Source organism: Salmo salar, chromosome ssa16, assembly GCF_905237065.1.
Source record: "Salmo salar chromosome ssa16, Ssal_v3.1, whole genome shotgun sequence".
Classification (NCBI taxonomy): domain Eukaryota; kingdom Metazoa; phylum Chordata; class Actinopteri; order Salmoniformes; family Salmonidae; genus Salmo; species Salmo salar.
The window spans coordinates 9,987,980-10,060,068 of record NC_059457.1 but is presented as its reverse complement, the minus strand read 5'-3'; the positions used below and the strand labels follow the sequence as shown (position 1 = coordinate 10,060,068).

Here is a 72,089-nt window from a genome sequence, read left to right as displayed (position 1 = left end):
CTGACATGACATGCAGCGTTTACCGTGAATGCAGTCTCCATGAATGTGGGAACATAGCCTTAAATTTCAATTGAGATATAATTGCTCTGTTATACTACACAAGCAGCATTCGCCTAGCCACGCTAGCTTCGCCCTCATGTGGGTGCTAAAAAGCTAGCAAGCAAGCTAGGTAGTGCTATGTATCAACAGCCATTGTCAGACAATCTAGTAGGGCTGGATGCTATGGTGAGCATCGATTGGACACTCCCGTTGCGATAGGATGTGCATACAGTTCAGCATTTCCCAACTTTAGTCCTTCCCTCTTCAGATTCCTCGCACATGCTCACTTCCATGCTCACTTCGCTCAACGGTTCCCAGCCTACTCTGCTTATCTTTGATTTCCTTCCAATGAATTTGAATTGCTTCCGATGTTTCACTGCGCAAGTATTTGAATACGAACCGTAATGCCCAATTCCCACATAACAAGATCATTCCGATAGCCACAGTAGCCTCGCCCTCATGTGGGTGCTAGCAAGCAGGCTAGGTAATGCTCGTTATCAACAGCCAATCCAGTAGGGTCTGGAAGCTACAGTGAGCTTCGATTGGTCAGTAGCACCGCAATGTCACAGAGTGTTTGCAGGAAGTTCCGCTTTCCCCAACGTTGGTCCCGCCATGTTCACGATCCCTCACCCATGCTTGCATCAGCCAACGGTCCCTGCCCACTTCACTTCCCTCCTTTGAAAATGAATGGGGCTCCGTTGTTTCATCACCCCCAACGTGTTCTGTGGAAATGCCCTGTAACGCAGATCTTCTGCGCTACTTCATTGATACGGATTGAATCCAGCCCTAAGATGGCAGCAAAAAGTATCAAAAAGGTATTAAAGTCTGGAAAAAAGGGAGAATTCTTTAGAAAAAAATATTATCACATTATCTCTCTTGTCCAAAATATGTCCACGGGAGCTGTCTATTTCCATAGCGATGAAGCCATTTGACAGTTGGAGACTGATGTTGACGACACCCTAACCGTGGTCAAGTTGTAGCTCCTCTTGGCAAAACGCTCATCAAATTTACAGTTTGTCATTTTTAAAAGGTAGTCATGGAGTTTGTGACAGTAAATCATGTCATTAAAATAAAGGAAGGAAGACAAACAGGACTAAATGCTTCCTTTGAATGACCGGTGGAGGTTGTACAATCCTGTCCATTTCTGACATTCAATTCTTAAAACCCACCATGTAGTAAATTGTCACCCTCCCAGGGAAAAGTATATCTACAATTTATGAATGACACGTCATTCACATGGCCATGCAGAGATAGATCCAGATCAATCCATACACTCTTTAAGACACATGACAATCTAACCTATTCCCTATGATTTAAAAAAGGGTCTTTATACATTGATAAATTACTGAACCAGTTGTGCTGCTACTAGTCAGAAGTTGCACTAGCCAAGAAGCCCTAAATTCACTCAGTTTGCCCCCATATAACTCATCATATTCCACATGCCTAAGAGTCAAGATGGCTTCCCATTGACTCCACTAATTACTTTGACCTTGCCATTTCTCTTAACAGTTGACCATTCCTTTTTTTCATACAGCCCACACTGGCAATTGATGACAGATTTTTCTCTTGGATTAACACACAAGACTCCCATGAACACAAATGGCAGCGAACATGTTTATTCTGGTGAACAACGCCTTATAAATTAGCAATAGGCCTATTGCCTTCATAAACCTGGAATTGATTTAATTTAACACCAATCAATTTCAAAATGGGTCTGACATTTCAACATGTACTTTGAGTTATAAGTGATTGTCATCTCATCACTTCGGAGATCCGATTTGATTGACTAGAGAGGTTTAACTCAATCAGTTGGCAGTAGCTGATAACTGTCATGTAAAATAATCCCACTCTGACATAACAAATAGTTTATTACCATTTATTAGAATCTCTCAACAGACAGGCAGCTAAACATGAAGTTAAGGCTTTCAAGAACGTTATCATCTATGTCATATCTGACATTTTCTTGACAGGTTAAGTGGGACAAATAGAGCTATAAAAGCCGTTATTGATTGCAACCGTTTACATTAGAGTATTGCTCACTGCTCACCACTTATGTGTAACAATGGACCATTCCTTATAGCAGATTTCAAATGGCAGCTTGCATTAGTAGCTCAGCTAGCAGGCTAACAATCACAATGAGACAGACTCATCTCTCGCAGCTGTTGCTCTAGCACACTGTACACACAGGCCTCAGAACAAACACGGAATTATGCTCAGTCACTGGTACAAACAGAGAGAAATGTATCACCAAATCTAAGAAATAAATGCATAGCGTCCCAGCTCGGTGGTTAAAACAATGGGCTCTGATGAAATGCCATTGTTTTCCCTCACAAGCGTTCATTTATGTGCTTATGGCTGTACTAGATAGACAGACACTGGACTGTTTCATAAAGGGATGCTGGTTGGTGTTTAAAGGATAAAGCTCTCATCTGCATCAGTCTCACAGTTATAAACTAGCGGGAACTGTGGCTCATGTCTGAGCGTGAGATAGATCCAATGTTACAACTTGCTGCTCAGTACACACAAAAACTTGTGTAATGTATAGTACCAGTAAAACGTTTGGACACACCTACTCATTCCAGAGTTTTTCTTTATTCTTACTATTTTCTACATTGTAGAATAACTATGAAATAACACATATGGAATCATGTAGTAAGACAAAAAGGGTTAAAGAAATCAAAATATATTTTATATTTGAGATTCTTCAAAGAAGCCACCCTTTGCCTTGATGACAGCTTTGCACACTCTTGGCATTCTCTCAACCGGTTTCATGAGGTAGTCACCTGGAATGCATTTCAATTAACAGGTGTGCCTTGTTGAAAGTACATTTGTGGAATTTCTTTCCTTCTTAATGTGTTTGAGCCAATCAGTTGTATTGTGACAAGGTATACAGAAGATAGCCCTATTTGGTATAGGACCAATTCCATATTATGGCAAGAAAAGCTCAAATTAGCAAAGCAAAACGACAGTCCATCATTACTTTAAGACATGAAGGTCAGTCAATCCGGAACATTTCAAGAACTTTGAAAGTTTCTTCAAGTGCATTCGCAAAAACCATTAAGCGCTATGATGAAACTGGCTCTCATGAGGACCGCCACATGAAAGGAAGACCCAGAGTTACCTTTGCTGCAGAGGATAAGTTCATTAGAGTTACAAGCCTCAGAAATTGCAGCCCAAGCAGAGCCGGTTATTCTGTTTTCATGTTATCCAGAGCGTTGGTGTTGTTGCAGTGACGCTCTATTGAAATGGATACTTGCATACTGGAGTCTTTTGTTAAGTTTTAATACGTGATATGTTTTTAAAAAAAGCTGCGTTAGACAGGTTTACCCTACACATACTGACCAGCTCAAATAGACAGAAGCGGGCTATGTGGCAGACCAATCCAAACTCTTCTCTCAGCATGTCCAGCCTTCTCATTATCTCAGCCAATCATGGCTAGCAGGAAGGTTGCTCTCCTTTTCTGTGGCTTAACCAACTAGGCTCATAATTTAACAATTGTATTCGTATTTACAGATGGCTTACAAGTTTGTTATTAAGGACATGAACGTTCACATGTTCGAGAAGGCATTTCTGCCCTGCAAAAAAAACATTTTGATTAAAATAAAATAAAATTACGTTCAAACGGCTCTCCATATGCCTAGTTTCCTGAAACGGGTCACATATGCTTCACAGAGTTCAAGTGACAGACACATCTCAACATCAACTGTTCAGAGGAGACTGTGTGAATCAGGCCTTCATAGTCAAATTTCTGCAAAGAAACCAATACCAAAGGACACCAATAATAAGAAGAGACTTGCTCTTCCAAGAAACACGAGCAATGGACATTAGACCGGTGGAAATCAGTCCTTTGGTCTGATGAGTCCAAATTTGACATTTTTGGTTCCAACCGCTGTGTCTTTGTGAGACGCAGAGTAAGTAAACGGATGATCTCTGCATGTGTGGTTCACACCGTGAAGCGAGGAGGTGTGATGGTGGCTTGTCTTCCTTGTGGCTCAGTTGGTAGAGCATGGTGTTTGCAATGCCAGCATGGTGTGTGCAACGCCAGGGTTGTGGGTTCGAGTCCCACGGGGGGCCAGTACAAAACAAAAAAATGCATGAAATGAAATGTATGCATTCACTACTGTAAGTCGCTTTGGATAAGAGCGTCTGCTAAATGACTAAAATGTAATGGTGTGGGGGTGCTTTGCTGGTGACACTGTCAGTGAGTTATTTAGAACTCAAGGCACACTTAACCAGCATGGCTACCACAGCATTCAGCAGCGATACGCCAACCCATCTGGTTTGTGCTTAGTGGGACTATCCTCTGTTTTTCAACAGGACAATGACCCAACAGACCTCCAGGCTGTGTAAGGGCTATTTGACCAAGAAGGAGAGTGATGGAGTGCTACATCAGATGATCTGGCCTCTACAGTTACCCAACCTCCACCCAATTGAGATGGTTTGGGATGAGTTGGACCGCAAAGTGAAGGAAAAGCAGTCAACAAGTTCTCAGCATATGTGGGAATGCCTTCAAGACTGCTGGAAAAGCATTACAGGTGAAGGTGGTTGAGAGAATGCCAAAAGTGTCCAAAGCTGTCATCAAAGCAAAGGGTGACATGATTCCATGTAATGTTATTTCATAGTTTTGATGTCTTCACTATTATTCTACAATGTAGAAAATAGTCAAAATAAAGAAAAACCCTTGAATGAGTAGGTGTTCTAAAACTTTTGACTGGTACTGTATATATGGCGTTCTCATACCTGTCTTTGTAGTCTATAAAATAGAGTGGATATGCACTTTTCTTTGAATGATTTCATAAAAAAATATATACACTATACAAGTGAGGGGTAGTCATGATGGCATTGTCACCAAAACAATTTAACTGTCTAGACATCCATGTGCATTAATTCTCATTTGCAAAATAAAAAAATTCCCAGCCATGTATAATGCATTGTCTTAATTATTATTATTTTATTTTTTTGCGTATTAAGATCCCAAAACAAACCTGAAGAAAACACTTTGAACCAAATGATACTGATTGACTGCTGCCAACAATGTCACTAGACAGCCAAGCAAACATTGATACAGCCATCCTTTGAACAAGTCGCCATCCAGAGGACATAGCTGGTACTACAACATGAACAGATAAAACATCCAGATTTCCTTACCTGGTCAGGCCTCATGCAATTTGTGTCTATTTCACAATAACCTGTGTTGAGCATACCTCATACAGGCTGAGGGAAGACATGAGCTACATCTAAATAAGTGATTTTCCTCCTAATCACCTTTCCTTTATCTGGATCAAGATGAGAAGACATGACAGCTGAAAGCCAGGGACTTTCTTTCTTCCGTCAGGTGTTTTTTTTGTTGATCAGCGCATATGAAGGAGTTCCCATAAACAGACAGTTGAACTCTAATCATGGATCCACATAGGCTACACAGGGATGGTGATTAAAGCAGCAATATGTAACTTTTTGGGCGACCCGACCAAATTCGCATGAAAATGTGTTATTTTTCTGTCATTCTCATTGAAAGCAAGTTTAATAAGCGTTATATCTGTTCTATGTGTGCTACTTCTATGCTTCCCGATAGAGGTCTGCGCGGGATTGATTTCTTCATCCCATGCAACTTTTCAAACCGCGCCCCGCCCGCACCCACTGGCTTTCAGTCGGACTCCCACTCACTACCCGCAAGAATTGATCCCAAACCCAACCCACAGCCCCAAAATGTTATTTTAGGCATGTGTGACACAGCTCATTTGCCAGCCATGGTCCCAGCAATTTTGCGCCCTATAGGCAATATCAAATCAGCAAAAATAACTTAACAAATAGGTTAAATTACCCAGTGGTGGAAAAAGCACCCCATTGTCATACTGAGTAAAAGCAAAATACTCCTTGAGTAAAAGTCTAAAAGTATTTGGTTTTAAATACTTAAGTATCAAAAGTAAATTTAATTGCTAAAATATACTTAAGTATCAAAAGTAAAAGTAAAAGTATGAATCATTTCAAATTTCTTATATTAAGCAAACGAGATCACACAATGTATTTTTTATTTACTCCTGCTAAGCATTCAAAATGCAACGAGTGCTTTTAGGTGTCAGGGAAAATGGATGGAGTAAAAAGTACATACTTTTCTTTAGGTATGTAGTGGGGTAAAGTAGAACTTTAAAGTATTTTTACTTAAGCATTTTACACCACTGAAATTACCAGAGATTCTCACTTGTCCCATTATATTAGGTTTATATTACTGGGCTATATCAGCCAATATGCTAGATGTAGTTTGACGTGCTAATATGCTAGATGTAGATGTAGTTTCAATAGAGCAGGGTTGGAGAGACTTGCCCTTTTCTCTTGAGCTGTTTCTATTTCCTACCTTATAGGAGTGGGAAGATTTTCAGACAGAGAAATATGGGTGATCAATATTTATTTATAGGCAATGTAGTAAACAACATAGCCTAATCATATTTAGGAAGTACATTTCCTTGAATCTTGCAGGTATGGCTACTGAACTTGAAGCAGCAAGAATGATGACAGCAACACTTGCTGCGTTTTTCTTATAGGATATAGACTACATTTAAGGAGGAAGGTTTACAGGTAGAGACAAATAAATGGGTAATCAATACTTAATGAAAAAGAAAATGTGCAACGCTCGCTCACCATATTAGCCTAACCTATGCGCGTGATGTGCCTTTTCCTTTTCAATGATGATAAGAAAATGGATTGCACCTCAACTCACGAGTGCCCACCACTTCTTTCCGTTAACAATATTTATTTACAGACACTGTTGTAGACTACAGTCTAATCATATTTAAAGTGGCAATATATAACTTTTTGGGGACTTACCAAATTCACATAGAAGTGTGAGTTATAGCTATGTCATTCTCATTGAAAGCAAGTCTAAGAAGCGGTAGATCTGTTCTATGTGCCCTATTTCTATGCTTCCTGTTCTTAAGTTTCCTTTTTTCATTTGACAATATTTTTGGTTATGGAGAATATATTTCAGAGCACTTGAGATGGTGCAATGATTCTCTACACTATACTAGCTTATTTTGTCACATAAACTGAAATTAGGCAAACTATTAGAATTTTAGCAACCAGGAAATGGAAGAGCGATTTCTGCATAGTGCATCTTTAAGTTAACTGCCATGTGAAGCTCTCCCCATGTAGTCAGCCTACTCTATTTCAATGAGACCACACATACAGTTGAAGTCAGAAGTTTACATACACTTAGGTTGGTGTCATTCAAACTCGTTTTTCAACCACTCCACACATTTCTTGTTAACAAACTATAGTTCACTCGGCTACACAGCTGATGCCTGCTGGACTGTTCATTAACATGGTTATTCATTTTGTTTAGCTGTTGGCCCCAGCCTCGAACGCAGGCCCTGTGTGTAGCTAACTGACCCTCTCTGCCCATTCATCGCCAATTACCCATTGTTGTTGTCCTAGCTGTTTGCCCGTTGTTGTCTCACCCATTGTTGTCTTTGCGCTTCCAATCAACACCCGTGATTGCTTTATGTTTTTCTCTAATGTCAATATGCCTTGTATACTGTTGTTTAGGACAGCTCTCATTGTTTTATTTTAGTGTGGAGCCCCTAGTCCTGCTCAACATGCCTCAGATAGCCCCCTTGTCCCACCACCCACACATACAGAGACCGCACCTAGCTTAACTGGCGCCTCCAGAGATGCAATCTCTCTCATCATCACACGATGCCTAGGTTTACCCCCACTGTACTCGCACCCTACCATACCCTTGTCTGTACACTATGCACTGAATCTATCCTACCACGCCCAGAAATCTGCTCATTTTATTCTCTGTTCCCAAAGCACTAGACAACCAGTTCTTATAGCCTTTAGCCGTACCCTCATCCTACTCTGTTCCTCTGGTGATGTAGAGGTGAACCCAGGCCCTGTGTGTCCCCAGGTGCTCTCATTTGTTGACTTCTGCAACCGTGAAAGCCTTCGGTTCATGCATGTTAATATCAGAAGCCTCCTCCCTAAGATTGCTTTATTCACTGCTTTAGCACACTCCGCCAACCCTGATGTCCTAGCCGTGTCTGAATCCTGGCTTAGGAAGGCCACCAAAAATTCTGAAACTTCCATCCCCAATTACAACATTTTCCGTCAAGACAGAATTGCTAAGGGGGCGGAATTGAAATCTACTGTAGAGATAGCCTGCAGAGATCTGTCACACTATCCAGGTCTATGCCCAAACAGTTCGAGCTTCTACTTTTAAAGATCCATCTCTCCGGAAATAAGTCCCTCACTGATGCCGCTTGTTATCGACCCCCCTCAGCTCCCAGCTGGGGACACCATATGTGAACGGATTTCCCCCCATCTATCGTCAGAGCTCGTACTGCTAGGTGGCCTAAATTGGGATATGCTTAACACCCCAGCTGTCCTACAATCTAACCTAGATGCCCTCAATCTCACACAAATTATCAAGGAACCTACCAGGTAAAACCCCAAATCCGTTAACATGGGCACCCTCATAGATATCATCCTGACCAACTTGCCCTCTAAATACACCTCTGCTGTTTTCATCCAGGATCTCAGTGATCACTGCATCATTATGGGTCTGTGGTCAAACGACCAGCCCTCATCACTGTCAAACACTCCCTAAAAAACGTCTGCGAGCAGGCCGTTCAAATCGACAGTATTGGAAGGATATTGACCTCATCCCATCAGTAGAGGATGCCTGGTTGTTCTTTACAAGTGCTTTCCTCACCATCTTAAATAAGCATGGCCCATTCAAAAAATGTAGAACTAAGAACAGATATAGCCCTTGGTTCACTCCAGACTTGACTGCCCCTGACCTGCACAAAAACGCCCTGTGGCATACTGTACTAGCTTCGAATAGTCCCCTCGATATGCAACTTTCCAGGGAATACACACAGTCAGTTAGGCAAGCAAAGGCTAGCTTTTTCAAACAGAAATTTGCATCCTGCAGCACTAATTCCAAACATTTTAGGACACCGTGCAGTCCATGGAGAATAAGAGTACCTCCTCCCAGCTGCCCACTGCACTGAGACTAGGAAACACTGTCACCACTGATGAATCCACGATAATTGAGATTTCAATAAGCATTTCTCTACGGCTGGCCATGCTTTCCACCTGGCTACCCCAACCCCGGCCAACAGCTCTGCACCCCCCACAGCAACTGGCCCAAGCCCCCCCCCAGCTTCTCCTTCACCCAAATCCAGATAGCTGATGTCCTGAAAGAGCTGCAAAATCTGGATCCCTACAAATCAGCTGGGCTAGACAATCTGGACCCTCTCTTCCTAAAATTATCCGCCGCCATTGTTGCAACCCCTAATGCTAGTCTGTTCAACCTCTCTTTCGTATCGTCTGAGATTTCTAAAGATTTGAAAGCGGCCGCGGTCATCACCCTCTTCAAAAGGGGAGACACTCTAGACCCAAACTGTTAAAGACCTATATCCATCCTACCCTGCCTTTCTAAAGTCTTCGAAAGCCAAATTAACAAACAGATCACTGACCATTTTGAATCCCACCGTATCTTCTCCGCTATGCAATCTGGTTTCCGAGCTGGTCACGGGTGAACCTCTGCCACGCTCAAGGTCGTAAATGATATCATAACCGCCATCGATAAAAGACAGTACTGTGCAGCCGTCTTCATCGACCTGGCCAAGGCCAATCATCGTATTCTTATCGGCAGACTCAACAGCCTTGGTTTCTCTAATGACTGCCTCACCTGATTAACTAACTACTTCTCAGATAGAGTTCAGTGTGTCAAATCGGAGGGCCTGTTGTCCGGACCCATGGCTGTCTCTACGGGGGTGCCACAGGGTTAAATTCTCAGGCCGACTCTTTTCTCTGTATATATCAATGATGTCGCTCTTGCTGCGGGTGATTCTTTGATCCACCTCTACGCAGACGACACCATTCTGTATACATCTGGCCCTTCTTTGGACACTGTGTTAACAAACCTCCAAACAAGCTTCAACGCCAAACAACACTACTTCCGTGGCCTCCAGCTGCTCTTAACTGCTAGTAAATCGAAATGCATGCTCTTCAACCGATCGCTGCCCGCACCTGCCCGCCCGACTAGCATCACTACTCTGGACGGTTCTGACTTAGAGTATGTGGACAACTATAAATACCTAGGTGTCTGGCTAGACTGTAAACTCTCCTTCCAGACTCACATTAAGCATCTCCAATCCAAAGATACATCTAGAATCGGCTTCCTTTTTCAGAACAAAGCCTCTTTCACTCATGCTGCCAAACATACCCTCGTAAAACTGACTATCTTACCGATCCTTGACTTCGGCGATGTCATTTACAAAATAGCCTCCAACACTCTACTCAGGAAATTGGATGCAGTCTATCACAGTGCCATCCGTTTTGTCACCAAAGCCCCATATACTACCCACCACTGTAACCTGCATGCTCTCGTTGGCTGGTCCTTGCTACATATTCGTCACCAAACCCACTGGCTCCAGGTCATCTACAAGTCTTTGCTAGGTAAAGCTCCACATTATCTCAACTCACGGGTCACCATAGCAACACCCACCCGTAGCACACACTCCAGTAGGTACAGTTGAAGTCGGAAGTTTACATACACTTAGGTTGGAGTCATTAAAACTCGTTTTTCAACCACTCCACAAATTTCTTGTTAACAAACTATAGTTTTGGCAAGTCGGTTAGGACATCTACTTCATGCATGACACAAGTCATTTTTCCAACAACTGTTTACAGACAAATTATTTCACTTATAATTCACTGTATCACAATTCCAGTGGGTCAGAAGTTTACATACACTAAGTTGACTTGGCTTTAGAAGCTTTAGAAGTTTCTGATAGGCTAATTTACATAATTTGAGTCAATTGGAGGTGTACCTGTGGATTTATTTCAAGGCCTACCTACAAATTGTAGCCCTCCACAAGTCTGGTTCATCCTTGGGAGCAATTTCCAAACGCCTGAAGGTACCACGTTCATCTGTACAAACAATAGTACGCAAGTATAAACACCATGGGACCATGCAGCCGTCATACTGCTCAGGAAGGAGATGCATTCTGTCTCCTAGAGATTAATGTACTTTGGTGCAAAAAGTGCAAATCAATCCCAGAACAGTAAAGGACCTTGCGAAATGCTGGAGGAAACAGGTACAAAAGCATCTATATACACAGTAAAACGAGTCCAATATCGACATAACCTGAAAGGCCGCTCAGCAAGGAAGAAGGCACTGCTCCAAAACCGCCATAAAAAAAGCCAGACTACAGTTTACAACTGCACTTGGGGACAAAGATCGTACTTTTTGGAGAAATGTCCTCTGGTCTGATGAAACAAAAATATAACTGTTGTTTGGCCATAATGACCATCGTTATGTTTGGAGGAAAAAGGGGGAGGCTTGCAAGCCGAAGAACACCATCCCAACCGTGAAGCACGGGGGTGGCAGTATCATGTTGTGGGGGTGCTTTGCTGCAGGAGGGACTGGTGCTCTTTACAAAATAGAAGGCATCATGAGGTAGGAAAATTATGTGGATATATTTAAGAAACATCTCAAGGAATCAGTCAGGAAGTTAACACTTGGTCACAAAATTCACCAAACCTATTGTGGGAAGCTTGTGGAAGGTGACCCGAAAAGATTGACCCAAGTTAAACAATTTAAAGGCAATGCTACCAAATACTAATTGAGTGTATGTGAACCTCTGACGCACTGGGAATGTGATGAAAGAAATACAAGCTGAAAGAAATAATTCTCTACTATTATTCGGACATTTCACATTCTTAAAATAAAGTGGTGATCCTAACTGACCTAAGACATGGAATTTTTACTAGGATTAAATGTCAGGAATTGTGAAAAACTGAGTTTAAATGTATTTGGCTAAGGTGTATGTAAACGTCCGACTTCAACTCTATATTTCACTGGTCAAACCTCAAAACCAACACCTCCTTTGGCCGCCTTCCAGTTCTTTACTGCCAATTACTGGAACGAATTGCAAAAATCATTGAAGTTGGAGATTTATATCTCCCTCTAACTGTATGCGTTAGCTGTCAGAGCAGCTTACCGATCGCACTTGTTCTCAATTGGCCTACCTGGTTAAATAAAGGTGAAATTAAAAAAATTAAAAATATAAATGATATCCACCATTGTTTATTCCATTTTTAATAGAAATCAGACTTTGCTTTAGATTTTTTATTCAACATTATATTGTAAATAATAAAACAAATGAAGATGGCATGGAGAAAAATGATGGGACCCTTAACCTAATATTTTGTTGCACAACCTTTAGAGGCAATCAAACGTTTTCTGTAGCTCTCAATGAGACTTCTGCACCCGCTAACAGGTAGTTTGGCCCACTCTTCCTGAGCAAACTGCTCCAGCTGTCTCAGGTTTGATGGGTGCCTTCGCCAGACTGTAAGTTTCATCTCTTTCCATAGATGTTGATAGGATTCAGATCAGGACTCATAGAAGGTCACTTCAGAATAGTCCAATGTTTTGTTCTTATCCATTCTTGGGTGCTTTTAGCTGTGTGTTTTGGGTCATTATACTGTTGGAGGACCCATGACCTGCGACTGAGACAGAGCTTTCTGACACTGGGCAGTATGTTTTGCTCCAGAATGCCTTGATAGTCTTGAGATTTCATTGTGCCCTGCACAGATTCAAGGCACCCTGTGCCAGGAGCAGCAAAGCAGCCCCAAAACATAACCAAGCCTCCTCCATGTTTCACTGTAGGTATGGTGTTCTTTTCTTTGAAAGCTTCATTTTTTCATCTGTGAACATAGAGCTGATGTGACTTGCCAAAAAGCTCCAGTTTTGACTCATCTGTCCAAAGAACATTCTCCCAGAAGGATTGTGGCTTGTCAATATGCATTTTAGCAAATTCCAGTCTGGCTTTTTTATGTTTTTCTTTCAAAAGTAGAGTCTTCCTGGGTCTTTTTCCACGGAGCCCACTTTCGCTCAAAAAGCGACAGATGGTGCAATCAGAAACTGACGTACCTTCACCTTGGAGTTCAGCTTGTATCCCTTTGGCAGTTATCCTTGGTTATTTTTCTACCATTTGCACTATCCTTCTGTCCAATCTAAGGTTGATTTTCCTCTTGTGGCCACACCCAGGGAGGTTGGCTACAGTTCCATGAACCTTAAACTTCTTAATAATATTTACAACTGTTGTCACAGGAACATCAAGCTGCTTGGAGATGGTATTGTAGCCTTTCCCTTTACCATGCTTGTCTATTATTTTCTTTCTGATCTCCTCAGGCAAATCTCTCCTTTGCTTTCTCTGGTCTATGTTCAGTGTGGTGCACACAATGACACCAAACAGCACAGTGACTACTTTTCTCCATTTAAATAGGCTGAATGACTGATTACAAGATTGGAGACGTGTGATACTAATTAAAGAAACAAATTACTTTGAAATATCACTATAATCCAATTATTTATTATATTTTCTAAGGGGTACCAACAAATGTGTCCAGGCCATTCTAGAATATCTTTGTAGAATAAGCAATAATTCATCTCTTTTCTCAGCTTCTTTGCTTTATTCTATGACATACCAACGGCATGCAAGTATACATGATAAAATAGCTTTTCATTTCATCACTTTTCAGGAAGAATGAAGCATTATTTCAATGAACTGTAAGGGTACAAACAAATTTGAGCATGTCTGTATGTATACAGTAGCTAAGGAAATAATACTAAGTGTATGTTGTGTAGTAAGCTGTTAGTAGCCCATGTGCCTCACCCTAGTAATTTGGTCTATTTAACCCTCTTAATTCCACCTACTGTTCTGTGTTGGTGGTGCACATGTAGCCTATAACCTGTTTTAGAGAAACGTAATCATCGAATATTGCAAGAGCATTCATTGTCTGCTTATATGCCCCCTTTATTTATCCTACGGTTCTGACTTGGTGTACAGGGAGAACACTGTAAGAACGGCCCATGTTCTGAATTCTGTTGCTGTACATTTCAAAAGTGCTAAACAAATAGTTATACTGACTATGTCCGTCCTAGCTCGCTCTTTAATGGCTTAATCGAAATTACGGATTGCCTCTTATCAGCTTGTCGTCCCCTTATGCCATAGTTTCTACATCTCAATTGTCATTAGAAACCATATTTGTTTAAGCAAGTCAGCCATATCAGCTATGTTTTGCTAAAAGGCAGTAAAAGAGGCTGAATGAACTGTTTTGCTGCCAGACAAGGCTCCGCCGATAACCAGGTGTATCAATGGTAAGATGTTGGGACTGCTGTAGGGACAACTTTATGTAGGCCCTAACAGTTTGTGGGCACCGTTTGTCACTGTTATAGTGCACTTAATGTATTGTTTAGTGTTAGGGCTTTGCTGGCATGCATCCCACTTATTATTTTGTTTTGCCCCACCAAGATTTACATGCTAAAATCGCCACTGTGCCAGGTGCACAGGTTTGAGTGTGTCAAGAACTACAACGCTTTTCGACAGTTTTCCGTGTGTATCAACCATGGTCGACCACACAAAGGACATCCAGCCAACTTTACATAACTGCGGGAAGCATTGGAGTCAACATGGGCCAGCATCCATGTGGAACGCTTTCGACACCTTGTAGTCCTTTTGATGACAAAAGGGTGTGCAACTTAATATTAGGAAGATGTTGCTAATGTTTTGTACACTCAGTGTATATATAATAAAGACATTTAAACTTGTTTTCGCTAGAATGGGATTTTTCTGGAGTCCAAGTTAATTTCACATTGCTCTACAAAAGCAACAAAGGCAAAAACATCATGTTTTTGGTCTAATTGAGATTACATTTTAATAATAACTTATTCAATCGTTTTTTTTTCTCATTGAAACTGATGTCCCTCTCGCCATTCAAACTTCCTATGCCAACTCTGTACACTCTTAGTACAAAAAGGGTTCTGTGGCTTGCTTCATATAAGGAACCCCTAAAAGTGATATACTGTATAACCCTTTTATGGGGTTCTTTGATAAGAAACCGAGTTTCTTCTTCACTGAGCCAAAATGGTTCAATACATAACCATGCATGGTGCCATGCATGCCATACACGGCGGGGCGGCAGCGTAGCCTAGTGGTTAGAGCGTTGGACTAGTAACCGAAAGGTTGCAAGTTCGAATCCCTGAGCTGACAAGGTACAAATCTGTCATTCTGCCCTTGAACAAGGCAGTTAACCCACTGTTCCTAGGCTGTCACTGAAAATAAGAATTTGTTCTTAACTGACTTGCCTAGTTAAATAAAAATGAAATATGGCTACAACTATTGAATAGTCATATTTTGAGGTAAGAATATAATGGTCAAAAGAATACCAGCATAGTTTTTAGAATGTATTGTCATTATATGCAAACATTAGTTTGGATGCGCACTGGTGGTAAGGGAGGTAAGGGAGACAAACTGAAATGGTCCACCCACACAGACAGCGTGGTGAAGAAGGCGCAGCAGCGCTTCTTCAACCTCAGGAGGCTTAAGAAATTCGGCTTGTCACCAAAAACACTCACAAACTTTTGCAGATGTACAATCGAGAACATCCTGTCGGGCTGTATCACCGCCTGGTACGGCAACTGCTCCGCCCAAAACCGTAAGGCTCTCCAGAGGGTAGTGAGTTCTGCACAATGCATCACCGGGGGCAAACTACCTGCCCTTCAGGACACCTACACCACCCGATGTCACAGGAAGGCCAAAAAGATCATCAAGGACAACAACCACCCGAGCCACTTGTATCACCGCCTGGTACGGCAACTGCTCCGCCCAAAACCATAAGGCTCTCCAGAGGGTAGTGAGGTCCGCACAACGCATCACCGGGGGCAAACTACCTGCCCTCCAGGACACCTACACCACCCGATGTCACAGGAAGGTCAAAAAGATCATCAAGGACAACAACCACCCGAGCCACTGCCTGTTCACCCCGCTATCATCCAGAAGGCGAGGTCAGTACAGGTGCATCAAAGCGGGGACCGAGAAACTGGAAAAACAGCTTCTATCTCAAGGCCATCAGACTGTTAAACAGCCATCACTAACATTGAGTGGCTGCTGCCAACATACTGACTCAACTCGAGCCACTTTAATAATGGAAAAATGTATGTAATAAATGTATCACTAGCCACTTTAAACGCTGCCACTTTATATAATGTTTACATACCCTACACTACTCATCTCATATGTATATACTGTACTCTATACCATCTACTGCATCTTGCCTATGCCATTCGGCCATCACTCATTCATATATTTTTATGTACATATTCTTATTCATTCCTTTACACTTGTGTGTATAAGGTAGTTGTTGTGAAATTGTTAGGTTAGATTACTTGTTAGATATTGCTGCATGGTCGGAATTAGAAGCACAAGCATTTCGCTACACTCGCATTAACATCTGCTAACCATGTGTATGTGACAAATAAAATTTGATTTGATCTCTATGTTTGAATGATGGCCCAAGTCAACTCTGGTAGACTTCTTTACTATACAATACAATATACTTTGTCCATTACTTACAGTGAACAACAAAATATGTCTTGTTCTTCATTCTCAACCCTCCCAAACAGCAGACCTCACACATACAGTTGATATGAGCACAGGTTCAAGCTGCATGCAGCGCATGTTGAAGGGTAAGGGCCTTGCTCAAGGGCCCAACGGTAGGGGAATATTTTGAGTATGAGAACCCAGCCGTCCTCCAGTTGTCAGATCAATTCAACCCATTTTTGTCTTGCCTGGCCCGGGATTTGAACCGGCCACTATTCATCCACGTGTCCAACATCTGCCACAGGTCCAACTCCTTAGTCACTGGGCTAGCTGCTTGACTGGTTCCAGAGAAGAATAAAAAGGGAGCAAAAACAAGTTAATGTTCACAAATAAGCACGAGTTAATCTGACAAAATGAAGACAAAATGCTATGCAGACAAATACATATTATGATAAAGAACAACTTACGTTAGGTATTTGTCAGCAGCAGCCGAAAGAGATCCTCTGCCTCTGGGTTACTGTCAGACTGAGCCAAACATACAGTTGAAGTCGGAAGTTTACATACACTTAGTTTGCAGTCATTAAAACTCGTTTTTCAACCACTGCACAAATTTCTTGTTAACAGACTATAGTTTTGACAAGTCGGTTAGGACATTTGCTTCACGCATGACACAAGTAATTTTTCCAACAATTGTTTACAGACAGATTATTTCACTTATAATTCACTGTATCACAATTCCAGTGGGTCAGAAGGTTACATACACTAAGTTGACTGTGCCTTTAAAAAGCTTGCAAAATTCCAGAAAATGACATGGGGAGAGAGAGAGAGATGGAGAGAGAGAGATGGGGAGAGAGAGAGAGAGATGGGGAGAGAGAGATGGGGAGAGAGAGAGAGAGAGATGGGGAGAGAGAGATGGGGAGAGAGAGAGACGGAGAGAGAGAGAGAGACGGGGAGAGAGAGAGAGAGACGGGGAGAGAGAGAGAGACGGGGAGAGAGAGAGAGAGAGAGACGGGGAGAGAGAGAGAGAGACGGCGAGAGAGAGAGACGGGGAAAGAGAGAGAGACGGGGAGAGAGAGAGAGAGACGGGGAGAGAGAAAGAGAGAGACGGGGAGAGAGAGAGAGAGACGGGGAGAGAGAGAGAGATGGGGAGAGAGAGAGAGATGGGGAGAGAGAGAGATGGGGAGAGAGAGATGGGGAGAGAGATGGAGAGAGAGAGAGATGGGGAGAGAGAGAGATGGGGAGAGAGAGAGACGGAGAGAGAGAGAGAGACGGGGATCATCATGGCTTTAGAAGCTTCTGATAGGCTAATTGACAGAATTTGAGTCAATTGGAAGGCCACCAATTGGAAGGCCACCAGAAGCTGCTAGGTAACCTAAATTGGGATATGCTTAACACCCCGGTCGTCCTACAATCTAATCTAGATGCTCTCAATCTCACACAAATTATCAAGGAAGTTCATTTCCAACTCTGTACACTCTTAGTACAAAAATGGTTTAATGGCTTGCTTCATATAAGGAACCCTTAAAAGTGATATACTGTATAACCCTTTTAATAGTGCTAGAGTTTCTTCTTTCACTGAGCCAAAATGGTTCAATATAGAACCATGCATGGTGCCATTTATAAAATATGGCTACAACTATTAAATAGTAATATTTCAAGGCCTACCTTCAAACTCAGTGCCTCATCATGGGAAAATTAAAAGAAATCAGCCAAGACCTCAGAAAAAATCTGTACAAACAATAGTACGCAAGTATAAACACCATGGGACCACGCAGCCGTCATACCGCTCAGGAAGGAGACGCGTTCTGTCTCCTAGAGATTCATGTACTTTGGTGAGAAAAGTGCAAATCAATCCCAGATCAGCAGCAAAGGACCTTGTGAAGATGCTGGAGGAAACAGGTACAAAAGCATCTATATCCACAGTAAAACGAGTCCTATATCGACATAACCTGAAAGGCCGCTCAGCAAGGAAGAAGGCACTGCTCCAAAACCGCCATAAAAAGCCAGACTACAGTTTGCAACTGCACATGGGGACAAAGATGGTACTTTTTGGAGAAATGTCCTCTGGTCTGATGAAACAAAAATATAACTGTTGTTTGGCCATAATGACCATCGTTATGTTTGGAGGAAAAAGGGCGAGGCTTGCATGCCGAAGAACACCATCCCAACCGTGAAGCACGGGGGTGGCAGTATCATGTTGTGGGTGTGCTTTGCTGCAGGAGGGACTGGTGCACTTCACAAAATAGAAGGCATCATGAGGCAGGAAAGTGGATGTGGAAATATTGAAGCAACATCTCAAGACATCAGTCAGGAAGTTACCGCTTGGTTGCAAATGGGTCTTCCAAATGGACAATGACCCCAAGCATACTTCCAAAGTTGTGGCAAAATGGCTTAAGGACAACAAAGTCAAGGTATTGGAGTGGCCATCACAAAGCCATGACCTCAATCCTATAGAAAATTTGTGGGCAGAACTGAAAAAGCATGTGTGAGCAAGGAGGCCTACAAACCTGACTCAGTTACACCAGCTCTGTCAGGAGGAATGGGCCAAAATTCACCCAACTTATTGTGGGAAGCTTGTGGAAGGCTACCCGAAACGTTTGACCCAAGTTAAACAATTTAAAGGCAATGCTACCAAATACTAATTGAGTGTATGTAAACTTCTGACCTACTGGTTATGTGATGAAAGAAGTAAAAGCTGAAATAAATCATTCAACTAATATTCTGATATTTCACATTCTTAAAATAAAGTGGTGATCCTAACTGACCTAAGACAGGGAATTTAATAATTTATACATGCATTCGGAAGGTATTCAGACCTCTTGACTTTTTCCACATTTTGTTAAATTACAGCCTTATTCTAAAATTGATTAAATCGTTTTTTCCACCCTCATCAATCTACACATAATACCCTATAATGACAAAGCAAAAACAGTTTTTTGAAATTTTTGCTCATTTATATTTAAAAAAAAGAACTGAATTATTATATTTACATAAGTATTCAGACCCTTTACTCAGTACTTTGTTCAAACACCTTTGGCAGCGATTACAGCATCGAGTCTTCTTAGGTATGACACTACAAGCTTGACACACCTGTATTTGGGGAGTTTATCCCATTCTTCTCTGCAGATCCCTCAAGCTCTGTCAGGTTGGATAGAATGCGTTGCTGCACAGCTATTTTCAGGTCTCTCCAGAGATGTTCGATCAGGTTCAAGTCCAGGCTCTGGTTCGGCCACTCAAGGACATTCAGAGACTTGTCCCGAAGCCACTCCTGTGGTGTCTTAGCTGTGTGCTTAGGGTTGTTGTCCTGTTGGAAGGTGAACCTTTGCCCCAGTCTGAGGTCCTGAGCACTCTGGAGCAGGTTTTCATTAAGAATCTCTCTGTACTTTGCTTCATTCATCTTTGCCTCGATCCTGACTAGACTCCCAGTCCCTGCCACTGAAAAACATCCCCACAGCATGATGCTGCCACCACCATGCCACGCTGTAGGGATGGTGCCAGGTTTCCTCTAGACGTGACACTTGGCATTCAGGCCAAAGAGTTCAATCTTGGTTTGATCAGACCAGAGAATCTTGTTTCTCATGGTTTGAGAGTCTTTAGGTGCCTTTTGTCAAACTCCAAGTGAGTTGTCATGTGCCTTTTACTGGGGAGTGGCATCCGTCTGGCCACTCTACCATAAAGGCCTGATTGGTGGAGTGCTGCAGAGATGGTTGTCCTTCTGGAAGGTTCTCCCATCTCCACAGAGGAACTCTGGAGCTCTGTCAGAGTGACCATCGGGTTCTTGGTCACCTCCCTGACCAAGGCCCTTCTGGCCGTGTGGCCAGCTCTAGGAAGAGTCTTGGTGGTTCCAAACTTCTTCCATTTAAGAATGACAGAGGTCACTGTGTTCTTGGGGACCTTCAAAGCTGCAGACATTTTTTTTGTACCCTTCCCCAGATCTGTGCCTCGACACAATCCTGTCTCGGATCTCTACGGACAATTCCTTCGACCTTATGGCTTGGTTTTTCCTGTGACATGCACTGCCAACTGTGGGACCTTATATAGACAGGTGTGTGCCTTTCCAAATCATGTCCAATCAATTGAATTGACCACACGTGGACTCCAATCAAGCAGGACGCACCTGAGCTCAATTTCAAGTCTCATAGCAAAGGGTCTGAATACTTATGTAAATAAGGCATTTCTGTTTTTATTTTTAATACATTTGCAAAAATGTCTAAAAACCTGTATTTGATTTGTCATTACGGGTTTTGTGTGTAGATTGCTGAGGATATTTTATCAATTTTAGAATAAGGATGTAACTTAATAAAATGTGAAAAATGTCAAGGGGTCTGATTACTTCTGAAGGCACTATACCTCCTCTCAGTCAGCAAACGTCTTGAAAATGGCTATGAAACATAGGCTAGTCCCCTCAGTTGACACCACACTGAAGTAAAATAAACCATGGGCCCACCTTGGGCTTTAGAAGTGGCGGGGACATAACTTGGCCGGAGGGTCCTCCCATTTTTTGGGACAGCTAAAGCTAATTTCCTGCATTTCTACACAATCTAATATGACCCATGGCCCTTCTAGCCATCTCGATTTAGAACAAAAAGTAAGCAAAAAGGCCCACAGTCATCAAGCTAGGTAAGAGATCCTTATTAAATATGATTAAGTGATTGATAAGACTGAACTAAATCAATGATACAATAATCAATAGGGAAAGGAAAAGGGGGATACCTAGTCAGGTGTACAGCTGAATGCATTCAACTGAAATGTGTCTTCCATTTAACCCAACCCCTCTGAATCAGTATTGTGTTGCAACTGTTTTAATAGCTCAACAAATGAACAACTTACAGGATGTCTTAATACTTTTTTTGTACTTTATTTGTATCAAATTTCTGCCAGACTGCACAGCCAGCCTGAGCCGCCTGCACGCTCTACCCCCCACCAGCCTAGTCAATACCTAAACTCTCCCCAAAACAAATTCCTTCCCATCTTATTTTTTATATCTCAAGGGAAACACACATAAACCCACACAATAATACACAGAAACAGTAGACCCTCCATGTAATTCATATCACATGCGTAATAGTACTGTAGAGCTCTTTTTACTTGCACACAATATAGCTGGGTCACCCCGTCCTGCCCCTAGGGGTCCACGGCCCTGCAGCGCCTCAACCCAACACATCCCACTCAGCTTTAGGATCTTAGTGAAATATTCATTATTGGTTTCAGGTATGTTTGGCCAAGACCAGAGTGACAACCAACAATACGGCAGACCCCCAGGGCCAGGACTGAGCAGCCCAGCAGCTAGGGATTGCCTAAATAGGTATCTCCCCTGACGTGAGCATGTTTTAAATACAGACTCCTTTTGTTGTACATTATTCCCAATAAGGCATCCAAACCTTATGAAAGTTGCACAGTATACCCTAAATCTGGTAATAAGTCATATCTAGTGATACATAACTTGATATTTATTCCATCCATTGTGGGAGGATAACCAACCCTCCAATTAATGGCAATGCTTTTCTTAGCCGCTATAAATGCTAGGTTACACAGTTTCTGCCGAGTCTCCAGTATCTACATTTCTAAGCAAACAAAAACAGGGAGCAGGGACAATCTGTAGACATGCTGTGATAAAATAACATACTCTTTGCCAGAATTCAGCCAGCCTTCACAAAGTATTCAGACCCTTGACTCTCTCCACATTTTGTTACGTTACAGCCTTAATCTAAAATGGATGAAATATTTATTTTTTCACTTCAATCTACACACAATACCCCATAATGAAAGAGTGAAAACAGATTTTTTGAATTCTAAAAAACGGAATTACCTTATTCACATAAGTATTCAGACCCTTTGCTATGACACTCGAAAATGAGCTCAAATCCATCCTGTTTCAATTGATCATCCTTGAGATGTTTAAGTCCACCTGTGGTATATTCAATTGATTGGACATGATTTGGAAAGGCATACACCTGACTACTGTACATAAGGTCTCAAAGTTGACAGTGCATGTCTGAGCAAAAACCATGCCATGAGGTCGAAGGAATTGTCCGTAGAGCTCCGACAGAGGACTGTGTCCAGTCACAGACCTGAGGATGGGTACCAAAAAAATGTCTGCCAAACGGAGCAATCGATGGAGAAGGGCCTTGGTCAGGGAGGTGACCAAGAACCCGATGGTCACTCTGACAGAGCTCCAGAGTTCAAATCAAATCAAATTGTATTTGTCACATGCCCCCGAATACAACAGGTGTAGACCTTACAGTGAAATGCTTACTTACAAGCCCTTAACCAACAATGCAGTTAAGAAAAAAAGTGTTTAAGTATTTACTAAAATAAACTGAAGTAAAAAAATAAAATAAAAAATAACAGTAGCAAGGCTATATACAGGGGGTACCGGTACAGAGTCAATGTGCGGGGGAACAGGTTAGTCTAGGTAATTGAGATAATATGTACATGTAGGTAGAGGTAAAGTGACTATGCATGGATAATAAACAGAGAGAAGCAGTAGCTTAAAAATGGGGGTGGGGGGACGACTACAATGCAAATAATCTGGGTAGCCATTTGATTAGGTGTTCAGGAGTCTTATGGCTTGGGGGGTAGATGATGTTAAGAAGCCTTTTGGACCTAGACTTGGTGCTCCACTACCGCTTGCTGTGCGGTAGCAGAGAGAACAGTCTATGACTAGGGTGGCTGGAGTCTATGGCAATTTTTTGGGCCTTCCTCTGACACCGCCTGGTATAGAGGTCCTGGATGGCAGGAAGCTTGGCCCAAGTGATGTACTGGGCCGTACGCACTACCCTCTCTAGTGCCTTGCGGTCGGAGGCTGAGCAGTTATCATACCAGGCGGTGATGCAACCAGTCAGGATCCTCTCGATGGTGCAGCTGTAGAACTTCTTGAGGATCTTAGGACCCATGCCAAATTCGTTCAGTCTCCTGAGGGGGAATAGGCATTGTTGTGCCCTCTTCACAACTGTTTTGGTGTGTTTGGACCATGATAGTTTGTTGGTGATGTGGACACCAAGGAACTTGAAGCTCTCAACCTGCTTCACTACAGACATGTCAATGAGAATGGGGGCGTGCTCGGTCCTACTTTTCCTGTAGTCTACAATCATCTCCTTTGTCTTGATCACATTGAGGGAGAGGTTGTTATCCTGGCACCACACTGCCAGCTCTCTGACCTCCTCCCTATAGGCTTTCTCATCGTTGTCGGTGATCAGGCCTACCACTGTTGTGTAGTTGGCAAATTTAATGATGGTGTTGGAGTCATGCTTGGCCATGCAGTCGTGGGTGAACAGGGAGTTCTGGAGCGGACTGAGCATGCACCCCTGAGAGGCACCCGTGTTGAGGATCAGCGTGGCAGATGTGTCGTTACCACCTGGGGACGGCCCACCAGGAAGTCCAGGATCCAATTGCAGAGGGAGGAGTTTATTCCCAGGATCCTTAGCTTAGTGATGAGCTTTGAGGGCACTATGGTGTTGAACGTTGAGCGGTAGTTAATGAATAGCATTGTCATATAGGTGTTCCTTTTTTTCCAGGAGGGAAAGGGCAGTGCGAAGTGCAATAGAGATTGCGTCATCTGTGGATCAGTTGGGGCGGTATGAAAATTGGAGGGGGTCTAGGCTTTCTGGGATAATAGTGTTGATGTGAGCCATGACCAGCCTTTCAAAGCACTTCATGGCTACAGATGTGAGTGCTACGGGTCGGTAGTCATTTCGGCAGGTTACCTTGGTGTTCTTCAGCACAGGGACTACGGTGGTCTGCTTGAAAGATGTTGGTATTGCAGACTCGGTCAGGGACAAGTTGAAAATGTCAGCCGAGTTTATCACAGTGCAATGATAAAACTGGGGGACAAAAAGGAACGGGGGGGGGGTCATGTCCCCCTGGTCCCCAGTGAAAGTTGCGCCCTGAAATAAAGACTTAGCTAATTGCCAATGTCTGGCTGGGTCTGTAATTCTCTTTAGTGTATCCCTTAATAAAAAATGACATTTATTTGAAAGAGTTAGCTAGCTGGCCAGCTTGTAAAGTGACAAATTAAAGTAGCCTAGCTTTTTCTGTTTAGCTAGCTAAGTTAGCAGCTAGCTTACAAATGTGCTAACATTCTAATAACAATGAAACTTTATTTATCTAGTCTATAGTTTATCATATGACTTTGGCTACATATTTTTTAAATTAAATAACCAACTTTGCTTACCTTGATACTTTAAAAAAATGAAGTGCTTACTTGCAAGTTGATTCAACCACTGTCCTATTGCGTTGTCATGCCGGAATGAATTGGCAATTGGTTTTTAAATTGCAATGGCAGTTACATTTTGAATTGACCAAAAGGTTTAATATATACACTGAAAAAAATGTCAACGCAACATGCAACAATTTCATGGATTTTACTGGCCCCTGGATTTCACATGCCTGGGAATACAGATATGCATCTGTTGGTCACAGATATCTTGAAAAAAATGGGCCTCACAATGGGCCTCAGGATCTCGTCACATTATTTCTGTGCATTCAAATTGCCATGGATAAAATGCAATTGTGTTCGGTGTCCGTAGCTTATGCCTGCCCATACCATAACCCCACCGCTACCATGGGGCAGTCTTTCTACAACTTTGACATCAGCAAACCGCTCGCCCACATGTGGTCTGCTGTTCTGAGGCCAGTTGAACGTACTGCCATATTCTTTAAAACGACGTTGAAGGCAGCTTATGGTAGAGAAATTAACATTACATTTTCTGGCAACAGCTCTGGTGGACATTCATGCAGTCAGCATGCCAATTGAACGCTCCTTCAAAACTTGAGACATCTGTGGCATTGTGTTGTGACAAAACTGCACATTTTAGAGTGACCTTTAATTGTCCCCAGCACAAGGTGCAGCTGTGTAATGATCATGCTGTTTAATCAGTTTCTTGATATGCCACACCTGTCAGGTGGATGGATTATCTTGGCAAAGGAGAAATGCTAACTAACAGGGATGTAAATTTAAGGTAAATAATTTTGTGCTTATGGAACATTTCTGGGATTTTTTATATCAGGTCATGAAACATGGGACCAACACTTTACATGTTGCGGTTATATTTTTGTTCAGTATAAATACAATCTAATTGTATTAGTAGACCCTCACGCAGTTGAATTTTATGGTATTATAATAGCCTGCAGATTAACAATATAGCTCAATGCTATTTAAGATGCAGGTGTCACGCAGACGTTAGTCAGTTGTTGGTATCACGACATGTCAGTCAGACGTTCAATGGTAGGCATTTAATGGTATCTCATTCGGCTCATTATTGGCTCTTCTCCCTCACTCACTGTTCTTTGGTGCACAATTTATACTTTCTTGTAAAATATTTTATGATGTCAATGGGAGAGTTGTGGAAAACTTCAACTGGGGAGAACGTTTTCAAAAGAGTGCTAAATGGGACATGTAAATGCAGACAGACCAGCAGTTCTTTCAAAAGTTTATTTTAATAATGAGAGACTTACATTTTCCCCACTTGCCACTTTTACCCTCAGGGTCTTGACATTTATATCTATTCATCTTCCACAAAAATATAATTAGCTAAATAATATCAATAATCATATGAAAATACAACTTCAATGCAGGGATTGTACATTTGCTGTAGACAATGCTAAGAAAAAATAAGGAAATTACCATTCTACAAAACAGCTTTACTGTTCACAGCAATAAAACCTTTTTCCACTTCAAATTCAGTCATGGTTGGAGAGTGGAGAGAAATGTTGACTTTTAGGATTTTTGATGGTGGCTTGTCTGCTTGAAAAACCAATTCAGTGTTGAAATGATTGAGCAGTGAGCACATGAACAAATTTGCAGTGAAAGACAAACGGGGAAAAAAACAACACATTCCTTAGTCATGAATTTTGTTATATTCTAATCACATATAATAAAGAACAGGCAATGGGAAAATATGCATTTCTTTTACAATATATTATCACTTGTAAAACAATGAGCTATCTTGAAGGTTGGAACAAATGTCTGGACTGCACACAAAATGTTTTGTGAGGACCAATTTTGGGAACAAAAGAAAATGCTAGGACTAACAGTGGCCCAACCCTTAGTGACATTTTGGTGCTGGAATTTATTGGGATGACTCATGTACTGGAGGCCACTGCAGGCTAGTCACTAGCTGGCACAGCCACAGTCAACATCTGACTTCAACCCTAACCCCAACCACACTGCTAACCTTATCAGAAATCGCTCTGCCTCCAGGAGAGGATTCATCCCAATAAACGTCAACCTGCCATTTTGATAACGTCAAAAGTAGTGCTCTTGTTGAAACTGTATGCAACTTTAAAATGAATGCAGTGTAAGGTGTATAATGTTCTCAATTAACAGTAGCACAATTTATTTGCACTGTCAAAGTTAGGCCTATATTCTTTTGGCGGATCTCAAAGGATTAGATGGGTGAAAGCAACTTGGAAGAAGCTGCACTCACCCTCTTTAAAAGCTTAGAGGAACTATCACCATATTGTTTACATCCAGTCCAATCCTTTCATATAAAAGCCAGACAGGAAGAAGTAAGAGCTAGAGACAGAAATTGAACAAAGCCAATGACTTTCAATCAGTGGTCTGAAAGCACTGGATAAGTAAGAGCAAAGTGTTAGACACTATTTCCAAAACCTATCTGGGGTGTAAGACTTTTAGAACACAGGCGTCTGAGATATTCGGCACAAAATGTGCATCTGAACCATCTCTTACACACGCAACCATCTCTTACAGGCTATTCCTAAGCTTTCCATCCATAGGGCTTAACATTTATAGATTCATATAAATATACTAAAAAAATAAATACATAAACAAATACAAATAATTTTGTAATAGGCAAAATAGTGGAGTATTGATGTTTTCATGTACAGGAAGTTTGCAAATTGCAGATATTGTGGCATTTTGTATTCTACCAGTAGGTACATTAGACTGTAAGCTATTACGGTGATTAAACAGTATTGTGAAATAGCCATTGAACAGATCATTACAAAAATCATCCCCTTTATGCACTGAAACTGGTCCATTTGGGCTGATCCCTTGGCCTGATCCTTTCGTGATCTTGTGCTCTCATACATAGTAGTGTAGTAATCTATTTTGCTGATGGTTGGAGTTGGCACTTAGAACCTACACTTGGCCCAGTCCAGGAGAGATGGCAAATCGATATTCATTTTAATTCAGCTGGTGAAAAATATACAATCCCTATCCAATGTTTTTTTTTTTCTCCCTCCAACCTCCATTTTGCCTTTTTAAATAACATTTTGCTCTACTTTTTCAATTGCAAATGTAGATGAGTTGCTGAAATACGTACATTTTCAACAACTCATTTTCTCAGTGCAAGCATTTTGCCCAATATAGCAATAATATCCATAGTTTTATACCATACATTTTCCATTGTCATTTATGCTGTAAAGTTGAATTGCCAGTAGGTTCTAGACCCAACCAATGCACCAGGGTGTATTGCCACTGATAAAGTACAGGAACAACTGATCAGGCTCGACGACCTTCCTCCAATGGGCAGTGTGTTCATATTACAGAAAGACTATGCCCTCAAGACGAGGATAGCGTCAATCTGCCCATTCAACTAACAGAAAAAGGAGGAATCTCCTTCCAACTTGGCTTTAAAAATATCACTACCAAAAGCCCTGGTAAGAGTAACTCGATCGCCACCGTTTCGGCAGCACAGAGAGTGGAGTTGAGTTCTGTGACATGGCGCATCCTATCTACAGAGATCCTCCACTGCAGGCGCAAGTTTGCGTTGGTGCTGAGGCTGGGGTTTCCTCCTCCTGCCAGGACAGCTCCGCCTGCTGCCTTGGTGGTTCCTGCCTGACGACTGTCCTGTTTCTGTGCTTGGCTGTGTGTTGGCATGGCTGTTCTGACGAGATGTCAAACTTTCTCTGTCCACCTGTTGCCAGGAAAACACATAAGACAAGATGAACTGTATTGTCCCCTGATGGGAAATTTGTCTTGGAATAACATTTAGTGTGACATACATGGATGTGTGGTAAGTTAACACTAAAGCTTGTCTGATATAGGGTTGGTTCCACCAATTCGGTGCCTTTTGAGATGTGCAACTTGGGGGGGAAAAAAACGGGATATCACCACATTTTAACATTGTCATAAAGAGCATATGTTAAACTTCAAAAAACGGTGTATTTCCATTTGATGAGGTTAAATGTAAAAAAAAAAAAAATACTATAATAAGTGCCTATTAAATAGCAAATAAAGTAACAGGTTGACGATTTCATCTTAAATCAGCCATAAATCCACTTCTGAAAAGACGCAATTGAATGCAAGCTTAATTTTGAAATAGTTAAAACATTATAGCCTGTCTATCTATGAGTAACGGGGTTGATGCTCAGTTTTCCACCACAAAACACCAGAAAAGGGCCAAAAAGAGTAGAACCAGCTCACCTGCTTTTACACTATGATTTGACTATTAGATGTTCAATGTCTCTTTTGAAAGAAAATACCATATTAAAATGAAAGTTCAGTTCACATAACAGGGTTGACCTTAAAATGAGGGACAGATGTAAATTAATCACTAATGTCATGAAATAAATAACATTCAGAAATGACTTTGTAAAAGCAAAACTATGGCTTTGCAATGATGGTGAAAACATAATGTTATGACTATAACTACTGTTCCCTGAAGTAGGGAAATTACATACAACATACTATGGGGAGTTGCACTCTCACTACTTCTGTTGAAGTATCTACAATAACACCTGTCCAGGCCAGTGAAGTCCGCGCCTCGCTGGAAGTCCCCGCCTTCCACAGGTGATAAGCGTGAGGCTCGGTTTCATTCCTTTAATTTAATACCGCTCTTCACCGAGCCCAGGAACGGGCGGCGCGGGTCCAAACAGATGTAGCTCATTCCCTCCTTCAGGGAAAAGTAGTTAGAGTCATAACGTTACTTTACCTTTCAGTCATTCAATGTCGGTACAACATATTATGGGGAAATATAATCACGCCCCATACGGACCCCAACAGATACTAAATGAAAATGCTCCATGGCAGACCACCCAGACCTGACCCTGCCAGATGCGGAAGTCTGGGTATTGCGTTGCCTAGTGACTTTTCTCTGACCCAGCCGTAAGCATGCTGTGGGCTACACTGGGAGCAGTCACATCCCAGTGATAAAATCTGAAAGTGTGTGGTGATGCCCAACTCCCCGCATCACAAATATCTCCTATAGTCAACACTTTAAACAATGCCCAAGACGCTGACAGACCCCTGGTGGAGTGGGCGCGTACACTGCTAGGTAAGCATTGCCTCTTGCTGCTAAACTCAGCCAAAAAAGAAACATCCTCTCACTGTCAACTGCGTTTATGACTAACAGAAATTGAATAATGTGTCCCTGAACAAAGGGGGAGGGTCAAAATCAAAAGTAACAGTCGGTGTGGCCACCAGCTGCACTAAAAGAATAACTAATTGTTTATGATTAGGAAACTTGAGAACCATACAAACTTCAGCCCACAACATCCAGTGGGAGATCATGTTCTAACACTAAGGGACAGTTTAGTTGGCGTAACGAAAGACAGTCTCGAGTTCCAATTGTTTGTTTTAGTAGCGTGAATTGTTCCTGTTAACAGAAAAGCGGCATAATTGAAGAAATGAATCCAAGCCTCATGCTTATCACCTGTGGAAGGTTGGCTTCTAGCGAGGCGCAGATTTCATTGTAGATCCTTCAACCGAAGTCGCGAAAGTGCGACTCCCCATAGTATGTTGTACTGAAGTTGACTGGCAAAGGGAACTTGGAGAAATTTCGGGGTTAAGTGGGTCTTCGTAAAAGTCACGGTGTTGAATTTTGGCACTTTAGCAAGTCTGATTTATTTAATTTTCCATGTGGTCTATATTAAAAAGGGCACTTCACTGAATAAAACAGGCTTTAAAAAATGCAATATTGGTGCTGAATTAAGATATTAAAGGGACGCAAAAGGCCCTTATTTAGGGGAACGACCCTATAGTTCAGTGGTCACCAACCTTTTCTGAATCAAGATCACTTTAAGTCCAAAAGCAAGCCGAAATCTACTGCTCCGATTCTTTTTTAACATGACTTAAAAAACACAAGCCTATGCAACATTAACTTATAAAAAACTGTTCTGTAGTAATGAAGTGTGTGCAGTAGGCTATAGGCCCAATACATTATCACTGCATATTGGCTATTCTTATGTTGTTCTTCCCAGACCATTTTGAAATCATATAAAAACAATGTGAGGCAGAGCTAAGTGAGCATAATAATTCGATTTTTAAACATTTTACTGGTGTGATGGCCTGCATCTGATGGCCAGTCTGAGGGGAGGGAGAGAGGAGAACAACGGTGAGGCTGCCTCACCCGACTCACCGTACCTCCACTCTCACCGAGAAAAAGTCTTCCAGCTGATGGTGAAACTCAAGTCGCACTGCATTATTTCGGCCTCGTGCAGCAATTCAAGTTGCTACTCTTATGACCAGAGAAAGTGAAATATTCCTCAATACTAAAAAAGACAAGCCTCTGCCTCTAATAATAACAACTCAAGCTTATCGAAACACTTTGCTATACTCACTCATTGCAGCTGCAGTACTGGTTGTAGCATGAGTGAAAGTATGGAGAACACACATTTTATGGCTTATAAAAGTGTTGAACAAGGTGACGGTGCTGAATAACAACTTAAACATGAACTTACTTTAAAAAAACAACAGCTCTTTGCTGTATTCATTGAATCTCTCTAGTCAAGTTTTGAATTTGCTGTGTACTAGAGGCTTCTTTTTACAACAAATGGCTTGAGGAAACTGTGCAGACACAGAGATCTGAGCTATCGGATTGGCCACAGTGGGCCTGCAGGGTAAGCAGAGTTCTACCTTCAGACACATGAAATGATTCAAAATGGGAACACTTTGCCTTCCTGGCACTAGGGCTGCTGAATCATGTGAACCTACCGCCAACAGAGCTAAACGAAAAAAAAAAAAAATACGAATGCAAGGTTTTATCATTGCTGTTTTTTTACAGAAATGTTTGGTGATCGACTACAAATGCCTTGGAGATCGACCAGTCGATCGCGACCGACCGGTTGGTGACCAATGCTATAGTTAGTCACCTACCTTGCTCTTGTTCGAATGGCTCACGTGGCTTCCGGAAGAGGAACTTGTAGCCCTGTGATTGGTCAATCCTAGGGGGGCAGCTCTGTGTGCGGATAAGCCCCGCCTACCACGCGGCAACACAGTTTTACAGGGGCTTCCGTCCGAATCCTGGAGATTTCAGAGCATCCAATCAAACATGTGCAAAATACAGTTTAAAGACAGGTATCTCAAACTGCTAACACATGAAAGGGTAGATTGCCTAAGGGACCTTTCTGATAGACTAACTACTAGTTAGAAAAATATTTTAGAGCTATCTTTAGAGATTTTACATCATAGTTGCAAAGGAAAGGTCAGCACTGGGGCTGTAGGTATTAAGCGTCTCAGAGTATCACTTGACACATACAGCCCCTGGTCTTTAAGGTGCAAAGTGTGTGGAGAGAACATGCTCAGTTTCACAAGGCACCCACAGCATCGCTGGAGCTAGCTGATGAAGACTGCGGCGAGGGGGATGATGAAGAGGAGGATGGAGAGGAAGGAGGAGGAGAGGAGGAGCTTGGTGATTCCGCCCCTTCCTCAGAGAGATTGTTGTTGCATTCGTACGTCTGCTGAGGCTCCACCAGCAACGTGACATCATTTCCTGTGACATAGGGGAAACGGTAAGAAATGTGGGGTTAGCAAAGTTTACACTATTTTGATATAGTGCTGTACTTGGACTGGATAATTGTGAAAATCTATTAAAAAACAATTATATAAAATAAAATGGGCTCTAAAATGTCTCATCTCCTTACCGTTTAAGGTCAGGGAGTTCAGTGATAGATCAGCCCACTTCATGGTGATCCAGTCCCTGTATTCTGCCACTTCCTGAGTCACCCGGATTATTCTGCCCAGTATACTGCAGGACACACAAAAAACAATATTACCACAGGTTGGAAAAGTGGACACACGTACATGTGCAATCTTTTTCCCCACTTAATATTGTAACAAAAAATATATACAGTACCAGTCAAAAGTTTGGACACACCTATTCATTGAAGGGTTTTTCATTATTTTCTACAATGTAGAACAATAGTGAAGACATTAAAGCTATGAAATAACACATATCATGTATCATGTAGTAACCAAGAAAGTGTTAAACAAATCAAAATATATTTTGGATTCTTCAAAGTAGCCACCCTTGATGACAGCTTTGCACACTCTTGGAATTCTCTCAACCAGCTTCTCTCAACCAGCTTTTCCAACAGTCTTGAAGGAGTTCCCACATATGCTGAGCACTTAGCTGCTTTTCATTCACTCTGCAGTTCAACTCATCCCAAACCATCTCAATTGGGGTGAAGTAGGGTGATTGTGGAGGCCAGGTCATCTGATGCAGCACACCATCACTCTCCTTCTTGGTCAAATAGCCCATGCAGAGCCTGGATGTGTATTTTGGGTCATTGTCCTGTTTAAAAACAAATGATAGTCCCCACTAAGAGCAAACCAGAAGGGATGGCATATCGCTACAGAATGCTGTGGTAGCCATGCTGGTTAAGTGTGCCTTGAATTCTAAATAAATGACTGACAGTGTCACCAGCAAAGCACCTCCTCCTCCATGCTTCACGGTGGGAACCACACATGTGGAGATCATCCGCCTCACAAAGACACGACGGTTGGGACCAAAACCCTCAAATTTGGACTCATCATACCAAAGGACAGATTTCCACCGGTCTAAAGCAAGTCTCTTCTTCTTATTGGTGTCCTTTAGTAGTGGTTTCTTTGCAGAAATTTGACTATGAAGGCCTGATTCACACAGTCTCCTCTGAACAGTTGATGTTGAGATATGTCTGTTACTTGAACTCTGTGAAGCATTTATTTGGGCTGTAATTTCTGAGGCTGGTAACTCTAATGAATTTATCCTCTAGAGCAGAGGTAACTCTAGGTCTTCCTTTCCTGTGGCAATCCTCATGAGACCCAGTTTTATCATAGCGCTTGAAGGTTCTTGCGACTGCACTTTCAAAGTTCTTGAAATGTTCCGTATTGACCGACATTACCGTCTTAAAGTAATGATGGACTGTCGTTTCTCTTTGCTTATTTGAGCTGTTCTTGCCATAATATGGACTTTGTCTTTTACCTAATAGGGCCATCTTCTGTATACCCCCCTACCTTGTCACAGCATAACTGATTGGCTCAAACGCATTAACCTCTCTGGGACATGTGGGACGCTAGCGTTCCACCCGCGGTACACACTGCCAACAGCCAGTGAAATAGCAGGGCGACAAATTCAAAACAACAAAAATCTCATAATTCAAATTTCTCACACACAGGTATTATACACCATTTTAAAGATATGATTCTCATTAATCCAACCACATTGTCCGATTCAAGAAGGCTTTACGGCGAAAGCATAACATTAGATATGTTAGGACAGCGCCTAAACAAGAAAAACCACACAGCCATTTTCCAAGCAAGGAGAGGCGTCACAGAAACCAGAAATACAGCTAAAATTAATCACTAACCTTTGATGATCTTCATCAGATGACACTCCCAGGACTCAATGTTACATGTATGTTTTGTTCGATAAAGTTATGATTTATATCCACAAACCCCATTTTACATTGGCGTGCGATGTTCAGAAAATGTATTGCCTCCAAAACTGCCGGTGAATGAGCACATCAATTTACAAAAATGCTCATCATAAACGTTGATAAAATTTACAACAGTTATTGAAAGAATTATAGATACACTTCTCCTTAATGCAACCGCTGTGTCAGATTTCAAAATAGCTTTACGGCGAAGCACATTGTTCAATATTCTGAGTACAGAGCTCAGCCATCAAAGCAAGCTATACAGTTACCCGCCAAGTTCTGGAGTCAACTAAACTCAGAAATAGTATTATAAATCTTCGCTGATCTTTGTCGGAATGCACTCCCAGGACTCCCACAGGAAATGTTCGTTTTGTTCGATAAACTCCATATTTATATCCAAATACCTCCGTTTTGTTCGCGCGTTCAGATCACTAATCCAAAGGCATAATGCGTGAGCACAAAACCCGAGACAAAAAGTCAAATAGTTCCATTACCGTTTGTAGAAACATGTCAAACGATGTTTACAATCAATCCTTAAGGTATTATTAATATTCCAACCGGACAATAGCGTATTCATTACAGAGGAAAAAGAAGGAACGGCGTGCCTGCGTCACCGCGCAGTAAACAACTTGTTGGTCTCAGGCTTGAGACAGCTCTTATTCTCTTCCCAGTAACAGTAGAAGCATGAAACAAGGTTCTAAAGACTGTTGACATTTAGTGGAAGCCTTAGGAAGTGCAAAATGACCCCACAGACACTGTAGTTTGGAAAGGCAATCAGTTAAAAAACTACAAACCACTTCCTGGTTGGATTTTTTCTCAGGTTTTTGCCTGCCATATGAGTTCTGTTATACTCACAGACATCATTCATACAGTTTTAGAAACTTCAGAGTGTTTTCCATCCAAATCTACTAATAATATGCATATCCTACCTTCTGGGCCCGAGTAGCAGGCAGTTTAATTTGGGCACGTTATTCATCTGAATGTCCGAATACTGCCCCCTGTCACCAAGAAGTTTTAATTGGGGCTAGGGGGCAGTATTTTCACGGCCGGATGAAAAACGTACCCAATTTAAACAGGTTACTACTCTGGCCCAGAAAATAGAATATGCATATTATTAGTAGATTTGGATAGAAAACACTCTGAAGTTTCTAAAACTGTTTGAATGGTGTCTGTGAGTATAACAGAACTCATATGGCAGGCAAAAAAACGGAGAAAAATGTAATCAGGAAGTGGGGGAAATTAGAAATGTAGTTTTTCTTTTGAATCCCTTGAAAAACTACAGTGACATAGGATTTACGTTGCACCTCCTAACTCTTCCATTGGCTGTCAACAATCTTTAGGAACTGGTTTCATCCGTCACCTGTTACCGGGCAGAAAATTATGGCTCAGTCAATCACTGGCCAGTCTGAGGACAGGTGTCTTATGGCGCGCGTGCACATGACTTCGTTGTTTTTTATTTTTCTTCTGGGATGAATACCTATTGCCCGGTTGTAAAATTATCGCAATTTGACGTAAAAAAATACCCTAAAGGATTGATTGTAAACATCATTTGACGCGTTTCTACAAACGGTAATGGAACTTTGAACATTTCGTCTATGGATTTGCGTCCACGCCACATGGCATTGTAAAGTGTTCTGGATGGGTCAACAAAACTGAGATATTTGGACATAAATAATGCACTTTGCAGAACAAATGAAGCTTTCTTGTGGAAGTGGGTGCCCATCCGAGTGCATTCCGCCGAAGATCAGCAAAGGTAAGTAAATATTTCGAACATATTTTTTGAGATTTGTCGACGTCGTGGTTGTAGGCTAACTGTATAGCTTAGCACTGAAGGCTAAGTTCTGTACTCAGAATATTGAACAATGTGCTTTTTCCGTAAAGTTATTTTGAAATCTGACAAAGTGGTTGCATAAAGGAGTAGATTATCTCTAATTCTTTAAATAATTGTTGTACATTTTGTCAACGTTTATGAGTTCTTCTGTAAATGTATGTGCCTATTCACCGGCGGTTATGTGGAGAAAACATTTTCTGAACATCACGCGCCAATGTAAAAATTGGGTTTTTGGATATAAATATAAACTTGATCGAACATAAAATGCATGTTTTGTCTAACATGATGTCCTAGGAGTGTCATCTGATGAAGATTGTCAAAGGTTAGTGCTTCATTTTAGCTGTATATCTGGTTTTGTGACAGCTATCCGTGCTTGGAAAATGGCTTTTATTTTTTTGCTAATGTGCTATGCTATAATAATCTAATGTTTTGCTTTCACCGTAAAGCCTTTTTGAAATCCGACAATGTGATTGGATTAACGAGGGGGTTATCTTTAAAATGCCGTATAATACTTGAATTTTAATTTTGAGATTATTATTTTTTTGAATTTCGCGCCGTGCTCTCTCACTGGTTGTTGTCCAACCAATCCCGTTAACGGGATTTTATCCTCAAGAGGTTAACCTCTTACATCTAGATGTTCCGCTAGTGGAACGCCTCGCCAATATCCAATGATAGGGCGTGGCGCGAATTACAAACTCCTCAAATATCCAAAAACTTCCATTTTTCAAACATACGACTATTTTACACCATTTTAAAGACAAGACTCTCCTTTATCTAACCACATTGTCTGATTTCAAAAAGGCTTTACAACAAAAGCAAAACATTAGATTATGTCAGGAGAGTACCCAGCCAGAAATACCCCATTTTTCAAGCTAGCATATAATGTCACAAAAACCAAAACCACAGCTAAATGCAGCACTAACCTTTGATGAACTTCATCAGATGACACTCCTAGGACATTATGTTATACAATACATGCATGTTTTGTTCAATCCAGTTCATATTTATATCAAAAACCAGCTTTTTACATTAGCATGTGATGCTCAGAACTAGCATACCCACCGAAAACTTCCGGTGAATTTACTAAATTACTCACAATTAAACGTTCACAAAAAGCATAACAATTATTTTAAGAATTATAGATACAGAACTCCTTTATGCAATCGCGGTGTCCGATTTTAAAATAGCTTTTCGGTGAAAGCACATTTTGCAATATTCTGAGTAGATAGCTCGGCCACCACAGGCTAGCTATTTTGACACCCACCAAGTTTGGCACTCACCAAACTCAGATTTACTATAAGAAAAATTGGATTACCTTTGCTGTTCTTCGTCAGAATGCACTCCCAGGACTTCTACTTTACACCCAATGTTGTTTTGGTTCCAAATAATCCATAGTTATATCCAAATAGCTGCGTTTGGATAGTGTCTTGAACGCAAGAACAAAGGGTGACGCGCCGGCGCGTTTCGTGACAAAAAAAATCAAAATATTCCATTACCGTACTTCGAAGCATGTCAAACGCTATTTTCAGTCAAAAGACTGAAAATAGAAAATGGTGTCTTCACGTGCACGCGCACGCCCGTGTCATTGTTCTCAGATCGACCACTTTCTAAATGCGCTACTGTTTTTCGCCCAGGGACTGCAGAGTCATCATTCCCCGTTCTGGCGCCTTCTGAGAGCCTATGGGAGCCTTAGAAAATGTCACGTTACAGCAGAGATCCTCTATTTTCCATAAAGAGGCTATAGAAGGCCAAGAAATGGTCAGAGAGGGCACTTCCTGTATGCAATCTTCTCAGGTTTTGGCCTGCCATATGAGTTCTGTTATACTCACAGACACCATTCAAACAGTTTTAGAAACTTTAGGGTGTTTTCTATCCAAATCAAACAATTATATGCATATTCTAGTTTCTGGGCAGGAGTAATAACCAGATTAAATCGGGTATGTTTTTTATCCGGCCGTGAAAATACTGCCCCCTATCCTAAACAGGTTTTAAGAAGGAAAGAAATTCCACAAATGAACTTACGAAAGCACACCTGTTAATTAAAATGCATTCCAGGTGACTACCTCGTGAAGCTGGTTGAGAGAATGCCAAGCGTGTGCAAATCTGTCATCAAGGCAAAGGGTGGCTATTTGAAGAATCTCATATATAAAACATATTTAGATTTGTTTAACATTTTTTTAGTTACTACATGATTCCATGTGTTATTTCACAGTTTTGATGTCTTCACTATTTTCTACAATGTATAAAATAGTAAACAAAGAAAAACCCTTGAATGAGTAGGTGTCCAAACTTTTGACTGCTACTGCATATAACATTCTATTGGTTGCAAGAATTTTGTATAATAATTTAAGTTCTGAATCCGCCGTCGTTTTACATATCAGTTCATAAACCATGTGCCATGGAATGTGTCATGCCCTCAAACCAAGGCACGCTGCCTGCGTTTATTTATAGGCTGTTTCAACTTGTCAATTTCAAATGATTTTCTAACTTGTTTTATTTTCTAACAGTTTGAATTGAGGTGTGTTTTGCCTCGTCATTGATTCATATAAAAGTAGGCCATTTCACTTTTGCGGCCAATACATTTTTTTAGGCATTACTGAGCTGGACAAATGCTCGCAAGCACTTCCCCATTGTTTCCGCAGATCAAGTATGAAGACATTTTCGCATCTCCAGTCAGAACAGGACCTGCACAAACTTTTTCAAATTTTCCAGCTGGTACCCGCATTGCCTTCATTGTTGTTTTCATTACTACATGATAATAACTTTGGACATGTGCGTTTCTATCAAAATTAGTGCCTTATTATGTTATAATAGTTTCTGTATGTCGTATTATGTCGTTTCTACTGTAGCTCACTGTATGTAAGGAGCATAATGTATGTGTGTATTCCTTATAACCGCGCACGTGAGGTAACGTTACTTATTTCATAACCTTTATGGTGTTATACACAATTGTGCTTATGTAGCTAGCTACATTCTTCTATTAGCTCTGTAAAACAAATGATAATTGCGTCAGAGAAGTATTAGCTTGTGTTGTCTTTTGAAGCTACCCTGGCCTTATGACTATGGTTTGTTATCATTCGGCCTGTTTAGCATAGCTCTGTTCTGCCCTGCCCAATTGTGAAGCTCAATAGTTACTGTTTCTTACTGTTATATAACTCATATTTGGGATATTGTCAATACAATTTATAATTTTTTATAGCCATGTTACGTTACTACTTTGTAATATTGTTGTATTGCTATATCCTGATATTGTATTGTAATTACTAATAATTCCTCTTTATTCTGTACTTTCAAAAACCACACACACAAACAGTATTGAACATTATTTGCCAATATCATAAATGAAACCGGACATCTTTTGAGGTGAAGATTGAGGACAGCTTTTGTATGCTAGCGTACACGCAACAGTTTTAATGGATGAAAACAAAGCAAGAAAACACATAGGCCTATAAGTAATAGCCGTCTATTTTATTGAAGTATTGGTGGCGGTTGAACAACAACAACTTGTTTGCTAGAGAAAAAAAACTGCTCGGAAAGACTTACAACTTATGAATATGCACAAACCATATTTCATATTCATGCAGTGATTGAACAACAACTGTATTTCCACCCCCCACCTCTAAAGACATAATATCATGGCAGGTCACCAGTCAGGTCAGTCAGTCAGTAATTAATTGCTGCAGTTGTGCTCAATAGTGCTTGAGCATATGATACTACCCAAAGCATGGTTGAAACACAGTGGTGTGCCACAAGCTAAACACATGTACTTTGTCAACCACCTCTGCTTCCTTCTTCTGGTGCCAGACAGGTAGACTTTGTAGTGCCTCCGTGTGCGACTACCTTGAGTTGCAGTTTGAGGGACTTCGCAGGGAAAATGCCGTGCAGTGAGGCGTAGGGGATTGTCTGCAGCAGCACAGCCCCTAGTGGATGGGCGTCGAGGGGTGTGGTGCTCCTCCAGCAGCGCTCTCATTTGGTTCTCTCTGTACTTTTGGTAGGTAATTACTTTACCTATGGGGGAGAGGGAGTGTGGAGGATGAGGAAAGGGAGAGGATGAGGCAGTGGGTAGGTGGGTGAGATATTGTCACTATATTGACATTCTCTGCTGTACCAATTGTCCACACACTAAGTGTGTCCCTTGCCGAGATGAGGAGCCAGCATGGTCATCACCACGGACCCGGACACCCCAAGCCCCTCATAATGTTGAATGTCAGTGGTGGACCCTGTGTAGAGTATAATGTCCTGGACAAATCCTGTCTTCACCTCCCTCGACCTCCTTTCGGCAAATCTGACCATGACTCCATTTTGTTGCTCCCAGCCTATAGAGAGAAACTAAAACAGGAAAAGCCCGTGCTCAGGTCTATCCAACGCTGGTCTGACCAATCGGATTCCACGCTTCAAGATTGCTTCGATCACATGGACTGGGATATGTTCCGGGTAGCCTCAGACAACAACATTGACATATACGCTGACTCGGTGAGAGAGTTTATTAGCAAGTGCATCAGTGATGTTGAACCCACTGTGACTATTAAAACCTCCCCTAACCAGAAACCATGTATTGATGGCAGTGTTGGCGCAAAACTGAAAGCGCGAACCACCGCTTTTAACCTGATATGGAAAGGGGGCAGTATTTTCACGGCCGGATGAAAAAACGTACCCGATTTAAACTGGTTACTACTCTTGCCCAGAAATGAGAATATGCATATTATTAGTAGATTTGGATAGAAAACACTCTGAAGTTTCTAAAACTGTTTGAATGGTGTCTGTGAGTATAACAGAACTCTTATGGCATGCAAAAACCTGAGAAAAAGTCAACCAGGAAGTGTAGGATCTGAGAAATGTCGTCCTTCTTTCTAGTCCCTTTCGAAACTACAGTATCTGTGCTGTTACGTTGCACTTTCCAATGCTTCCATTGGCTGTCTAAAGCCTTCAGAAAGTGGATTGAGCCTTCTCCTGTCTCTGGGCAGAGTATAGGAGCTCAGTTACTGAGTGGTCTGCCTGAGGACAAAGAGATTGGATATGCGCGTTCCCGCGAGCACGCTGTTTTTTCTTTTCCTCCTAGAATGAATACACTATTGTCCGGTTGGAATATTAATCGCAATTATACGTTAAAAATACCATAATACCATTTATTTTAAACAGCGTTTGACATGCGTCTAAGTACGGTAATGTAACATTTTGACTTTTTGTGTCTCGAATTGCGCTCGCGCGTTACCCTTTGGATAGTGACCTGAACGCACGAACAAAATGGAGGTATTTGGACACAACTATGGATTATTTCGAACAAAAACAACATTTCTTGTGGAAGTAGCAGTCCTGGGAGTGCATTCTGACAAAGATCAGAAAAGGTAATACAATATTTGTAATACAATATTTCTAATACTAATTCTGAGTTTAGGTTGCCCCGAACTTGGCGGGTGTCGCCGTGATGGCGAGCTATGTACTCAGAATATTGAAAAATGTGCTTTCGCCGAAAAGCTATTTTAAAATCTGACACCGATTGCATAAAGGAGTTCTGTATCTATAATTCTTAAAATAATTGTTATGTATTTTGTCAACGTTTATGATGAGTATTTTTGTAAATTCACCGGAAGTTTTTGGTGGGAATACATTTTCTGAACATCATGCGCCAATGTAAAAAGCTGTTTTTGGATATAAATATGAACTTGATTGAACAAAACATACATGTATTGTATAACATAATGTCCTAGGAGTGTCATCTGATGAAGACCATCAAAGGTTAGTGCTTCATTTAGCTGTGTTTTGGGTTTTATTGACATTTAGGCTTGCTTGGAAAATGGCTGTGTGGTTATTTCGGTCTATGTACTCTCCTAACATAATCTAATGTTTTGCTTTCGCTGTAAAGCCTTTTTGAAATCGGACAACGTGTTTGGATTCAGGACAGGTTTGTCTTTCAAATGGTGTAAAATAGTCGTATGTTTGAGAAAATTGAATTGTGGTATTTTAGTTGTTTTTGTATTTCGCGCCATGCGATCAAATTGGCTGTTGGCTAGGGGTTCAGCTGGCAGAACGGGGTTCCGCTAGCGGAACGCCTAGATGTAAGAGTTAATTATGGCAAGGCGACCGGAAACATGACCGAATACGAACAATGCAGATATTCCCTCCAGTGTATTCCCTCCGCAAGGCAATCAAACAAGCAAAGAGCCAGTATAGAGACAAAGTAGAGTAGCAATTCAACGGCTCAAACACGAGACGTATGTGGCAGGGTCTACAGTCAATCACAGATTACAAAAAGAAAACCAGCCCCGTTGTGGACATCGACGTCTTGCTCCCAGACAAATTAAACAACTTCTTTGCTCGCTTTGAGGACAATACAGTGCCACTGACACGGCCCGCTACCAAAGCCTGTGGGCTCTCCTTCACCATGGCCAACGTGAGTAAAACATTTACTCACTTCCAATGAAAACAATGTGTATTCTTCACCATGTAAGGTACAATTCAACATTAGAAAACGGCCTTTTTAGTCCATTTGCTGGGATATAATGGAAAAGGGCGTATTCGTATTTATCAGGATGCCTACACCTCTGCTGTTACTACAGCAGGTGGCAGCGGAGGCCTCTCCAACCTGGTTCCTCTTTAAATATTACATTTCTCCTTTTTGAAATATAACTCTCGCAAAAAAACCATATGCTGACAATCTCTAAGTGTTCAAGTACCATATGCTTTTTTTCCCATCATGAAGCCCGTGACCTTTCCAAGTTGTAAGTTGGATTTCCTGGGTCTTTACTTGTATAGAATCAAAGTTAACCTTGTCTATTCCGCCTATCATTGACGAACCAGAAAACATTTTAGCCGACATGTCATAGGAGGGCATTCCATGGAATGGGATAGTCATAGTATGAATACATAGTTATTATATACATTACATATATAGCGTGTGAGCATGTGGGCTGAGCAGACATTTAACAGAGAACACACAAGAAACATAAAGCAAAGTACTTCTTTGTACTTTGTGGCACTATGCCTTTATAGGGCTTTCAAGCTCCAACTCCTCTCCTAATGTAAAAAAAATCCAAAAGACTGGGTTATGTCATTGTACATACATTGGAGGAACACTGACACATAAGTACTGTGGTCAGTTTGTATTACCATGTAAATTAAAAGTATAGTGGCTGGTGGGGGTCTACTTGGGGAGAGTGGGTCCACCGAGAGACTGAATGAAGTGGGATGAGTAGAGCCCCACACATACTTCAGAGAAGTGTCTGATGCCCTCCCAGTCACCCCATCCGAATACCGTGGATAGAGCCCCTCTACACTCTCACCAATAACCACCATTGAATCTTAGCTATAATGACAAACAAGGAATAATAATGACTCGACATTCTCTGCTAATTTCTCCAGAACTCATTCATTTTACAGCAGGTTTGCAAGTCACACAAATAAATACAATTACATTGTAGTATAGTTAAATCCTTCCTTCTCTCTCTCCCAAGCCAACCCTTCCCTCTCCACTTCCCTTTCCTAATTCTCCCCCCTTCACCCAAGCCAAGCTTGTCCCAACCTCTCATCCTTACACACCCTTGCCCCACCACCTCCAAACCATGCCCTCCCTTACCCGTCCAGGCAAAGTTTATCCCAACTTCCCATCTTTTCCCCATCTCCTCTTCTCAGACACATTTACACCCTTCGACTTATCCATTCTCCTTTATTCACATACAACATATACCCTATGCATCCTCTCTCCCACCCTCATACTCACCCTCCTTCACACTCCCATTCATATGCACAGACACACACACACAATCACACACATCCATAGAACAATTATTGACATACGTGCTACATTTTCTCTTTTGTATTGTCTTTTCTGTGTCCATGTAGTCCATTGGCATCGGTACTTCTATCATTACTTCCTAGAGAAGAACAGTTACTTGGGGACAGTAGAGTTTAGATTGGATTGGGGGGAAGGGGGAAAGAATATTGTCTCAACTTACGATAAGCTGCATTTAGACATCACTTGTATGTGCTTATTGCTTTTTCCCGCTTTTTCCCACCTCAGGGCAGTGGGTTCTCCTTCAACTGGATAGGTCTCTTGCAGCCGGTTTAGGGCTTCGTCGGCGCTTGTGAATTCCAGCTTTTGTGTTTCCTTCCATACCCACAGCACTGCCGGGAAGCAAAGTTGAGACTTGATTCCTTTTCCTCCAGTGACTGTCTGATGGGAATGTACTTGCTTGCGTTTTTTTCTCAGCTTAGCAGACAGGTCCTGGACGAATCGAACGGACTGGCCGTGGATTTTGATCTCCTTTCCCCCCGTCAAAATGTTGACTTTGGTCTGATAGTTCCACAGCTTGAAAATTACCATGCTGGGTATTTAGCGTTCTTCTGTTTCACACTGATCCGACGGCATCGTTCCAGATCCTCTGGTGATATATCCACGCCAAGCTCCTCTGATATCAGTTTGACCACGTAGCTGGAAAGGTCTCCTTTGTTCTCGTCTTCCGGGAAGGACAATATTCTCATGTTTCATCTCATTTTGTTTTCTTTCTGTTCCAGTTCATCTCCTAAAGTTTGCAACCTTGTTTCCAGACGGCTAATTTAATTGTCTGGCGTTTATGCGCAAGCCTTGTATGTGCATGTCTGACATGATAGACTCCACTTTCCTTTCGAACAAATCTTTTTTTAACAACAGATGGTAACAGTTTGTTTTGATGAGCATTGAGAGCATTATAGTTATGTTATCTGGATTTCCTTTAGCTGTTCATTACTCTCATTTGCGTCTCCAGATTGTTCCTTGTCTTTTCCTCTGAGGAAAGCAATGCCTTATTGGGCTCTTGTCGCTGCATCGCTTTACCAACTGATTGGTTCGCTGTTATACATAACTGACCACTCCCTCGCTCCCAGTTGCTTATGGATATATTGATCTAGCGATTTTAGACGCTTAAGTTGAACTCTTGTCTGGCTTCTACATATAACCACAGTTTTATCAGTACAAAACAGAGCTACTCACTCCCCTATCGGTACGCGAATGCGTGAATACTATCTGAAGGTACATTACATACCTATTTTTATATTTTTTACTTTCAGGCCCACATGGAAAGGGTGGTATGGGGAGAGTTTTTCTATGATCGCCGGGAGGGAGTGGTGGATCAAAGTACTTTTTGAAGATGATTGCCTGTCTGTGATTTGAAACCCTCACCAAAAAAATAAAATACACACGTTTTGATCAGTCAGCGAAATAAAAGTGCTGAAAAATGTTGGCTCACTATTTAAAAAGAATATGGAGAGCAAGCTATAGGATGGGAGTCAAATACCGATCCAATATTTTCCTAAAATAATACTGCGATATGCAACTATCGTCTATTTCTGCCATCACTACTGATTATGTGACAGTAACCTTCCCCCATGAGTCCCAGCCCTGCCCTGTACCTCTCGCTGTGGTTGTTGGGGTAGTACTTGGCGATGGGCGACACAGCGTGGCTCAGCACCATGTAGGCGTAGTCAAACACCTGCTTCACCTGCATGGCCCCGTACGAGCTACGGCCCACATCATTACCTGGGCAACACAGGGAACACAGGACAAACACCAAACGCTCACGGTCAGGTACAAACATAAACTTGGCAGCTGCTTATTGCATCTGGCCTACCATAAGAGTTCTCAAACATCTCTATAAAACAACTACATCTGTTGTCTTAGTTATGGCAGAACTCTGAAGCACAAGACACTTCATTGAATGTGTACTTTTCAGAGACATCATAGCTAGCTAGCTAGCTTGCGACCATATTTTTGACTACCGTATGCAGTAAGCCAGGGTTTCCCAAACTCGGTTCTTGGAACCCAAGGGGTGCACATTTTGGTTTTTGCCCTAGCACTACACAGCTCATTCAAATAATCAACTAATCATCAAGCTTTTATACATGTGAATCAGCTGTGTAATGTTAGGCAAAAATTAAAACGTGCATCCCTTGGGGTCCAGAGGACGAGTTTGGGAAACACTGCAGTAAGTAATCATAAACAAACTAAAGGTGTGTGAGCCGGGGCTCACCTTGCTGCAGTGGATCCTCGATGTAGAGCAGGGACGGCCTGTATCCATCCAGCATGCTCTTCTGGACCTCGTCTTTGGAGAGGTAGCAGCCCCCATCTTTGATCCGGATCCCCGTCTTCAGGTAGTTAAAATGGCGGCCGTACAGCTCAAAGAACTCAATGAGCAGGACGCCAGTGTTGGCGTTGGGACTGCAGGCGTCCTCTCTGCTATGGAGCTGAAACACACACAATACAGTCTATAACTTGTTTCTACCATAAGAACACATATTAGTAAGAACACTATGCTGCTGGTGACAAATCCAATTTCCCCTCTGGGGATCAATAAAGTTTAGTCAATAGTACAGAAGTAATTACTCCTTGCTCTCAATGGTTGAGGAAAGGCTGGGAAAATCCTTCATATAATAATTTCACTAGAATACTAGATTGGGAGTATAATAATTATGATACAGTGCAGTAGGAAAGTATTCAGAACCCTTGACTTTTCAAGAAAAAATTACGTTACAGCCTTATTCCAAATGGATTAAATAGAATAACAATGCAAAAACTGGTTGACATTTTTGCAAATGTATTAAAAATAAAAAACAGATATCACATTTACATAAGTATTCAGACCCTTTACTCAGTACTTTGTTGAAGCACCTTTGGCAGCGTCTTCTTGGGCATGATGCTACAAGCTTGGCACACCTGTATTTGGGGCGTTTCTCCCATTCTTCTCTGCAGATTCTCTCAAGCTCTGTCAGGTTGGATGGGGAGCGACGCTGCACAGCTATTTTCAGGTCTCTCCAGAGGTGTTCAATCGGCTTCAAGTCCGGGCTCTGGCTGGGCCACTGAAGGACGTTCAGAGACTTGTCCCGAATCACTCCTGCAGTGTCTTGGCTGTGTGCATAGGGTCATTGTCCTGTTGGAAGGTGAACCTTCGTATCAGTCTGAGGTCCTGAGTGCTCTGGAGCAGGTTTTCATCAAGGACCTCTGTACTTTGCTCCGTTTATCTTTCCCTTGATTCTAGCTAGCCTCCCAGTCCCTGCCGCTGAAAAACATTCCCACAGCATAATTCTGCCACCACCATGCTTCACTGTAGGGATGGTACCAGGGTTCCACCAGACGTGACGCTTGGTATTCAGGCCAAAGAGTTCAATTGTGGTTTCATCGGACCAGAGAATCTTGTTTCTCATGGTCTGAGAGTCCTTTAGGTGCCTTTTGGCAAACTCCAAGCGGGCTGTCATGTGCCTTTTACTGAGGAGTGGCAGCCGTCTGGACACTCTACAATACAGGCCTGATTGGAAAAGTAAGAGCAGAGATGACTGTCCTTCTGGAAGGTTCTCCCATCTCCACAGAGAAACTCTGGAGCTCTGTCAGAGTGACCATCGGGTTCTTGGTCAACACCCTGACCAAGGGCCTTCTCCCCTGATTGCAAAGTTTGGCCAGGCGGGCCAGCTCTAGGAAGAGTCTTGGTGGTTCCAAACTTATTCCATTTAAGAATGATGGAGGCCACTGTGTTCTTGGGGACCTTCAATGCTGCAGAAATGTTTTGGTACCCTTCCCCAGATCTGTGCCTGACACAACCCTGTCTCAGAGCTCTACGGACAATTCCTTCGACCTCATGGCTTGGCTTTTGCTCCGACATGCACTGTCAACTGTGGGACCTTATATAGACAGGTGTCTGCCTTTTCAAATCATGTCCAATCAACTTAATTTACAAACGGTGGACTCCATTCAAGTTGTATAAACATCAAGGATGATCAATGGAAACAGCTCAATTTCGAGTCTCATAGCAAACGGTCTGAATACTTATGTACAGTATAGAGAGGAAGGCCACCTACCCACCTGTAAGAAGCTGACAGCGATGAGGAAGAGGCAGTAGGAGCTGATTCCTCCTGTAAACACTTCATTCATGTCTCTTTGTAATAAGAACTGTTTCAGGACTAGCACCAGGTATGGAAGCACAGGATATTTCTGAGGAGAGAGCGAGAACTTTAGAACAGCAGTTCAAACCAGGAGAATTGTGCTTGAATGCAGATATGTACGTACACACGTATGCGCGTGCAAGCACACACACACTGGGAGCATTGTACCTTTTTATAATCTTTAATGAGGGAAGCAGCTTTGACAGCATTCTTCATGTTGAAACTGATGTCAACTTTGACCTCCGTGAGAGAGTCTGTCAGTTTGATGATTGGCACCTGAAGACAAGGAGAGTTCAGATTTGACAGGCATAGGGACAGGGAATTATTACCAAGTTCACAACACACACACACACACACACTTAACAAGCTTTCCTCCACAGACGGGACACAAAAACACACACACACACACACACACACACACACACACACACACACACACTACACCAACCGTGGCCTTGTCCAGCACTTTGACAGAATTCTCCTCCACCACTTTGTGTTTCCTCAGGGCCTCTTCTAACCTCCACAAAGGGAGGCTGTCTCCTTCCCTGAACTTCCCAAACACCACCAGGTCAATGTCACTGCAACACAAATAATCACATTATCACAAACTCATGCCAAGGTGGAATATAACGGTTATGAAAACTTTTCAAATGACTTGAAATGGAAGGACAGCTTACCTGGTAGGTAGATAGAGACCTGTGCTGAAACTCCCAAATACCTGAACCTGCAAAGCATTGTTCACAGCATTAGTAAATTAGATTGTGACATTGCATATAAAACTCCATGACAGCAACTAGGGATGTGCATCTCTCCTTACAAGCACGATTCGATATGCATCTGGATACATGGGCTCCGATACAAGAACGAGTTTGAAACAATTTAATTTGATGCCATTCGGTTCGATACGATGCACTAACAATTGCTGCATTAACAAGTTCATTTTCCATTGTAAATTTATATCTGATGGAGCTCAGCTGGATCTGTCTGAGCTGAGTGTGTGTGTGTGTGTGTGTGTGTGTGTGTGTGACAGAGAATGACGTAGTGTGTGAGCTGAGCGATAGTGGCAGATTCACATTCTGCCCTATCTGATTAGGTTGGGCAATTTGTTTTTGTCCTCAAACTTATCGGAAATCCTAATGCACCACTGATTAATTTGTCATATAGCAGATTAAAACCCTTTCCTGCCCAGCGGAATGTTCTATATTTTACTGGACCATAACCCCGGTGTGCATAGTTTAGAATAATTGTCTGGTGTCAAACATTCTATTAAAACATGTTACAAATTTTCAAAGCTGAAAAACAGTTATTTCAAATGGTATGACATACAATAGCACCACCTCAATCAAACTGTAAATCAGTCAAGAAAAAAACCTGTGAAAATGTGCATCTTATACAAAAATCGATAAAACTTGCCCAATATTGAGTCTTCCTTTTTTTGTAAGGATTGATCTGAAATAAAAATCTAAAATAAATTTTTCTGTGAATGGGTTACAGACGTTTTAGTGACCGATGGTATTTTTCTCAAATTCTATGAGATGTTCTGTGATTAGACACTTTATCTGGATAGTATATTAAACACATACAGTTGAAGTCAGAAGTTTAAATGTATTTGTCTAAGGTATATGTAAACTCAGTTTTTCTCAATTCCTGACACATAATCCTAGTAAAAATTCCCTGTTTTAGGTCAGTAAGGATCACCACTTTACTTTAAGAATGTGAAATGTCTGAATAATAGTAAAGAGAATGATTTATTTCAGCTTTTATTTCATCACATTCCCAGAAGGCCAGAAGTTTACATACACTCAATTAGTATTCGGTAGCATTGCCTTCAAATTGTTTAACTTGGGTCAAACATTTTGGGTAACCTTCCACAAGGTTCCCACAATAAGTTGGGTGAATTTTGGCCCATTCCTCCTGACAGAGCTGGTGTATTCGAGTCAGGTTTGTATGCCTCCTTGCACGCACATGCTTTTTCAGTTCTGCCCACAAATTTTCCATAGGATTAAGGTCAGGGCTTTGTGATGGCCACTCCAATACCTTGACTTTGTTGTCCTTAAGCCATTTTGCCACAACTTTGGGAGCATGCTTGGGGTCATTGTCCATTTGGAAGACATTTGCGACCAAGCTTTAACTTCCTGACTGATGTCTTGAGATGTTGCTTCAATATATCCACATCATTTTCCTTCTTCATGATGCCATCTATTTTGTGAAGTGCACCAGTCCCTCCTGCAGCAAAGCACCCCCACAACACATTGATATAGGACTCGTTTTACTGTGGATAGAGATACTTTGTACCTGTTTCTTCCAGCATCTTCACAATGTCCTTTGCTGTTGTTCTGGGATTGATTTGCACTTCTCGCACCAAAGTACGTTCATCTCTAGGAGACAGACCGCATATCCTTCCTGAGCGGTATGACGGCTGGTGGTCCCATGGTGTTTATACTTGCGTACTATTGTTTGTACAGATGAACGTGGTACCTTCAGGCGTTTGGAAATTGCTACCAAGGATGAACCAGACCTGTGGAGGTCTACAATTTTTTTTTCTGAGGTCTTGGCTGATTTCTTTTGATTTTCCCATGGTGTCAAGCAAAGAGGCACTGAGTTTGAAGGTAGGCCTTGAAATACATCCACAGGTACACCTCCAATTGACTCAAATGATGTCAATTAGCCTATCAGAAGCTTCTAAAGCCATGACATAATTTTCTGGAATTTTCCAAGCTGTTTAAAGGCACAGTCAACTTAGTGAATGTAAAACTTCTGACCCACTGGAATTGTGATACAGTGAATTATAAGTGAAATAATCTGTCTGTAAACAATTGTTGGAAAAATTACTTGTTTCATGCACAAAGTAGATGTCCTAACCGACTTGCCAAAAATATAGTTTGTTAACAAGAAATTTGTGGAGTGGTTGAAAAATGAGTTTTAATGACTCCAACCTGAGTATGTAAACTTCCGACTTCAACTGTATCTGCACCAAAAATTACAAATAGCATTTAGTCTTACATATGATAAGAAAAGACAAACAAGTGATATAATATTAATAAAACAATAACTTTATTGAAAGAATAATCTTAGCGGAATACATTGTCTCATTCAAACCTGAAAATGAAGTCATTAAATCGCTATCATAACCATAATATAATACAACATTCAGTCCAGGGCTACTTTCATCAAAATTGAACTGGAATGACAAAATATGAACAAATAAGGCATTTAACAATAATTATTAGCTTTTACAACGTCTATTTCTACATTCAACTAGGATTTCATCTATTACACAAATAGTCAGTACAGGAACAATTCCAAAAGTGCAACATTATTTTACACTCATTACAATTTACAAGTCCTTTACATCCCCAAGGCCATTAGAATCATGAATGAATGAAACAAAGGGAGGCTGGCATGCAGGATGTCTCGGAAAAGACAGGGAAAACATGTAAGGAAGAAAGGACATGCAGGAAAGGGAAACATGCAAGAGAGCTACATCTGAGTCCCTTTACTAGTGCCTATTTCTGCTATGGGTCACACTCAGATGAGTGTCACAACCTAATACAATGTCGGTCCTCCATGATGCAAAATCATATGCCCTCGCATTCAGGTGCCACACAAACAAACTGGGTCCTGATCTCTTTTATCTTTCCTGTAACACAGGAAGCACAGCCAACAATTTCTAGAGGGCGCCTGTAGACTGGGCATGTGCTGTGTGTGAAAAGATGAGTTTACAGTTTTCACAGACAAAGGTCTGTCAAAAGATACCTGTCATTAACACCAATACCTCCTAACTGATGAGAAAGCGTCTCTGAATGTAATCTGGCAGTAACCAATTTGCTCATTTTCCTTGCCAGGTGCTGCGTGATTACACTGCCATTCCTGGAACAAAAGTTAACTGTTGATAACTGCAATGTCAACATGTCAACTTATCAAACCTGCTGTGGATTACAGCAGGCTGGCGGACCACTTTCCTATACTTGAGTGGAATCATTTGCATTGGGAAAATTGGGAAGGCAAGTAACAGTACGTGTGTCTCTCTACTGTATGGCCAATACATTGGCCCCTATTCTACGCCAACACATATCCCCATATGTAAACATTTCAAATCTGAAGTGTAGCCGGTGTCAGATGAAGCAATGACCCATCATTTAAATCCCCACCTAGATGGCCACCCTTTCAAATACTGCTTGAATCCTGATCGCCCCTTTGATTTGAACATGCACTCATCTAGGTCTACACTTCGCTTTGGCTGATACAGCTTTTTACAAGTCTGTTTCAGGTGGTCCAGGAAGTACCGCAGTTTTCTAAGCCTATCTGTATTATCCTTAGTGGCAGGATCCACAACGTGTAAAGCAGCCAACAGAGCTTTGAAGCGATTACGCAACATTAAAGCTCTTGCCCAAGAGAACCCTGAAGAGACTTTGCACCCCAGTACAGATGAAGGTCTGGCAGTTCGGTAAATCCCATGTAAACGAGCAGTCCAAGAAACCGGTAGAATACTGTAGGTGTAACCTCAAGCCACGCTTTGATGGAATCACCATACGACGGGCACTCCAAAACAAGACCCCAACCTTGACTAATTTGGGAACCCACAAACCTCTACCACCAACGCCTGCATGAAAAACAACAACAAGAAGTCTATCTCCCTTAGTCTTTCCTGAGCGGTCGACCGAACTGCCTGACGTACACTGCCAAGACTTAAACCAACTGGATGTTCAGGCCTGAAAGAGATGGATTCCGGTGCCTGTGTATCAACATCATCATAGGACTGAAACATGCCATCGGGCAAGACAGAGCGTTTAGGCTAACGGGAAGTGGAGCACGAACAAAGACGAGAGAAAATAAATAAATTGTTAGTATGCTCAATAATATATGAATACATTTTTTTTTTTTTAACTGTCCTTTAGATATCTATTATCAGGCCTGATGAATCTAACAATAACACATCTATAGTTACCTTCCAGTTGAAGAGCTTGGCTGAGAGGCCTCAGCTGGTGGCTCCACTTCCTCTGGCTCCTTGATCTCATTCTCTTCATCCTCGTCTTCTCCGAGTAGCTCAGCATCATAGTGTATCTTCCTTTAAAAAGGCCATGCCTTCATTGTCGTCCTCATCCTTACAGGCCTTGCGCAGCAATGACCCGCAGTTCATTTTCCATCAGTGTCCTCCTCATAGACAGGGACTGCATTATTCGATGGTAGTGGTCCCCTCTGTCCATTTCTAAAACTCAAAGACAAACAAGGAAAATGTACATTTCAAATGTAAAAATCAGTGACAACCCCTCCGAAGAATAGCCTAAGATTGACAAAGTTATATTCAGAATACACTTCAGTAAATAAAAATGGGAATCATGAATGAAAGTGATTAGTGTATCCACAAGTTATCAATCGCAAGGACAACTGGGAACTTAAAAAGAGTCTAGAGTTCCTGAGTTGAAATTCCGAGTTGGATGATGGTTCAAAAATATTTTTCCCAGTCGGTGCTCGTTTTTTCCCAGTTATCTTTGAACGAACTGAAGTCGGAAGTCAGAGATTTCCAATTTCCCAGTTGTTTTGAATGCATCAAACGGCAATGGAAGGCAGGCTTCATCAGTACGTCACACACCACTTTGCAATAAGCAACGTTTGAAACTTGAATGTTTTAATACATGAGGCAAACGTTCAGATCTGTTGCAGACTCGTTGCTTTTTAAAGTTATTTTACTTAATGTACTGTAGCCTAGGCCTACAGGTTGTATGAATTTGGGATCTATCGTCCCACAACCGTCCCAGAGTCTGTTTGGAAAAGGCCATTTATTTCTCAACAAGCTGACCAGTAGAATAGGTAGCCTAAACTTCTCTACAATAGATTGACATAAGCTAGTGATTTTGCTATTCGTTACTTGTCTTGTTGGCTGAGGAAAAGTAAATGTGGAGTTATTCTAACATGTCCAAAATGCACATCAGAATTTGTTAAGTTATGTTAATATAAAGAATTACCATATTCGAAATGTGATTTCTGTCAGTCTGAGCACTGTGGGTGGACGCCCTAATCAGGTTACGCACCCAACATTTATGGGTCCGGTAAATTTCTCAAATGTCATCAGGGGACGACTACATGGCTATGGGGATATAACTAGCTACTCATTCCAAAATCATGAGTATTAATATGGAGTTGGTCCCCCCCTTTGCTGCGATAACAGTCTCCACTTTTCTGGAAAGGCGTTCCATTAGATTTTGGAAGATTGGAATCAAATCCCCCCAGCATTCAGCCACAAGAGCATTAGTGAGGTTGGGCACTGATGTTGGGCGATTAGGCCCCTCCTCAGTCCGTATTCCAAATGTGTTCGATGGGGTTGAGGTCAGGGCTCTGTGCAGGACAGTCAAGTTCTTCCAAACTTATCATCTCGACACACCATTTCTGTATGGACCTCGCTTTGTGCACAGTGGCATTGTCATGCTGAAACAGGAAAGGGTCTTACCCCCAAGTTGAAAGCACAGAATCGTCTAGAATGCCATTGTATGCAGTAGCATTAAGATTTCCCTTCACTGGAACTAAGGGGCCTAGCCTGAACCATGTAAAACAGCCCCAGATCATTATTCCTCCTCCAGCAAAATGTACAGTTGGCACTATGCATTAGGGTAGGTAGCCTTCTCTCGTTGGACTGCCAGATGGTGAAGCGTGATTCATCACTTCAGAAAACACGTTTCCGCTGCTCCAAAGTCCAATGATCTTAAGCTTGTGTGCGGCTGAAGCTCCCGATGAACAGTTCTTGTGCTGACGTTGCTTCCACAGGCATTTTGGAACTCGGTAGTGAGTGTTGCAACCGAGGAGACGATTTTCACACGCTACGCACTTCAAAACTCGGCGGTCCTGTTCTGTGATCTTGTGTGGCCTACCACTTCACGGCTGAGCCATTGTGGCTCCTAGACATTTCCATTTCACAACAACAGCACTTACAGTTGACTGGGGCAGCTCTAGCAGGGCAGAAATTTCATGAACTGACTTGATGGAAAGGTGGCATCCTATGACGATGCCACATTGAAAGTCACTGAGCTCTTCAGTAAGGCCATTCTACTGCCAATGTTTGTCTATGGAGCCAGCCAGCCAGCCGAAACGTATTAGGACCCTTGACTTTTTCCACATTTTGTTACGTTACAGACTCATTCTAAAATGCATTTGACTAATTTCCCAGTCCATGCTGCTGAAAAACATCCACATAGCATGATGCTGCCACCACCATGCTTCACCATAAGGATGGTGCCAGGTTTCTCCAGACTAGAGCTGTGTCGGTCACAAGATTTTGTCAGCCGGTGATTGTCAAGCAAATAACTGCCGGCCTCATGGTAACTGACAATTAACAAACACATTTAGCATCTCCTGGCTTCCACACATAACCTACAAGCCACTGATGCAAACCTTTGGAACATCAACATAAAAAAAAGAATTAAAAAAAAAAAGAATAAATCCATGTAATATAGCCTACACCTTCACAATAAATTCATTATTTTTTAGACCGGTCTAAAGAAGCATGATATGAAGAAAATGTAGTCTATTTCAGAAGGACAGAATAGCCTATTCTGAGTTGTCCTCATGTTAGGTCCTGATCTGGCTATGCCAAATGGCTGTGGGCTACTCTACTGTAGGTCATTTAGCAGACTAGATTTGCCTAGAATTCCGGGGCATTATTTTATAGTATGAAGAATACAATTGAACAAAGCTAATTAAATCTAACATTTTTCTCCAAATGAGGGTGTGCGCACATGCAGCTATTCTGTGTTGAGCGGTTAAAGAAATAGGTATTAATGTAACTGCAGTTCTATAAACGTTGGGCTACATGTTTTGATTTTTAATACAATGTAAGGCTGCATGATGCGACTAATGATTATCTGAAAAAAGTTGCTTGAAAGATCCCTAATTAATACAATCACTAGCAATTTAAAAAAATATATAATTACGCAATGTGGCTGACGCAACAGATCAGAACATTTAGCTTAAAATGTTGATAGCCTAAGAGTTTATTTCTTCACATTATAAGTGCAGCAATGCACAAATTGCAGTAGGCTATAAGCGCGAATGTTCCATTAGCAGTAAAACACCATTATCAAAAGTGAATGCAAATGCGATAAGGCACGTAATGCTTTTATAATTAAGGTGCATTTTTATGGTGACAATTATCTTCCCCAAACTTAAAACTCGCGCACTGCTTATGTATGCCAGTTAGGCTCTAAAACCTTGTAAAGCAGACTAATGTGATTAATTTTAAAAGTTATTTGTGATAAAAACCTTATCAAAACATATAGGCCTATGGGCTAGGCTACAAGAGGTGTGTGACTATGATTCTGAAATATTCGGGAAAAAAATGGGAGTTTCTTATGCTGGGCATCATTCACAAGTGAAAATATATAATTCACAAGCGATTGGCTAATATTGTCACCCATCAGGACTATTCTTGATTTAATCTTGTCTTTACATATACTACCATTATAGATGTGTGAAATGTGTTTTGATTTGGAATGGACCATTATCATTTCATGCCAGCCAGGTAGGCTATACTCCTGTTGTAAAAATAAACAACGTGCTTAATATTAGGAAAGTTGAGAATGCCAGTACATACATGCATACAGTGCCTTCGGAAAGCATTCAGACCCTTTGACTTTTTCCACTTTGTTATGTTACAGCCTTATTCTAAAATGTATTAAATAAAAATAAATCCTCATTAATCTACACATAATGACAAAGCGAACACAGGTTAAGAAAGTTTAGCAAATTGATAAAAAATAAAAGAACAGGAATACGTTACTAACATAAGTAATCAGACCCCTTGCTATAAGACTCAAAATTGAGCTTGGGTGCAACCTGTTTCCATAGTTAATTCTGGAGATATTTCTACAAATTGATTGGAGTCCACCTGTGGTAAATTCAATTGATTGAACATGATTTGGAAAGGCACACACCTGTCCATAAGGTCCCACAGTTGACAGTGCATGTCAGAGCAAAAACCAAGCCATGAGGTTGAAGGAATTGTCCGTAGAGCTCCGAGACAGGATTGTGTCGAGGCACAGATCTGAGGAAGGGCACCAAAAGATTCTGCAGCATTGAAGGTCCCCAAGAACACAGTGAACTCCATTCTTAAATGGAATAAGTTTGGAACCACCAAGACTCTTCCTAGAGCTGGCCAACCGGCCAACCTGAGCAGTCGGGGGAGAAGGGTCTTGGTCAGAGAGGTGACCAAGAACCCCATTGTCATTCTGACAGAGCTCCAGAGTTCCTCTGTGGAGATGGGAGAACCTTCCAGAAGGACAACCATCTTTGCAGCACTCCACCAATCAGGCCTTTATGGTAGAGTGGCCAGGCGGAAGCCATTCCTCAGTAAAAAGGCAAATGACAGCCTGCTTGGAGTTTGCCAAAAGGCACCTGATGAATCCAAGACGGAACTTTTTGGCCTGAATTACAAGTGTCACGTCTGGAGGAAACCTGGCACCATCTCTACGGTGAAGCATGGTAGTGGCCGCATCATGCTGTGGGGATGTGTGTCAGTGGCAGAGACTGGGAGACTAGTCAGGATCGAGGCAAAGATGAATGGAGCAAAGAACAGAGAGATCCTGGATGAAAACCTGCTCCAGAGCGCTCAGTACCTCAGACTGGGGTGAAGGTTCAATTTTCCAACAGGACAACGACCGTAAGCACACAGCCAAGGCAACGCAGGAGTGGCTTCGGGACAAGTCTCATCACGTCCTTCAGTGGCCCAGCCAGAGTCCGGACTTGAACCCAATCATAGATCTCTGGAGAGACCTGAAAATAGCTGTGCAGCAATGCTCCCCATCCAACCTGACAGAGCTTGAGAGGATCTGCAGAGAAGAATGGGATAAACTTCCCCAAATACAGGTGTGCCAAGTTTTTAGCGTCATACCCAAGAAGACTCGATGCTGAATCGCTGCCAAAGGTGCTTCAACAAAGTACTAAATAAAGGGTCAGAATACTTATGTAAATGTTTTTTCTTCTAAATTAGGCAACATTTCAAAAAACCTGTTTTTGCTTTGTCATTACGGGGTATTGTGTGTAGATTGATGAGAATTTTTTTTTATTTAATACATTTTAGAATAAGGCTGTAATCTAACAAAACGTGGAAAAAGTCAAGGGGTCCGAATACTTCCCGAAAACACAGTGCATTCCTTCTCAGCACCCCTCTCTCGTTTGGCTGGCTAGCTACGGCTAAAATATAATCACTAGCCACTTAGTTAAGCTCTAATACCTAATGAGAAATGCATTTTATTTTGTACAGTTATCAAAGAAAACATGAACATCAAGAAGGCAAGAGGAGAGATAAATCAAGTACTGTTAGGCTACCTTGCTCCATTCCATCTTGAGTGACTGACTAGACCAACACACGCTAACTAGTCATCATAGTCATAGCTAGATCGCTAGTTAGCCACCTAGTTTATCTGAGGATATGTTTTAAAAGCTTTGATTCACTTAATAAAGCTTTCATGTACTTCAAAAATATTGACATCATTGAGCAGATATTAACTTTTACCTCAGAAATAATCAACTCACTTTCAAGCTGATTTTACTTTTCAAGTCTACTTGGCTTGGTGGCTAGTTAGCTCACCAGGCGTCAAAAGCTCATTTTGCAGACGAACATCTTATCAATCGGAAAAGTACTCTAAAATGCAAATATTATCATTACCAACATAAAACAAATTATATACAGTTGCTTACCTTGATATTGTTGTCCAAATCAGAATGATGGCGCTGCCAAAGTTGGTCATAACCTATCCGATTGAGTGGGGGAGAAACGCCTCCCTGTGCCAGCAGCGTCAAATGAGCCACTTTGGTGTTGAGTTTTACCTTGAGAGAAAGCCTAATTCCCGCCCCTGAACCCCTAAACCAATCATATATCGTTGATGCAGACATTGTAACCTATCAAAAGAGGGGTTTTATGTACACCTACTCATTCCAGGGTTTTTGATTATTTTTACTATTTTATACTTTGTAGAATAATAGTGAAGACATCAAAACTACGAAATAACACATATGGAATCATGTAGTAACCAAAAAATGGTTAAACAAATAAAAATATATTTGAAATGAGATTCTTCAAAGTAGCCACCCTTTGCCTTGACAGCTTGGCACATTCTTGGCATTCTCTCAACCAGCTTCATGAGGTAGTCACATATAATGCAGTTCAATTAACAGGTGTGCCTTGTTAGAAGTTAATTCGGGGAATTTCGTAGAGGTTAATGCGTTTGAGCCATTCAGTTGTGTTGTTACAAGGTAGGAGATAGGTACAGAAGATAGCCCTATTGGGTAAAAAACTACGTCCACATTATGGCAAGAATAGCGCAAATAAGCAAAGAGAAACGACAGTCCATCATTACTTTAAGACATGAAGGTCAGTCAATGCGGAACATTTCAAGAACTTTGAAAGTTTCTTCAAGTGCAGTCGCAAAAACCATCAATCGCTATGATGAAACTGGCTCTCATGAGGACCGCCACATGAAAGGAAGACTTATTGTTACCTCTGCTGCAGAGGATAAGTTCATTAATTACTACCAGCCTCAGAAATCTGCAATTAACTGCACCTCAGATTGCAGCCCAAATAAATGTTTCAGAGTTCAAGTAACAGACACATCTCAACATCAACTGTTCAGAGGAGACTGCGTGAATCAGGCCGGCGTGAATCAGAAACCACTACTAAAGGAAACACGAGCAATGGATATTAGACCGGTGGAAATCTGTCCTTTGGTCTGATGAGTCCAAATCTGAGCTTTTTGGTTCCAACCGCCATGTCTTTGTGAGACGCAGAGTAGGCGAGCGGATGATCTCCGCATGTATGGTTCACACCTTGAAGCATGGAGCTTTGCTGGTGACACTGAGATTTATTTAGAATTCAAGGCACACTTAACCAGCGTGGCTACCACAGCATTCTGCAGCGATATGCCATCCCATCTGATTTGCGCTTAGTGGGACTATCATTTGTTTTTCAACCTGACAATGACCCAAAACACACCTCCAGGCTGTGTAAGGGCTATTTGACCAAGAAGGAGAGTGATGGAGAGCTGCATCAGATGACCTGGCCTCCACAATCATCCGACCTCTATCCAATTAAGATGGTTTGGGATGAGTTGGACCACAGAGTGAAGGAAAAGAAGCCAACAAGTGCTCAGCATATGTGGGAACTCCTTCAAGACTGTTGGAAAAGCATTCTAGTCACTACACCCCCATATGCCATGTCTAGAAATATGCAGACAGACGAATTAAAAGTAAGTTTACATTGTAATACTTCTGACAACCAACTTCCTACCTCTGCCCACAACTTCCGGACTTTATAGCACTCCCAGAAAGCATGGCCTATTGAGTCATTTTTAGTTTGATACTTAATACATGACTCTGCCGTTATGCTGTAGAATTTGTGATTTTTGTCTCTTGTATAATACATTCTATACATTAGTTTATACTGGACTAAGCATACATTTTCGTTAACTGTTATTTTGTTAGTTATGCGCCAACTTTCCCTCCATCTTGTGCCAACAGTTCTTTTTAAATGTTGGTTCCAATATTATCATTTTTTTATATTGTCATGGAAATGAATGCATTTCCTGTCACTAAGTAATGTACTACTTCTATGCCTTTAGTTTTCCATGTGGACCAATTTATTGGTGAATTCTGAAAAGCTATCCAAGGATTGTTCCATAAGGTTGTGTTTTTAGGGAGTGATATTGACAACCATCGGAAACATGGTCTAATGGACGGCCAAGGAAAGGGTTCAAATGTTTTGATCTAGTAATATGTCAATATTTATCTTTAGAAATTAGCTATGGAAACATAGGCAATTAATATAACACGGCTTTGGATATCACCAGTCTCAGAGAGAATGGTTTTGACCGTTTGGAACTTTGAGGAGGAGAGCGGCTTGCTTCTCCCGTTCCGACCAGTCCTGCTCGCAAAAATGATTGCTGTCCTTGTTATGAAATTCCACCGTTACACTGTTCATGTAAACATTACCAAATGCAATGACTCCTTAAAGCAGAACAATCCAAAATATTTTGTACAGTGAACCTGACAATCGAAAAGTCCCAATAAGCAGTTAGATTTGCAATCAGCATGACTTGAGTTGTATTCATTCCGGTAACCTACACAGCTCTGCTGGTAAAACACATTTTTCTACAGCGCATTTGGTAACAATGACCCAACAAACTACATGGGCTTGCCTCTCAATTAATAAAGCCTATTATTTAATATTACAAAAGCCATTTTACAAATATCTGAATGCTTAAGGTGCCGCGTAGATGTAGCTTACGAATATAAAACAGGGATAGGGTAGGCCTACCTCTCGTTGGTGCGAGCAGCTGCGTCTCCCGCACTGTGCGCACAGTTCTCATCTGACTTGTAGATCAATGTCATACGCTGTTAACATGCATAAAAATGTGATAGGCTGAAGGAGAGGACGCGTCAAATCAGTCACAACAGATGAGGTATTTTGTAATAAGGCAGAAAGAAAATGAGTAAAAAACATTTGCGAACTTGCGATTCCTAACGTTTTAATTGGTTTTCTTACCGATGCATGCTTCATTTGGATTGTTTTAGGCTCCCGCGAAACGATGCACTCGCATTTTAAACATTTGAACCGGGGACCAATGCGTTCTGGTGAATTGTTACATCACTAACAGCAACCATAAGCTATAACATTATCATACTGGTATCCACTGGTATACAAAAGTAATCAGAATTTCTACACCATTTCAAATCCAATAAATAACTGGACAAGGAAGTCAATGGTCAAGGGGTTTACATATTTTACTACAGTGAAGGTGATTGACTTACGTCAGCAGTGGGCCAAAGGTCCTTAATTACCCGCTCTATCCTCTCCACCACCTCCCTCCTCATCCTCTCCTCCTCCGGCCGCGGAGACATGTAGGCATAGAAATCCTGGATCTCCTCATGGAGCCTACAAAGTCAGAGACACACACCATGGTTAGAACATGTGTGAAATACCTAAATAGTAATGCACTCAGGGGTTCGCTGGCAAAGCTATGAAACTGAAAAAACACAACCAACCTACAACTTTTCACATGATTCATTCATTTAAATGTGTTTATATCAAGTCTAGAGCTTATTGAGAAACAAGTAGGCTAGACACCAATTACATTTGATATGTTTCTGTTATAGCCAACTAATCCCATTGCACTACAGTATGTAAACTAGAAGTGGCCTTCAGTCTGTCAGTGTGCTATGAAGCCTGTGATTACAGAGCAGGGAGTTACTATAAATACACTCTAGTGGACACATATGCAACTATACTAAAAGAGCAGCAGTGTGTATTCCCAGGAGGACATGTACTGTGCGCCAGCCCAGCCAGCTGCTTTTCAATATGTCATCCAGAGTAATTAAGTACTTTAGAATAACCCTCTTCTGCATGGTGTACGAGAAAAGGTTATCTGCTGCATTACGCTAGGCCATGGGTCTCCAACCTTTTCTAGCATGAGAGCTACTTTAAAAAAATTAACACATTTTTCAATTTCTTTCAAATAGGCAGATTCTTATCCTTTCCCTTGCAACTCTTCCCCAGGTCCTTTGTGTACAAGAGAAAGTAGCGCACTGTTGTTTTCGGTCAATATACCTGGTAAAATAATGATTAATAAACAACTGTAAAAACCTGAGATTTTTCCCACAAATTCTGTAATTTTCTGTTTTTCACTTTCAAAATTACAATTGTTCATAAGGAAACAATGGAATTGGAATGTTGAGTCCATGTCAATGCTTAAATCACATCAGCACACAATTTGTTTTATATCTGGAATTTCTTTTAGGGGGGATTTGGCCCTTTAATTGCATATCTAGCGAGTGAGTAATGTGTAATCTAATGTGTCAGTCTAGCGATGGTTCTGTACTGCTGCTGCTCATTTCATGACAAAGTTATCAAACAACAAATAATAATAGATTCAAATGCTACACAGTGCCTTCGGAAAGTATTCAGACCCCTTGACTTTTTCCACATTTTGTAACATTACAGCCTTATTTTAAAATGTATTAAATAGTTTCTCATCAATCTGCACAAAATACCCCGAAATGACAAAAGCAAAAGGTTGACAAATGTTTGCTAATTTACCAATTTTTTTTTAATGAAATATACATTTACATAAGTACTCAGACCCTTTACTCAGTACTTTGTTGAAGCACCTTTGGCAGCGATTACAGCATCAAGTCTTCTTAGGTATGACGCTACAAGCTTGGCACAACTGTATTTGGGGACTTTCTTCTCCGCAGATCCTCTCAAGCTCTGTCAGGTTGGATGGGGAGCATTGCTGCACAGCTATTTTCAGATCTCTTCAGAGATGTTCGATCGGGTTCAAGTCCGGACTTTGGCTGGGCCACTCAAGGACATTCAGAGACTTGTCCCGAAGCCACTCCTGCGTTGCCTTGGCTGTGTGCTTACGGTCATTGTCCTGTTCAGAAGATGAACCTTCGCCATATTCTGAGCGCTCTGGAGCAGGTTTTTTTTATCAAGGATCTCTATACTTTTGTCCATTCATCTTTCCCCCGACCCTGACTAGTCTCCCAGTCGCTGCAAAACATCCCCACAGCATGATGTTGCCACCACCATGCTTCACCGTAGGGATGGTGCCAGGTTTCCTACAGACATGACGCTTGGAATTCAGGCCAAAGAGTTCAATCTTGGTTTCATCAGACCAGAGAATCTTGTTTCTTATAGTCCGAGAGTCTTTAGGTGCTGTCATGTGCCTTTTACTGAGGAGTGGCTTCCGCCTGGCCACTCTTCCATAAAGTCCTGATTGGTCGAGTGCTGCAGAGATAGTTGTCCTTTTGGAAGGTTCTCCCATCTCCACAGAGGAATTCTGGATCCCTGTCAGAGTGACCATCGGGTTCTTGGTAACCTCCCTGACCAACACCCTTCTCCCCCGATTACTCAGTTTGGCCGGGCGGCCAGCTCTAGGAAAAGTCTTGGTGGTTCCAAACCAAACCATGAGGCCACGGAGTTCTTGAGGACATTCAATGCCGCAGATATGTTTTTGGTACCCTTCCCCAGATCTGTGCCGAGACACAATCTTGTCTCTGAGCTCTTCGGACAATTCCGTCGACCTCATGGCTTGGTTTTTGCTCTGACATGCACTGTCAACTGTGGGACCTTATATAGACAGGTGTGTGCCTTTCCAAATCATGTCCAATCAATTGAATTTACCACAGGTGGACTCCAATCAAGTTGTATCAACATCTCAAGGGTGATCAATGGAAACAGGATGCACCTGAGCTCAATTTCGAGTCTCATAGCAAAGGGTCCGAATACTTATGTAAATAAGGTATCTGTATTTGATGTTTAAGACTTTTGTAAAAATGTCTAAAAAGCTGTTTTCGCCTTGCCATTATGGGGTATTGTGTGTAGATTGCAGTACTTTTTATATCCATTTTAGAATAAGGCTGTAACGTAACAAAATGTGGAAAAAGTCAAGGGGTCTGAATACTTTCTGAAGGCATTATACTTACTCATGATATGCACTACATGACCAAAAGTATGTGGACACCTGCTCGTCAAACATCTCATTCCAAAATAATGGGCATTAATACCCAATCAACCCGGTGGGTTCGGGCCTATTTTGTTGTAGACTCGTGGGACTCTACATCGACTTGGAAAGATTCATACGGGCCGAGCTCTTCCCGAGTACGGCAGAATCATATTACTCTTGGTTCCGACTAATGGTACTCGGGTCCACATCAGCATATCTTGCACAATTAACATTTTCAATAGTAGGGCCATATGAGGTTTTTATTCGGCAGGTGATGGAAGAATAACAAAAAACGAATGAATGTAATAATCTCAGGTCGAATTTGCTAGGTTATTTGCAAGCAAATGTTCAGCCTATAGGCTATCAGATGGAGAAGGCCCCTAGAGAATCTATGATATAAATAAATTAGATTTTACTACAGATGTTTTTTGGAACCCCACTCACACTAATTCTATTAATTTCAGTCATTCAGCCAACGCTGGCTTAATATGAAATGGCATTGACCATTTTTATGCATATGCTGGAGGCCACATTAATTATAGGACGACTTGGGATACATGATAAGACAGAGATCACATCTCAGTGTCATAGGCTGTAGCCTATTTTTCTACGGTAGGCCCATCTGGAAATGCTGATACATCCTGACAAAATACACCATATGAGTGGACAAGTGTAACTTTCTGGACCTTGTAAACTGTCGAGAATAAACCCATAACTGATCCAAATGGTTGTATAAATCAGGGCTTTATTTCAGCATGAAACACAAAAGGACATTTGAGCGGTTATTCAAATTAGCCTACATCACTGCAGTTTACAGCCTAGACAATCAATTGTGTACTAACAATAATACATTCCTCATTACACTGTGTTGTTGTAGCCTAGGACGTAGAATTATTGTATTTTCTAAAAACGTAGGCCAAAATCTTCCATTTGATAATCTGTTACCTTGGCTGAAAGAGTGATGGACCCTACAACCATGCATGTTGAATTACTGTAGTCTATAGCCTATTAAAATAGCCAAATAAATAACGAACGGAAAATGAATGCATGCATACTGTCGCTTTGGATAAAAGCGTCTGCTTAATGTCACATGTATTATCTTTGCACACCTCATGTGTGAGATATCGAACAATTTCCTGCATGGATCTTTTGACAGTAGGTATGGGTTGCCTGCGCTTTCTGAGAAGACAGAAGAAAATATAACTGTGTATCTAAACAGGGTAAGTTATGAATTGTATGACCAACTGTGTAACTTTGAAAGTGTTTCTTTGTCATAACCCAAGTTTGCATGCCACATTTTTTGCTGAACCTGAACATAGACAAAGTTTAATTCAAGATTGAGACCTCACATCACCAAGTCAACAATAGGCTACTATTTCCTGTCTGTTTTACAAATCTGTGATTGTAATTTTCAACATAGCAAATAGCAGCATACATGTATCGTCAATTGCCCTCATCAATGCTTGCTGAAGTATCCTTAATAGGGAACTAGCATTACCTCTAAAGGAACCAAAAACACACGATGCAGCAGCGGTGGCCTCTGCTGCTTGAGCCGTCTGCCTTGCAGCTCAAGCCTGCCAAGCTAGCCGGAAAAGATACCAAAAAGTTCAAAATAGGTAATTGTAGCTATTGTATTTGTAGCAGTGTATTTCGTCGCTGTCGCTAATTAGTTTGTGACATTGTAGCTAGCTTAATTTCTGCACTGGTCATGGTTGTCAAAGCTTCTCCGTTAATGTCAGCTAATGTTAATGTTAGCCAGCTAGCTATCTTAGCTAACTGTTAGAGCAGAGCGAGCTAGCTAAGTCAATATGTTTAGGGTCTAGCCTATGTGATATTAGGTAGCTAATTAAGCTAGCTAGTGTTTTTATTTGTAAAACATTGGTAGTCTAGCTAAGACTAGGAAACCACATGGTTAACATAGCTAGCTAACAGTGACAGTTAGCTAGCTATCATTAGCTTGCTAGCTAGTTAGCTAACTATGTCCAGTGAGTCAAAGGACTTGCGCGACCTCAACTGGCAAAGAACGCTCCAAGATTCAATGATAATAGTTTATTTCGTTTCATGTGTACTATGACAGCTAAACGCTGAATTACAGTACCACATAAAATATACATGTATATTCATATTTTTTTTATATAATGTCCCGATGGTTCTGTGTAACATTTGCTACCTGAATTATTTGGATTTAGCTACTGTTGTTGACTAACCCCTTGCCATACAAATTTGTGCAACCGCGGCATTCAAACGAGGCTGCAATAAAAACTAATGGGACTGTAGCGACTGTGTCGGCATCAAAATTTGGGGTGTGAACTACGTTTCTATTCAAGCGTTGATTGAAATGTAATGGCCCGATAGTATTGGAGAAAAGTTGAAAAAAAAAAAAAAACACCCCTCCGACACTGTACGTTAAAATGCTGTGAAATAGTCATATGTTTGAAAAATTGAAGTTTTTGTATTTTTGAGGAATTTGTAATTCGCGCCACGCCTATCATTGGATATTGGAGCAGGTGTTCCGCTAGCGGAACATCTAGATGTAAGAGGTTTTAAGCAAACCAGACGGCACTATACGTCATTTTTTTATTTTGCGGATAGCAAGAGCACACTCCAACATTCAGACATGATTTACAAACAAATCATGTGTGTTTAACGAGTCCACCAGATCACAGGTAGTAGGGATGACCAGGGATGTTCGGTTGATAAGTGCGTGAATTGGACCCTTTTCCTGTGCTGCTAAACATTCAAAATGTAACGAGTACTTTATTGTTTGACTTGTTTGGAGAAGTTTATTGGTAACGTTTGGGATTCATTTTGTATGCATTTTGAAGGAGGGAAACCGGTGGATTATTGAATGAAGTGCGCCAGCTAAACTGAGTTTTTGGGGATATAAAAAAGGAATTTATCGAACAAAAGGACCATTTGTGATGTAGCTGGGACCTTTTGGAGTGCCAACTGAAGATCTTTAAAAGGTAAGGCATTTATTATATCACTATTTCTGACATTCGTGGCGCACCTGCCTGGTTGAAAAATGGTTCATGCTTTTGTATGCGGGGCGCTGTCCTCAGATAATTGCGTGGTGTGCTTTCGCCGTAAAGTCTTTTTTGAAATCTGACACAGCGGCTGGATTAACAAGAAGTTAAGCTTTATTTTGACGTATGACACTTGTATTTTCATGAATGTTAAATATTTCTATTTCTGTCATTTGAATTTCGCGCTCTGCAATTTCACCGGATGTTGTCGAGGTGGGTCGCTAGCAGAACGCCTGCGCCAGAAAGGTTAAGTAGTACTTCAAAGTATTTCTACTTAAGTAGTTTACACCACTGTGTTTTGGTGGCCTGTACAGGGTTATGGCAAGCACGGGTGGCTGAAATTTAAACAGTACAGCATGATGCTCAAACGACCCAAAGTCGCCAAACAAAATGGTCTTACAGCTGAGAGCATTAGTAAAAGATAGAGGCTGTCCCACCCACCCTTTTCCCCTTTTCTGGTAAAGTATGAAAAGCTGTAGTCCAGGTGGGGGGATTGGTTGGAATAACTTATTAACGTTACAACCATGTTTTCTGACAGTCTCTTATCTATCAGAATGGTAGGCGATGACAGTTTGTATAAACTCACTAGAAGGCAAAGTTAAAGGAACATAAAATTAGGTTACTCACAATAACCATAGTGCCATTTCTACAGGAGTTGATATGCTTTCCAAGTTCTCTGTTGCTTATTCTGACAGGGCGAACTGCAGCACTAATAGACTCTGTCCGTCAGTCTCAAAACAGTTTGCGATGTTGCTGGAAATAATCATGGAACCGCTGCGGTTAGGGTGAATCTTGTCTCTTTAAAAAAAATGCTTGTTTCTCCCAAAGCAAATCAAAGTTCCTGTCATTACAAAGTTTCTTCATGTACTCGTTCAGGGCAAAGAGTCGGCTGAAAAGTTACGAACCCCTTCGGCAAAACACAGGAGGGGGCCATAGAGAATTATTATCTTCCCTGTGCTAGCGAAGGTGTTTCGAAAATGTTTCTCAGATCGCCTAAAAAAATTTAAAAAAAGTTGTTAAAACCTGTGTGAGTGACGATGGTGTCAATATTGGAGTAGTTGACCAGAACCGTGGGCAGGAGGGAGTTGATGTCATGGACACAGGCTCCTGGGTGACAGTGGACCTTGGTCAGTCCACAGATCGTAAGCAGGCCAAAATCTCTCACCGTCAAGCTGCCCACAATAATGGTGGTGATGGAATCTGATGGGGAAGCGATCTGCGGAACTGTGGTGGCCGTTAGGGAGGGTGCCACCGGGCAGCCGCCGGCTGTTAGTATACACCCAGGATCCGTGCAGACTCCTGGAGCTGGTAGGTCCGTCTCAAGAGGGGCAAAGCTGTTAGATAGATGGATCGGATCTTATCGGATAGATGAAAGTGTGGCCAGACTGCCTCCCTAATCCTTGCGAGTGTCCAGTCTCCTGTGGGCCGCGGTGTTGAGCTTTACATCTGTCCGTTGGATTGGGACAGATCAACGCCGCCCGACTCAGCAACAGCTTTGCTATAGGAGGCATTTAAAACTGAGATTCGATTTGCCTGGGTTACAGAAAGGTAGGTGTACTTAGAAAGCAGGTTATCCTTTTTCGCAGCTGAGCTAACAAACAGAGGATCTCTTCCCTAAGCTGCTTGATGGTGGTGCATTTAGGGCAAGCACTCAAAATTGGCTAGGATTCTCCTCTATTCAATACTGGCCATGTAATTCTGACAAAGTAAAAATATATATATTAGAATAGCCTAACTGACCAACTCAGTGGCCTTGTGGTTAGAGTGTCTGCCCTGAGATTGGAAGGTCGTGAGTCAGACTGTAAAAATGGGACATGATGCATCTCAGTTTAGCTCTCAGCATTAAGGAGAACGATTGGAGGGTAACAACACATTGTAAAAAAATTAAAATAATCTGGCAATCAACTGGACCTTGATAAGCTGACTGGTGTGTTTGAGCAGGGTTGGATAGTAGCTCTCCAAATGGAGGGTTGACAGACCACATGGTTTTGAATCAGTTGCCCATCAGTGTAGTATTTTAATTTGTGGGGGGTTAAGTGCCTTGCTCAAGGCCACAACAGCAGGAGATATGATACATGGGATAAGAGACCAGCAGCCTCCCATTGTCAATACCAGTGATAATAACTAAGGTTATTTTGTACAGTGGTCCCTTGCATCATACAATAAAAAAGTGTCACCTTTTCTGGGGGGGGGGGGGGGGGGACAAGTGACTTGAGCTTTCAAACAAGTAAAGAATCAGTCCTACATGCCCAAAGGCTAAAAAAAGTGAATGTCAAGCCCTGGATAATATCAGTGTGGCATTGATTAGTTAGTAGCTGGGACCTTATGACAGTTTGCAGTGGAACAGAATTGTTTGGTAAGCTACTCATAGTTGTGCTGCGAGCTACTGGTACTGTTGGAGACCCCTGTGCTAGGCTATTAATACAGCAGAGGAGATTAAAATGAAAAGGTTGGTTTCATTTCTACATGTACAGGTCTCAGATCAGTGGTGGGGTTAACTGAAAGGCTCAGAGAATGGGCCCTTAGCCATTTGAATAGTTTTGGGTGTAGGACCTATTTCTGATTCAAACTATACAGGATAGCTATGAAATATCCATAATTCAAGGAGCCCATACTATTCTAAAATCATAAATGGAAAATTGAGGAACGCACGCTTCTCACTGAAAAACACATGCACCATGAACTTCTCAGTATGTCAAGTAGGAAGGAGTTTGTAGAGTCTGAACCAGATGAGTCATTGGAATGTAGCAGAGCTGAGCTAGCCTTGTGTGGTGCCAGTTCAGACCTACCTGGTCATGTTCTGAGGAAGGAAACAAGACTGAGGATAATAATAGTGGTCTACTCCAATGTGGACCCCAACTCTTTCAACTCACATGATGCCAAATGTGTGCTTGCATGAGTCTTATGATAAGACTTCACATATTCTACAACGGCTGCTGAATAGTACATATGATGTTCAGCGAAAGTCATCTTTATCAGTGATGAGCTAGAAAAGACAGGCAATGTGTGATCATTCTGTGTGAGAAATCTCATGTAGGTCGACTTATCAGGTGGCTATGACTTATTGGCAACACACACCAATGTCCCTCCCTGTGTTCTGTAATACATTGACATCCTGCCAGTTCAAACATGACACGTGTGTGTGTGTGTGTGGAGGAGTTCTGCTGCCCCCAGGCATCCTTCCTTACCCCAAAATCCCTGCAGAGTAGTTCCTGGTTTTCCAAGGCGTGCCTGTGTAACCAACTCCACGGCACCCAGCGTCGTCCACTGCAGAGTTACTTCCAATACTCAATAAACTGCGGTTAAATCCGAATGTGCTCGCTCGGTTGTCTCTTCTCCGTCTGTTCCCAAGTCCACATTCTCGCTCTCGTTCTCTCCAGCTACCGAATGCAGTTCCGCCCACAACCCAAGGTCCACTACTACCCCTCCCCGCAGGATGCTGGTTGATATTTGTTTCCAATAAGTCGAATTTATGTTCTATTTCATTATCGCCTTTCGGATTGATAGTCCCTTGCATCCTCGTCTCACTGCTGCTCGTGACAGCGTCGGGGACTCCGTTCTGAATCACGTTTCCCGTGCCCCAGTTCACGGATCCCGTTGTACTAGGGCTCGTCTTGGTGGTGGGCGTGTTCCACACAGCAGAGCAGTGGTTGTTATGATTACTCAAACTGCCCAGACCTTGTGTCGTTTCCCAAATATTCATCCACGCACTATTGGCAGGGCCGAGCTGTTCTGGCTGGAACCAGGCGATTCTTGGATCCATGGAGTGGAGCACACGGGCAACGCAGCCGTGCACTTCGACACGCTAGGTGTGCGTAAGCTAGCTAACGATGCAGGAGGGTTGACAACTTCTGCGTACAGTTTAATGCAATTCCAATAATGTAGATGTAAACAACCGTATGTGTTAACGACACTAAATTCCGCTGTGAAAATACATGATCTAAACGTCGAATACTTGCTAAGAACAAAACGTGACAGGCTATGTGCAAATTTTCTCCAGCGACTCCGTCAATGGCGGAGCTGATAACATTGCGCAAACTCCACTCTCGGGACAGTAGACTGGAGGTGGGCGGAGAGGGGTGTTTCGGATGACACCGAGCTTGACAAATTACTTCACTCTGGCTGCTGGGAAACAATACATCTGCTTAAAATATGAACGAACGAGACATACATTTATGATTTATCTTATATTCCACGTTATTGAATATTTCCACAGCTATTTATTGCTATCTGTTTTGGCTGTGCCAATAATGGTCATACCCACTTCATTTCTCCACTACTTGGGGTAGTTGCCAAGCTTTTAAAGCCATATTCGGACGGGATTCGTTTTACTGGGGTAACGTAATTATGTGCACAAGCACAAAACAGCACATCTGTCATTTTAGTGCCGTTCGAATCTGCCATGTCAGTCATTTTTACATGGCAGGAGAGTAACAATTCCAGCCAGAATAACCTACTGTTTTTGGGGGGGGCAAACTCCAAAGTCCTCTGATAATACTAGTCCCATGCGAATCGACATCCCTGAGAAATGTCTGAGTTTGACAGGTGTTGCTCGCGGTTTGAGCAAGAAAACAGTAACTGATTCGATAAATAAACGAAGTGCTGCATATAGTCTATATATGAAGGGCCTATAGTACGTGTATCGACTTTCACAGTGAATGCTTTTGTAAATACGTTTTGTGCGAATGAATTGAGCATAGTCAAATGCATCATAAACAAATATTGCGTCTATTTAATGCAACCATTGCTGTTAATAGATCGCAAAGCAGCATACAACTGAGCTAAACGTTTGGAAAGGACAAGTTCGCTT

General features: G+C 41.7%; 1 protein-coding gene across 1 annotated transcript; it reads right to left on the bottom strand.

The window, feature by feature from the left end:
* Positions 1-25,849: 25,849 nt before the first annotated feature.
* On the bottom strand, positions 25,850-71,327 carry LOC106573258 (terminal nucleotidyltransferase 4B). The gene is made up of 12 exons (XM_014148166.2): positions 70,468-71,327; positions 61,558-61,681; positions 48,441-48,487; positions 48,212-48,341; positions 47,932-48,039; positions 47,684-47,812; positions 45,861-46,074; positions 45,244-45,370; positions 32,256-32,359; positions 31,935-32,104; positions 31,489-31,635; positions 25,850-28,309 (listed from the first exon to the last, which is right to left on the bottom strand). Exons 1-12 carry the CDS (start codon positions 71,040-71,042, stop codon positions 28,124-28,126), a joined length of 2,061 nt encoding a protein of 686 aa, XP_014003641.1. The 5' UTR covers positions 71,043-71,327; the 3' UTR covers positions 25,850-28,123.
* Positions 71,328-72,089: the final 762 nt, after the last annotated feature.

Bases quoted from the DNA above. Each gene is read 5' to 3' on its own strand.
- LOC106573258 (XM_014148166.2), bottom strand. From the start codon at position 71,042: ATGGATCCAAGAATCGCCTGGTTCCAGCCAGAACAGCTCGGCCCTGCC. The intron at 47,813-47,931 runs GTACAATGCTCC...CTCTCTCCTCAG, and splicing joins TCATTAAAGATTATAAAAAG to AAATATCCTGTGCTTCCATA. The intron at 31,636-31,934 runs GTGGGTGCCTTG...TGAAATCTCCAG, and splicing joins CAGCTAGCTCCAGCGATGCT to GATTCGGACGGAAGCCCCTG.